Source organism: Battus philenor, unplaced genomic scaffold (assembly GCF_028537555.1).
Source record: "Battus philenor isolate CCGP_79_NKW_IND1 unplaced genomic scaffold, ilBatPhil1.0.hap1 SCAF_3, whole genome shotgun sequence".
In the NCBI taxonomy this organism is placed as follows: Eukaryota; Metazoa; Arthropoda; class Insecta; order Lepidoptera; family Papilionidae; genus Battus; species Battus philenor.
The window spans coordinates 661,166-733,254 of NW_027181693.1; the positions used below are offsets into that span (position 1 = coordinate 661,166).

Consider the following 72,089-nt stretch of genomic DNA (forward strand, 5'->3'; position numbering starts at 1 on the left):
ATACCTCATACGGTTGAGTGTAAACAGCCGCCGCACTAGAGAGAAAACACGAGTTTTACGCGCCGCACCAGTGCAAAGTCTACCATGAGGCTGAATCGACCTCAAGCCGCAGTGAACGTGTTAAGAAGGACGCAATAAGAGAAAATAAAAGAAATGAATGTGAATGAATGATTAAACAAAACTGTCAATGTGAGTCCGAGATGGGGGTTGCACGAAAGGACCCGAATAGCGGGACCCATATGATGAAGCCTAACAAGTGGAAGGCCTAGTCTAGTATTGAAGAAGTTAACACAATTGCAACCACGTGTTTTGCGTATCTACGGCGCACTTAACGGGTTTTCTAAAAAAAGCTCGCGTCCGCCGTACGTGGCCAGTCCGTAGCCTAGTTTAAATGGTATTTCTGTACATTCACAATCGATCGGAATCGACCCGGAGATTATAGGAATACACTGCATGCCTCGAAAGCTTAAAATCGAACTCAATGTTTCGTGTATAAGTTCACTTATATTGTTAAGGAGATGGGATTTTTAATTGTCATTCTTTCTCCAATGATCATCATCACAATGTCTTTTGATGTGGCACAAGACCGGTGACCGTGTCGAACTTTGCTGAAGACCTATGCCTTGCAGTGATAGATGCAAACGCTTCTTCGATTTAACGGACAACTGTGTTAATATATTGATTTAGACCTTTCTAGCTGATGGCCAAATTGCATTTGCTGATTCAATAGGTTTAAAGGGCAGAATGCAGGTGGTGCATATCCTGATTCTTTCTTAAAGGTAGCACAGCACAAGAGCTTATTCGAGAGTCTTGACTTAAGTCGCTACGTGCTGCTGTACCGGATTAAGCTCCTAGGATGCTTCCACAGGTTTTCCCGAAATGGAATTTCTCCTAGAACTGTCATTTGTTACCCGCTATGGATACCAACACAGGGGCGTCTGAGAGTACCCAAGCTCGACTTGGTTGCTACTTCCTGGCTAAGGGTAGTAATCATGCTCGAAACGAAACTGGAAGAAGAGCTGGTGGAAGAAACTCCAGCAAAGATTCTTTCCCAAAATATGTGTTTACCCTACCTTTGAAAATGGTATGTACTGTGCACAGGAAGTTGGCACACTACTAAGGTAACACTGTGGAGTTTCGTTGAAAGCATAGCAAGCTTTTCTACTTAACAGTTCTGATCTGCATAGCACGAGTATGGAACCCAGGTCTCTTTAAGGTCGGAGCGAATAGGTACCTACTGAGTCTGCGTGTTACATCCTCGACCACGACATCACTTTTCAGCCGGGTTCATGGTGAAACACGGACAAGGAAGCGTAAAAAAATAACTTTGATGCCAAAGATTGGAACAGGTGGAGCAATATAATGAAAAACTCTAATCTCCAGAGGGTCATGACCCTCAGAAATGTCTACATCGTTGTGACGAGTTGCAGGGGTGCCAATATAACCATAATATTATATTATTACACATCAATAGGTTTCTTATAATTAATGAGTTATTTTTACCTCAAATGCACGAAATACATTGAACGTTAACATAAAAATAATTTGAAAATAAATATGTCAATGTCCGCAAGTGTCGACAAGTCGATCCCACGGCTGGAATCATGAAATTATTTTTCGTTGGGATATTTTTTAATAATTAAAAATTCTGGCACTAAGCGGAAGTGCATGAACATTGTAGACTAAAAAAGTATGCAGAGATAACCTTTTTATAATTAAATCTCTGATTACCATAGTTTGCATTTAATTCATTTTAATTCTTCAAGGTTCTCTTTCGCGATAAGGGAGTGAGGTTACAGTGATTTATATTCGGAGATGCGGGCGGCGACCGGCCTCGATTCGTTCAGATCTTCCCTTGAGCTGTCAAACATTTTCACAACTGCCTCCGTCTTAAATCTCTCATGAAGAGATCTCTCTCTTATCTCTGCACATCAAGTTGAAGATGAGGTGCCATTGAGTTTTTTTAAATTTATTACTAACTCTGCTCCGCGATTTTGTCCGCGTGGATTTAACAAAAAAAGATTTAGAACATGAATTTCAAAATAACAAATTCTTATGTCACACACAAAACGAAACATCATCATTCGTTCGCTTTTTTCGTTTCGATTCAAATCATCACAAACTGTCACGGCGATATATGAAATTCATTGGAATGACAGTGATGCCATCTGTCAAAAATTTTCATACCAACTTAGAAACTTCTTGACCTCATGCATAAAAACTTTGCCAAATATCAATACGTGATCAAATGCATAGTTTGTGATTGTATAAAGCAGTGTTTCGCAACCTTTTCTTGTATACGGCAAACTAAATAAGTGCGATCAAACCAGTACTGATCGAAGTTAGATGTTTTTATTTATTATTGTGTTATATTTATAATATGTATTAAACCTTATTTATTATAAGTATATATGTTATATACGTATGTATGTATATGTATGTTTAAGTTCATTTGTTTGTGAATATGTATTTTTTGCACACGTAAACTACCCTTTATTAGTACTTTTACCTTTTCCATACTATGGTTGTCTGTAAGAGATTGCCTTGCGTGATAAGACCGCCCATTGTACTTTTTTGTATATTATTGTAAAACTTATTAAATGTATCTTAACGTGTACAATAAAGAATATTAAATAAATAAATGAATATTTACTATAATTTCACAGCACACCGAAAGCTAAATTCGGGAAACGAGTAAACGCAAAGTGCCACCGCGTCTCCAATACAAAATATGTATAATGAAAAATTGTAAAATTTCAATTTATTTATTTTTACTCCTGCACACTTATATCCGATCTACGGCATATCAACATGCCATGGTACACTGGTTGCGGAACACTGCTATGAAGGACATACATACATTCATTTTATATATATATAATTAATTCAATTCGAGTCGAACTGTTTATCATCGTTGTTATAGCAAGGATGGTTATATAGATGCGTTTTTATTTTCTATTTCTTTATAAAAATATGTAGCATATAATGTAATTTTTTTTTGTTGTGACCCCCGCTATTGGGGCCCTCTCGTAGGGGTACGAGATTTATGGTGGGACAGGGACTTTATTTGCAATTTATTTTTTCACGTAGTTTTTTATTTTCTTTCTCTTCTTTCGTACTTTATTGTCTCTTTCGGTCTATTATCTATCTTTCATGCTACAGTTCTTCTATCTTTCTCTTTTGCTCTGTTCAATCTTTCATTCTTTCCTCTTTTGTTATTACATTTTTCATTTTACATTTTTTATTGTACATTTTTATTTTACATTATTATTACTTATCCTACAATTATTCTCTATCACAGTTTTATATATCACTTTGGTTCTGTTTTATCCGTTTTTTATCTATTTTCTATTTATATTGTAAATATTAATTAAATGCAACATAAATTTTGTAACTAATATTTATGTATATTTTTGTAGAGAGTTTACGGTTGCTGTTTAAATATGTCGCAATATCTGATTTGACGATCCAAGAGTTCGTTCTTTATTTAAATTTGAGAGGGAATTAGACTTTGTTATAAGTCAAGAAAACCAGCGTCGATTTTTTTTTAATTTTTACATAAAATATTTGAGTTACTTTGTTTTAAATCTTTTAAATCGAAAGCATTAAATGAAAATATTAAAAGATATGAAAATAAATAATCACTTACAATTATCATTCAGAAGACATTGTAAATGACGTTTTATTATACAGATTAATTAACTACTTTTGTTTCAAAAGAAAAAAAAACAGTTGATATGATTTTTATTGCGTAATTTAAAACCTGATTTTTTAAAATTAGTAATATTTAAAAAAAATTGTAATAAGTATGAAAAATATTTTTCGAATTATAATTAGTAAAATATAAATTTAATAAGTGTGGATGCAAGCATGATTGACTTTTGCCTAAATGTAAAAAAGTTAAAAATACCATACATAATAATGATTGCGTGATTTAAAACCTGTTTTTTTAAAATTAGTAATATTTAAACAAATTTTGAAATAAGTTTTAAAAATATTTTTGAATTGAAATTATAATTAGTAAAATATAAATTAAATGAGTGTGGATGCAAGCATGATTGACTTTTGCCTAAATGTATAAAAAAGTTAAAAATACCGGTACAGAACTTCGACTAGCTCCAATTTCTTCTGCGTATAAATATACACGGCAAGCTTAACGAGGCGGTGTTTATATCAAAACGCGTGTATTCTTGTGTTGTGTGCGCTCGTCCGAGTGTATGTCCCGGGGAGATGTTCGCCAGCCACCTGTGACGCGTTAGAAACAGGCAGTTGAATATTGTTAAAACATAACGTGACCTCAGTGAATGCCAGGTCAAAACAATATGTATATATACACTAGCTGATCCCGCAAACGTTGTTTTGCAAAAAAAATATTTTTAATTTTCAATTTAAAAATAAGGGTTGATCGTAGAGGGGTGAAAATTTAGGGTTGTATGTATTTTTGTATGTTGTATCATAAAAAAATAAAAACAAAAAATTTCGTCAAAAAAAAAAAATTAAGGGTGAACAACCCTTATCACTTAGGGGTATGAAAAATAGATAGTAGCCGATTCTCAGACCTACTAAATACGCATATAAAATTTGGTAAAAATCGGTCAAGCCGTTTCAGAGGAGTTCAAGTTCGAACACCGTGACACGAGAATTTTATATATTAGATATATATGTGGGAATGGGGCTCAATTTGAGGCACAACACAATCTTTAACAACGGAAAATTCTTTATTTTCTTTTTACAAATAACATGACATCTGTCTTTCATCACATCGCGTACACTTGTCAGGTGAGGTACATCGTTTTTTTTTGACAGTCGTGGGGATACCACTCTCATAAAAATAATTCCAACTAATCTATTACAAAATAATGAACTATAAACTTAAATATTGCCACACACTCACACGTATATATATGTGTGTGTGTATGTAAATGTTCTAATTTGTTTTTAAATGTTTTTGCTTATTATTACATTATTGTAACACACGCATTTGTGACCTTGAAATGGGACCTTCAATTCTTTTATCTGGCTCTCTTTTTGGAGCCTCCTGTTCAACCCCTATCATGGGTAGGCAGGGTCATTATTTCCATTCTCATCTTTCGTCTTTCACAATATCATTCATTCCTTTCCATACATCGTCTCACTCCCTTCGCCTTCACTCCAGAGTTCTACAATTTCACGTTTATTATTTTTATCATTTGTTTAACAGTTTATTTATTCTTGTTCCTTATTTATTTTTTTACTATCTATATTGCACTCAATTTACATTTATATCGTTACCTATTTTATTACTTTAGTTTATTATTTTCATTATTCTTGATCTTTTTATATTCAACAATGCTTTTTATTGTTTTACCTATTACCTTTTTATAAAACTTCACAAAGATCTGGCGACACTCCTCCATATATATTAGCCGACTCCATATATATTAGCCGATGTATAATTTGTTACTTCAGTACTATCAACCGTTCTATTGTATGTTCAAGTAGCAATTAGCGATAGGTACTTAGCACGTAAAATGGTGTACACTTCGGCACATTTTTCGTAAATCGACTTAAGAAATTTCCATTATTAGTGAAGTGCCTGCGGAATCGTGTCAACAGCTCGTGTCATCGATAACGGACAGATTAGTGATGTGAATTTCGTAATAAGAACACTCTAGTGTTGTGCATATCGATTTAACCCTTCGTGTGCTGAACATGGCGTCTGTCAGTGTCAGGAACTTATTTTTTTAAATGATAAATGTAATATTATTGTTTATGATCTTGTGATGGTATAGCCAGAGCAAGCGATTTTGAACTGTATTTTTAAAGTGATTCGATAAAATGTAGCTTACTTTATTTCGGGCAGATCTAACCCATACGCACTGGGGGTATTCGGACAAATATGTCCATAGGCAGTTGACAGGTTAAGTGTAGATATAGTGATATTAGAGTTAAATTGGATATTAGTAGTCTCTATTTCATTTTTTTCAATCTTATACTTTTGTAAAGACTTAACATGCCAGGAATTGACCCTGTGGGTGTCAGTCAGGTTCATAATTTTGTAGAGAGAGAACTATGGTACAGTAAAAAGAGTTTTTTTTTCAACATTAGTAATACTTTAAAGGTATTTAGTTAATATATAATTAAGTCAATGCATCATTCTTGCCTTAAAACTGACATTACATTTAAATGGAGAACCAAAAATATTAGGTTTTCTCACTTAAGTAGCGTCTACGTAAAAATTATAAAACGCTGTCGTGCCTCGCAGCTGGGAGAAGAAAGATCCGTATCAAATAGCGGCAACTCTCTCCCAACTGTCAACGCTTACTAAAAGCGAAAAAAAAAATATTGTAAAAAAAAAACACCAGCGATTCAAATTAGAATTAATAATAATAAAAAAGTAGCGTCTACGGTGCACAAAAAGCTAATAAAAAACAGAAAATAATTAATAAAATTATAAAAAATAGCAGACTTACTGAACCTACCAATCCTACCAATTCAGCCAAACCTGCCAAACATACCAAAATTATTTAATTGGCGGTAGAAATCTCAAAGAACAATTTATGTAAGTCGTTGATAAACATTTGATATAAAAAATGACGTCCGAACTACGTCTTATTTCAAGGATATATAAGATTAAAATGTATATTTGTTTTTGAATGTTAGTATAGGAGTTTAGTCTGATGTAGGAACTTCGATTCTCGGCAGACTGCTCACAACACATGAATGAAGACACGGTGAGGATATCGGCATGTTCTGACTGGATTGTCTTTTTCACTTCAGCATAAACTACTACCATTGTAAGGGGATGTATGAGGAGATATATCATAATTTCCATGCAAGACATGCGAGTTGGCGATCGTGGTGTGATAGTAAGTAGAGGGCGCTGCTGTCCATACTCAGGATTTATTTATAAGCTGTTGCAGTTTCTATTTAATTAATGTATAAACTGTGAATAGAAACTGCGACCTACGATCGCATATCTCAGTTCTCTACCACTGGACTGGATTGAATTCTTCACTAATCCTCTCGTAAAATAAACTTGAGTTTCACTTGGAATATTACATGGCTAATTTATTCATTTATTCATCTAACTTTCCACATTGGAATATTTTTTCTGATCGCTTTTGTACGCAGTGTATCAAAATAACTAATTTTTGATAGAAACTAAAATCAAATTGAACTTATTTTTCCCTTATGGCATTCTTCAAGCTTAAATAAATCTATAAAGGTTCACAATGTGACATCTAAAAAGAGCCTACAATAAAATCAGTCGTGTTCTTTTGTGATTCAATATATTGGTTATAACAATACGTAATTGCCACTTGAAAATCTTTCGGCTCCAAGATTTATAATCACTAAAAAAACATATCATGAAAATTAGTAATAATAAGAAGAAATGCAAAAGAGTTTATTATAAAATCAAAAATCATAGTTTACCAGAATTAACTTGTTTTAAGTTTATATTTATAAGTGTTAACCTTGTATAGATCGATATATTTACATAAACGCATGATTTACGTATGGATATTGAGTGCGTAGTAATATATTTGTATTTAACCAAACTATTATATTTAGATTTCGTGACGTCCCAAGAACAGGCAAGCCGGCGTAAACATCGCCTTCCCGATTACATCTATGCCGCTATCTTAAATAAATATGCGTACTCAAACACGCCGCCGTAAAATTACTACACATTTGCAACTCGTGTTTGTAGAGAGAATATTTGGTTTTAAATTTGAAATGTTGCGTTCATAATAAAAAAACAATTTTTAAATATCGAATCACCGATTATACCTTTTTTATTGTATCAACATTCAAATTCGAAATGGAATACATAAAAGTTTTTATAATAATTTAAAATTGGAATTCGAGTAATTTACAAATCAGCGCAAGGCACGTATTTAATAATATAAATTTACTAAGGCAACATCACAATATATTTATAAAAAAATCACAGTGACAATTATGAAAAAAATTAGCTACCGTATCATTATTTTAAGACAAGAAGGCAAAATGAATTTGTAACATGAAGTTTTTATTTATATAAAGTTGATTTAAAGTGGGCAGACTTCCCACTAGATGGACTGACGACTTAGTTAAGGTCATAGTGGCGATCTTAGAGGGAGGCCTAAGTCTTGAAATGGGCTTCAATCAGCTGAAAAGAAGATGAAAGTTGAATTATTCTTCTTTGGACAAGTAAACAAATTGTAAACTTACCTTCGCTTATGTTAAGGCAGTATTGATCAATAAACCACATTATTGTAATAAAGATTATATAGGAGATAAACATGCCTGGGATTAGGAGTGATATAATCATTTCATGTCACAAACAGACGATATTTATAACAGGTTGTACAATCGATGTTAAAGGGAGTAACTATACAATTTATTGTTAAGGTTCTTATTCATAGAATCAACATTTCGAACCTGCCAGTAGTCAATATATATACATATTTAAATGTATATGTCGTGGTTTCCTGTTTGCGAATTTAGCAGTCTATTTAAAATAATAAATATATGTTGTAACTTTAATGTAAGAAGGAACCGTCCATAGATATGGTATAAAAAAAATAATATTTTCTGTTTGGCGGGAAACATACTGTTTTGACGTAAACGTGGCGGGAATACGCTGGAATATTTATTTTACACGAGATGTATTCGCTGTTGCATTATTTACAAGCTCTCACCGGATGAGGATATCGGTATGTTGTTTTTACACATAACGAGCGTATAATGGGCCGTAAATCTCATTCCAAAGGACGCCATTTGTAATTTCGTTTTTTTTTTATTTCAACTAGCCATTTGAACTACGGCAATGTTTACATGCAGCCGAATAAAAATATACATTCGATGCGATATTTTATTCGCATTCGATGTCAAGGTTCAATGTTTCCTTGAGATATTTCTTGGCACTTATCTCAGTGACTAGATACGTTGAGATTTGATCGAAGGCCTTCCTCAAGGACCCGTATCCGTTGAAGGACTTTATTTTGGCAATCTGTTCGGAGCACTGAAGCATTAATTCCACGGAGCTATGGCGTCTGTAATAACACTTATTTTGTTGTATTTTACTTAATATTATATAGGTATAAAGGCTGTAATGGATTGAATCTGCTATATATTTAATAACAGTTTAAGACTTATTTGTTTTTATTTAGTGTATGTAAAAATATATATAAAATCCCAAAGCAAAAATCAATCATTTTAGAAATACTAGAAGACGTAATGGTAATATAGTAAGAAAAAGCGTCAAAATTCGGATAACAACATGTAATATTTTTTTTTAATTTACGGTGCTGCGAAGCATACAGGATGATTGGTTATAGGTGTAAAAGCTGTGAAGGAATATATTACTGATTTGCTGACTATTAGTGTATAGTATACCCTATTCAAAAGTCAATTCTTTTGGAAATTATAATATAGTAAAAAAACGCTTTCAAAAATCAGATCGCTAAATAATAGAATGAATTATTTTTTACAATCCGTGCGCACAGACTTTGTACTGCAGAATTTATTGGCCTTTCGCATTCCAATAAAAAAAAAATTATAGTGACATATGTCAGAGTGATCAGATTATACAGGGTGAAATAAGTGCAAAAGCTTTAAGGCTAAGAAGAGTGTGTATTGACGCTAATTTTAAGTATTAAATTGTAAAACATTATTTTTATAAAATGTGTATTGCGCCATGAACAATGTAATACAATGAAATAAATAAAATATTTAAAATAAGCACCAAAACCAAACAGTGGCAGAAAAATTTAAGTGCACACTGCCAAACTTGGTGGAGATTTACTTTTTTTTTTAAAAAAAAACAATACGCAGCGTGGAGCGTAAGCGCGGCCAAAAGTAAATATATCGATGTCCATCAAGAATTGGCGGGAAAAGAATGTTCTATTTTTGATACGTCATTGTGACGTAAGAGCGTTTGAATTATTTTTATTTTATTTTTTTATTTTATTAGGTTTTAGATCTGTAAGGATAAACTTTATATATAGATTATTCTTTTGATCTATTATCGGTCTATGTTCGTAATTAGTAATGCTGGAACTTACTTTAAAATTTAAAGTCTAAGTTAAAATACCTTATAGTTAAGTTTACTATAGTTCATAAAGTGCCATCTACTGAGTAAAATTTTTATGGCCCCCGCTATTGGGAGCCTCTCGTACCCCTATTTTGTTTGGGACAGGGACTTTATTTACAAATAATTTTTTCAGGGTTTTATCTTTATTCTACACTCACTTTAATTCTTCTCAATTTCTTTTATTCTTTCCTTTTATCCTTCACAATATCTTGCAATTGTTTTTGTTCTTTCATTCCTTCTTGCTTTCGTCGCCTTCCTTTCCTCATCTTTTTACTCTTAGGTGGCTAGGTACAATTTTATTTCTAATCTTTATTTTATTCTTACATTTTCTATCATTATCTTTTGATATTACAGGTTTGTTTAGAGTAGACTTTTTAATACATTAGAGTCTTACATTCTATTATTATTTAATAAGTTCTTTTACATGTGCATATTATTCATTTTGGTTCAAGTTTTCCTATTTGGTTTTGTTATTTTTTATTGCATTGCTTACCACCCTGCGAGCAACACTGAGCAAAATTAAAAACTAACTGAGTAGTGTAAAAAAATATTATTATAATATCTGTGGTAATCTTTCTTACTTCTTATAGATAATGTATTTAGGCCTATATTTTAAGCGTTACCAAAAAATATCATTACAGATTTCATTCATTTTATATAAGCTTTATAGGAAAATATAAAATAAAAACATGAAATTGAAATTTCATGTGTTTGACAGTTCGCGTTGCAAATTTGTATTGTTTAACAAGTTCGTGTCGCAGTATTTATTGATTACAAAACGATTTGCGTATTTCACGTTTACACACTAAATAAAGTGATCACTATGAAGTATGTTACATTAATTTTTGTTGGCCTCCGTTTTTAGGAACCATTCGTACTCCCCTGTCATGTGTAAGCTGGGGCATTATTTTCAATAACTTTTTCACAAAATTTCTTGTTGTTTTCACGCTCTTCTTTTGTCTCTCTTCAGATCTTTCTTTTATTCCTCTGTTGTCGTTCTCATTCTCTTCCATTTCTTTCCATGCCTTATTACCTATCATACATCGTCCCTTTTTCCCTTGCTTTCCCTCCAGAATATTGTCACAATTCAAAATTTTTATTTTTGATCTTTATTTTACATATTTATTTACTTTTATTTTGTGTCCATTACTTTATTATCTTTTACTATTATTCATTCCTATGTCACAAAATTTTTATTTAAGCTTTTCGCAGTTTATTCACAATATTTATGTCTCTTCTATTGACTCATGTCTTATTCCTTTTTATTACTGTTCCAATTATCATCCTATTACTCCAGAAAGATTTGGCGGACTCACTGTTAGGCATTGCTACTCTATCTTGGCAGAATTACTCATGGTTTTTCCATTGTTCAATGTGTTGACTCCTAGTGCCCTCTGATAATATCTTTAACTGCAACTGTCAAAAATGTACAAGCACACGACGTATAGATTTATCTATAGTATGATAGTTATAATAATAGTAATTTGCTGTTCAAACCTCGCGCGAGACCTCTTCTCCCTCCCGCGTATCCCTCCCGCGGCTCGTCCCAAGTTGTTTACCCTCTTATCGTGTCCAACATATCTCTGCGCTATCACTGCTTACACAAGACGTATGCTCCGATATCAGCCTCTCTATTTGTTGATTAAGACGCTTTCACATCAACAGACATCGCTTATGCTGTAGTAATCGATATAATAACGAATAAAACACGTATGAAAGGCGCTTTAGTAAAACTGTTGGAATGCTAGAAAAGTGTTTGAAATAACGAATAGAATCTGTAATGCTAAAACATTTACGGCCAGTCTCTGAAAGAGACCAAAGAGTCCAAATATTTGTTAAAGAATATTAAGTAATCATTGTTTTTACCTAATTATATATTTGTTAATGTTATTCTCCACTTACGATCATAGCCCAATGTGATAGAAATTAGAAAAAAAATTAAATTCCCGTATAAAGGCATCTTTCAACAAAGTTGCAAGGGCTCCAAGTCCGCACTGATATTTGAAAAGAAAAACTAATTATTTGTTTACATTATGAATAAAAGGTTTTCTAATGATAAGTTATTAATACTTTTATTTGTAAACTTTGAAATTATGTTTACTCTATGTTTGTATAATCTATAATTGTGTGGCGATAGTGTTTCTAAAAGTCAAATTGTAATAATAAAAAAAAAACTTTACCGTTTTTAAGTATATAACTGCTGAAACGTCAAAAATTTGTTTTTAATTACCGAGCATAATTTTTATGAATAATTAGCAATACAACCTTAAAAATTTCCCCAAATTATACAAATCTAAAGTTCATTAATTAAAACAAAATAATAATACTCAAAAATTATGACTTTCAATAAATTGAGATGTTTTGAAAAAAATATGAAGATAGTAATTTGCTATATATTGACTACGTGTAGATTTAAAATTTTAAATTAAAAATAGGACTTTATATAACGATGTCTGTGGATATTAGTGTGAAAAAAATAACATGGCGATTCCCGCCAAAAAGTGCACAGAAGCGATCAGCCGTGTTGGCGGCCATTACGATGAATAATGGCGGACGATAGCGGTGCGCGGGAAGCGATATCGTCTCGACACAAATAGCTAAATGATCGAGGGACCTGCGATTTATTGCTACACAATTATCTTTTTATTATGGACATTATTAACAAAGGATAATGTTAATTGTCGTTGTATTCGTTATTGCGTTGTAATTTCATTATTGTAGAATAAATATTTTATAATCTGTGTGTCTAAAATAAATTGTTAGGTGTGAAAGAATATTTATAAGTCATATTAGGCGTTCAAGTCCAAAGCGTTTAAATCTCTGAAGACTGTTACTGTGTTAGTGGAATATAAGAACCCATTACTGTTGTATGTTTTTAATACTCCCGTTTCTGCCCTCTCGTACTTCGATATGTGACCAGTGTTTTTTTTTACTATAATTATTTTTTTTACATAAGTTTTTGTCTTCTTCATTATTTTTCATTCCTTCTCATTTTTTTTTCATACATACATAGCTTCTCTTTCATCACCTTCTCTTCTTAATTCTACATATACGTTTATAACTTTATTTTTTTGGTTTTAACATATATATTATTTTTTTATTTGTTACTGGGTATACCACAGATTAAATTTGTAACGATTTAAAAATTTAATCACAGGTTGAAATTATTTATCACTTTTATTTGTACTTATTATTTATTACCTTTTATTATTGTTTCTATAACTTACAGAAATTCTAAAATATCTCGCGTTGATTCTCGTTGCTTACCAAAAAGCGATACTGTTTTATTGAAAGTGTGTCCTAATCACTAAAATTAAAAAAACTTTATTTATTTATTTCTCTATAATGTGTATATTAAATAAAACCTTTTTCATTTCCATTTAATATTTTTTTACATTTAAATCTATCTTTAATTATGGATCGCATTATACTCCTGAAATACTAAGTTAACAGAGTTTTATATGTTCAAAGTAATTTGTTATAGATTGAAAACCTTTAAAATGCTGAATTTATATCCATTTTTTCAGCAAAAAGCTTTAAATTTTCTACACATATTTCCAATCATTCTCTATAAAGTTATCACTCTCAAATATGTTATATTAATGACGTTACAAAGACTGCAAAGAGAGATTTGATTTTAATACGAAACAATTGGATTTAAAAAAAAAAAAACTTTTTACTGTCTTATCGTTACACTATTTATTATTCTAGAAACTTATGTTTAGGGTGTACTATGTGTTAATTGGTAGCAAATAAGTTCAGGAATATAGATGATGAAACTATATCTAATATATAAAATTCTCGTGTCACGGTGTTCGAACTTGAACTCCTCTGAAACGGCTTGACCGATTTTTACTAAATTTTACATGCGTATTTAGTATGTCTGAGAATCGGCTACTATCTATTTTCCATACCCCTAAATGATAAGGGTGGTCCACCCCTAAATTTAATTTTAATTTTTTAGACAATTTTTTTGGTTTTTATTTTATTATGATACAGCATACAAAAATACATACAAACCTAAATTTTCACCCCTCTACGATCAACCCTTATCTTACATTTGTTAATTAAAAATTTTATTTTTTTTTGCAAAACAACGTTTGCGGGATCAGCTAATTTAAGATATAACTATTTTTAAGTTTTTACACCTATAACCAATCATTCTATATAAATGTTTCTTATGTACTTTCTATATAGGGCTTTTAATTTTTTTACTTTGATATTTTCGGCGAGTGTTAAATGTTCACGGTCTAGCGGATCGGCTGGGACAGAACGCGTAATAGCATTATGTCCGCCCTCCAACCTTATTTTAAAGGTCAAAATAAATATTTGTAACTAAATGAATATTTTTAATGTCGCCATATTTTGTAAGATATGATAATTATATCCGATGTAGTTAATTCTATTGTGTTGTATATACACGTGTTTTATATCAGTAAGAATAAAAGTACATTCACACTGTTGGAGAAGAAGTTGTTTGGTTTTCCTTGGATAGTTTTTTTTTGGCCCCCTTATATTGGAGGCCTTTCGTGTTCCCCTAACATGGGTAAGGTTAGGGTTTTAAATATTTACAATAAGTTATTCACACTCTTAATTTATTTCTTCTGTCATACGTCACATTATCATTCATTCTCTCTACTGCCACACATCACAATGTCTTCCACTCATTATCATTTATTACGTTTCTTTCTTTCGTCTTCTCTCATTCTTCACCTCAGTTCTAAAAATTACATCTATGCTAATTTACATTTTGGTTATGTTTATGTCTTTTCTTTATTTTTACAATTATATTCTTATACTATTTTCTTAAATTAGTTCAATGCTGCTATATAATAATATTTTGCTAATACTACTCGCTTAAATTATCTTGTATTATTGTATGAGGTAGGTTGGGTCTTATTACTACTCACTGTTTTGTTTGTAATGTATTTGCAGAAATTTAAAAGAATTTTTCGTGATTGGTCGTGACTTAATAAAGAGATGTTTTCCCTCTTTATGCTCGCACACAGTTACATCTCGCACTCATACCTCTGCCTTCCATACACGGGACAGCTGGTGAGCAAGTGCACCACAGTCTGGTCCACCACAGGGTCACAGGTGCATGGAGGACTCTCCTTGCCTTGGATAGTTTATCTCAAGCACGTTCATCTCAAGTTCTCAAGCTATTATAGATCAGAAGAATAGCTTTCTACGAGGTCGAATCTAGAACTAGGAGATCCGTAGACGAGTAAAATTAACCGAAATAGCCAATGGATTGGCAAATTAAAGTGGCAATGCGCAGGTCACATAGCGAAGAAATAGCCGCTGTGTCTTCTTCTGAATTGGAGACCACAGATCAGTCAGCGTAGTGATAAACTTCTATCAATAAAATGGACAGATACATAACCCTGTTAATATTCTTTTCTTTTTCTTTATGGACGAGAGGATCCCAATAGAGGGTCTATTGGGATCCTCTCGTTCTCTTATCTTATTTTAGGGACAGGGTTAATATTATCTATATTTTATTCATTTTTATTTTTCTCTCTCTTTCTTCCTCCTTTCATCTGTCTCTTTTTTTCACAGCATTCCTTTACATTTAAGCATCGGTATCCTTCGCCACATTTCTTAGAGGTTTTATTATTTACATTATAATTATTATTTATTTTCTTTGTTTGGGAAGTTAGGAGGTGTTGGATGGACGCATTTTAATTACATAATTTGTAACATTTTGTTTAATACAAAATAATCGTTTTAATATTAATCTTTAAACGGTTTTATTTAGTTCGACCCGTACGGAATTTATTTAGATCAAAATTAGAAATTGAAATTTAAGCACCTTCCCGTTGTCAGATCGATCTGAAATTTGGTACACCATTTAATTTAGATGACAATATAATATAATAAAATCAATAACATTATAAATCTAAGATGGCCGCCGATACAAAATGGCGGATTACGTATTATTCCTTAACCCCCTCAATATGGGTATCAAATGAAAGTGCTACACTAGTAAAACATGATGATTATGTCAAAATTTAAAATTCAAGATGGACGCCGTTCCAATATGGCGGACTAGGTACATATTTTTCCACAACCACCACAATATGGGTATCAAAAAACCGTTTAACTTAAAAGTTTTTTAAATGTATTTATTTTAGCCTATGGATGCTTACTGCAGGACATAGGCCTCCTCCAAAGGTCGTCATGATGACAGGTCCTGCGCAGCCAGCATTCAGCTACTCCTCACAACCTTAACTACGTCTATACCCTCCCCGCGTCTACCAGCTAATGAGAGTCTTTCTTGTCTCAACTACCATTGTTTTAGTATTATTGAATATTAATAATTAGTTAATCTACGAAATAGATCGTAATAAAATGTATAGTTTGCAAATTGAAAAGTTATGAATCGTCGAGGGTAGATAAAGGGTCAGTGACCTGGGGTGGGTTCCCCAAAGTGATTGCCCCGAGATGGGGGTGTGGTGTCGACATTTCCACGACGTTGTTTTTCGTGACAGTGTACCTAAACCAAATTGCCACTATGTAAGATTGGACGGTAAGGTTGGCATTTTATTGTGACAAGTTTAAATTAGTTTTCTATAGTGTTATAGATAAACTTTTCCCCCATCGCTTCGCGTGGAACACACTCTTCTGTTGTTTCAAATAAACAGTTCAAGGTAAATTTTGGAAAAGTAATGTTTTGAATTTTGTGCACTGTTTACATATACGCTTTGGTTACATCTATCCATATAAATAAAATTAGTGTCAGTGTGTAATATTACAAAAAAATATCTGTCTATTTCGACTCATCTATTGGCTGAACCGATTTTGACGGGACTTTACTAGCAGGTAACTAAATAAGGAGTAACTTAGGATACTTAGTTTTATTTTTGAAAAACTCTTAAACGAAAAAAAATTAAATACTATTTTTTTTAATTTCACGCGGGTGAAGTCGCGGGCGCAACTAGTCATGTAATAAATTTAAATAATTTATATAACAAAAACGGATTATAATACAGGTTTTCAGGATTTTAAATGAAAATACTTTATATAATTATATACTTATACCGTATACTTTGTACTGAAAGTTTGAATAAATACATACTTCGGTTTACAACTTTGATGATTGGAAATACGTTTAAAAGATTTAATGTTTTTATCAAATGAAGCCGGATAGGCCTATACCTTTCAGTGGGCGACCACCGGCTGAAAGTAAGAAGGATTAATCTTATAACATTATGTATAACTGTAAACAATCCTTAACCTTTAACTGTGGACGCGCGGTCTCACAGACCGCATGCAGTTTGTAATTTTTTTGTTTACCCCTTTCCTCTTGCTCCCCGCGTTTAATGCTCTCAGTAGCTTTAGTTTTAGCGCCGAAACGTATGTTGAGATGAGAAGTTGTGTCGGCGGACACAAATTGGCTGAGTTATTTTACTTTATACTTTAACCGCGGTCTGTCGGACCGCACGTCCACGTTTCCTGCGTAAATAATATAAACGGTGACTTTTTTAATTTGATTGTTTTATGTTATTTTCATTTAAAATGTCAATGAATATTGAACGAGGAGATGGCCTATGCTCATTTTATATCGCATTCTTGACTTGTGTGGTATAAATGCTCATGTACTACACAATGAGCACCAGAGCAAAAAATAGAAAGTGGAGTATGCCTAAAAAAAATAGCACGATCTTTAGTCGTTCCGCATATGCAAAGACGAGCAATAAAACCAAATATTTCAAACGAATTGAAAATGATAATGAGGCGAGTTTTATTAGGGGCAGATATGCTCCTAGATGAACCCCCTAGCCAGGAGAGAGATTCATTAAAGCGAAAAACATGTCGTCTTTGTCCGCCAAAACTGTAGAGAAAGTCCAATTACACTTGTATAAGTTGTAGGCAGGTCATATGTTTACAGTGTTCCAAACCCTTGTTACAAGGACTGCCAATAATTTTAAGCAATTGGACCAATGTCAAAAATTTTGTATTTTAATTTGAGAAGACTTTTATTCGTTTTTATATTAGGTTGAACCTTAGATTTATAGTTTTGATTGTTATTTTTTTTTAAAAGTTTAGTTCATTCGAGTTTTTCGTCCTAAAATTGATCTCTAGTAAATGTACGCCAAAAAGTGCCTTTAATTGTTAGTATGCTTTATTTTATTTACAAATAAGGAAAGATCGATTAAAGGTCTCGAAGTTATTTAATTTCAATATATCTAAAAAACTATAAATACAAAAGAGTGCAAATAAAATTAATATTTACGTAATATTTAGACTTCAGAACAGAACAGAACTTCGGTCCGAGAGACCGCGCGTCCATGGTAGTGTTACAAAAAAATGACGTCCATAGTTAAAGGTTAATAGATATTTGTGTAAATGAATAAGATGCTTCTCTTTGACATCGGCATAAAACATAACGTACTGTGTCGAGTCCGCGGTGACAATAGAGGTTATCTGCTTTTAAATGTTAATTGTTTGTTGCTTCTACGCGCTAACTATCCTACTTTGTGATTATGCAATCAGTAAGACAATGCTTTACTAACTATATGTATTATTAGTATTTCTATGTTTCACTATTTCTACTTCTTTTTCTTATATATACTGAAAGTATTGGGGGATCTTTTTGGATCTTCTATCATAGATTTATAAGTGAATATATAACGACATATTTGATCATGTCAGCTGATAGAGTACTCCACGGCTAAACCTTCAAAGATCGCTACGATGACCAATCTCCGCCGTCTACATTCAGCAACTTTTCGCAAGCTTAACTACGTCGTTAGTCAAACTATTCGGGGCCTAACCACGCCCATCCATTAGGCCTTTGTTTCAGGCCATAGATGCCTACTGAAAGGTATAGTCTTCGAATATATTAGTACCAAAAATAGTGCAATAAATAGTATAATATAAGATGATAATTACAAAGAAAATACGTGTTAAATATTTGAACAATAAATGTAATGTTGCAAAATAAAATAGTAAGGAAACCTAGAATGTAGTGGTTGAGGATGGATGTATGGCTAATGATGAATGAAAGAGAAAGACTGGGAAAATTGTAGAATGAAAGAAACAGTACGGCAGATAAGATGATACATGAAAGAGAAGAATGATAATAATAAAAAATATGAATAAAATTACTAGAAATAAAAAGTCCCTGTCCCACACGAGATAGGGGAACGAAAGGTCCCCAACAGCGGGGACTATTTAAAAAAAAAAGAAAAAAAAAAGGGTATAGTCTTCATCAAAAGCTATTCATGATAGATATACCGGAATCGCTTGGTAGGCGAGTTGGCGTTCAATGTAGTATCAATTTACGCAGAGGACGCTACTGTCCATCCTCTGATTTAAGTTCACGGACCCTTCCGCTTCGTTAACTCAGTTCTGATGAAGCTGTAAAAGCCCCCGGACTAACAGCATCACCTTCAACCGAAACCAAGCTAAGCTATCCTATGAGAACCTGTTTGTGAGCACTGGCAATCGTATGAATGCGCAAAGTGTGAATTATGTAAGATTGCAATTTTAGGTCTTCTACTGCTGGGCTACCATTGCTACCTTCAAGCATCGATTAGGTCATTGACCTCAAATACTTTTTCCATCAATTTGCTAACAAAAATCAGTTTACCTTGTGGTACCACCAACCATATGTCTACTTCAAATGTGAAAGTATATATACAAGATTAGAACAGTCTTGTATTCTCTTGTAGTTTAGTTATTGTTGATGATAAATACTAAATTATTCATAGAAATTTTTCGCAAACTTAATTCGAATCAGACTTCTTGAATAATGATTGGCTTCATTTTATAATTTGAAAGTTGTGAGTTAAAAAATCGAACGGTTTCAACCTTCCGTTACATTTTTTTTGAGGCCTCCGCTATTGGGACCTCTCCTTCCACCCCTATTTTGTTGGGTACAGGGTTTTTTAATTCCTAACTGCTTTTTCACATGAATTTTTTATTTTCGTCCTCGTCTTCCATAGTTCACAATATCTTTTTTTCTTCCTTCTATCATTCCATAATTCCATCTTCATTTCTCAATCATTCCATTCCTTTCATCCATCCTCAAACGCTTCAGTTGTATTTTCTTTTTCAGTATCACAGCAACATCAGTTTTACATTTTTTATTTTAATTTAAATAAATCTATTTTAATAACTTTCCGTTACGTTAACTGCGTAATAAGCTTTCATTGCTATGGTGAAAAGCCAAAGAGCACGTTGAAATTTAATGACCTTTCATGACGTCACGGCTTGCTGACGTCACAGTTTAATAATTCACCGTCAAGCTGCCATTTACGTAACGCTATTTACGTGTCGTAGTTAAAAATTTACGGTCACTTCATGGGGAGGACCTTTGAATGTTAATAGTAACATTTTGAAGTAAATCTATAGATCTATATACATCTAATGGATTCAGGCGTTATTTTGCGGAAGTCCATCCTAAGTAAGAAAAGGACCAATATATAGCTACTCCCAAAACTACTTCCTAAATGCCATTTATCAGCGGGCTGGCGGGCGGTGCACTTTATTGCACGACTATTACTGCATCGGCGGAAGTAGCTATATATTGGTCCTTTTCTTACATAGATCTTTATACGTTCATAACTAACAAGTCAGTTAGAGTATTAAATTTTGAGTGTTAATATTTATTTTAAAACATTTACAGTGAATATTTCTGTATATTTGTTTATCTTTGAGGTTTAAATGAAGATAGGACGTTCCAGACGCATCCTTAAAGATCTACGAAGGTCTACGAAAGGTTTAATATTTGAACAGTTGCTACATGTCTACACTATGCCTACGATGTTTTGATGTTTCTATGTACATATTGTATCTCCATCTGAGATTTCGGCGCTTATTAAATTCTATCACCAAAAATCTAAATCACTCAATCTGAAACGATAACTGCGGCACTGTTTGCACGCGAGTTTCAGCTAGTGCGTTGTAAGGTCATATGGACCCTAAGAGAACTTTTTGTCATTGCGACTTGAGGTCATATTTGTTCACAGACGCTGTCAGTTTAAATAAACTAGCATTGAAATATCATTGCTTTTAATGCATAAACATAAATGAATGGAATAGTCAACTGTTTCTTGTTATGAAACGGTTTTATATTTAGTTCGACCCGTACGAAATTTATTTGGATCAAAATTAGAAATTGAAATTTAAGCACCCTCCCGTTTTCAGATTGATCTGAAATTTGGTACACATATTTAATTTAGATGACAATACAATATAATAAAATCAATAACATTATAAATCTAAGATGGCCGCCGATACAAAATGGCGGATTACATATTTTTCCTTAACCCCCTCAATATGGGTATCAAATGAAAGGGCTACACTAGTAAAACACGATGATTATGTCAAAATATAAAATTCAACATGGACGCCGTTCCAATATGGCGGACTAGGTACATATTTTTCCACAACCACCACAATATGAGTATCAAAATACCGTTTAACTTAAAAGTTTTTTAAATGTATTTATTTAAAGTAATCACTGAGATATTGCTGCCGCAGTGAGGGAGACAACGCAGATTTTCTCTACTCACACGATGCAAGGCATCGCAGCAGCAATAAACGTGCCAAGCCAATGTTCTTTCTCGGGAACGTAAATATGGAGGCTTCATAATCAATAAATTAAAAATGTAATATCATCCCGATGTTTCATAGGGAATAACTAAGTTAGTATGTAGATCAGAGATAGTACCTACAGAAGAGAGGGCCTACTGTCGTATCCGAGGATGTCTGATAAGGAAGCCATTTCGACTGTAAAATAATGTAAAAAAATATTCGTGGAGCGCTAAAATGTTCTAATAGGCCGTGGCCCAATATGCTGCAACATTTTAGACACCTATTACGAATATATTGGCTCTAATCAATGACTCAGGGTCATCGAACGCGGCGTTATCAATGTATATACATATATGTATTCAACTCATTTTAAATACTATTATTTATATCTGGAATCGTAAATGGACAACGAGGAAAGTCGCGGGATCTTTCTAGATTGTTGCAGAAGAGTCATAGGAGAGGCTATATGATACTATAAAGGAACAAGTAGACAAAAAAAGTTTATCAGAATAGTTAAAATAAATACTTAAATCTATGATAAATGTGATGTGAAAATTGAAAATAAATAAAATTCAAGCAAAACAGAATAAAATGTAAGCCTTTAGTATTTTGGCGGGAAGGTGACGAAAGTGAGGTTAGGTTAGGTTAGGAAAAAATGTATAGCAAAGAGGATTACGTAAATGATATGATGAAAAAAAGTGTTTGTGAAAATAGTACCCCTATACCAACGACAGGGGAAGTAGGAGAGGTCCCCAAAAAATTAGGACCTATTTAAATATAACACAACACCTTTGTTTAGGTTTTCTTGTAGTTTGTTAGGACTATGAAGAGTGGCAAAAATGTAAAGTACTAAATATTGCTAAGTTAAAATATTGAAGCACAGTAAGACGATGTGTTTTAGTTTTGCTGAGACACAACAGTCTCAGAGACGATGGGCTTGCACATGTGAAAAGCTCTAAGGAAACATTGAAAAGCTTTAGTAGGTCAAAATAAGACTTTCTCTAGAGTATCGTACAATTCTACTTGTCTGCCTTAATGTGTTTGTGTCGCGTTGAGGGATGTACCATAATCGCCACGCATTGCAGGCGGGTTGGCGATCTCAGTATGTGGTTAATACCACGGTACAAAAGACGCTGATGTCCTTATAATATATAAAACTGTGTCCTGAGAATCAAATTTTGATTTTATCTAGGCTATATCTGATGAAGTATATATATATACTAGCTGATCCCGCAAACGTTGTTTTGCAAAAAAAATGATATTTTAATTTACAAATAAAAAATAAGGGTTGATCGTAGAGAGGTGAAAATTTATGGTTGTATGTATCCTTGTATACTGTATCATAAAAAAATAAAAACAAAAAATTTCGTTAAAAAAATAAAAAAAAATTTTTAAGTGTGAACAACCTTTATCATTTAGGGGTATAGAAAATAGATAGTAGCCGATTCTCGCATATTAAATTTGGTAAAAATCAGTCAAGCCGTTTCAGAGGAGTTCAAGTTCGAACACCGTGACACGAGAATTTTATATATTAGATATATACTATAACTATAACACATTGCGAAGCAGAGTAGAGTCAAAAATAAATAAATAATAAGTTGACAATCAATAAGAGTTCTGTTAAAAGTTCCAATGTTGAATAAACGTATGTTATCTTATCTTTTTATCGAACCCGCGACCTAAGGTTGCAAGTTACAATTACCGAATGGCTAACACTATTCAGTAAACGTAAAAATGAACACATTGTTAGCAAGACACCTCACTTAAATATTTAGTGACTTGACTATTACGTTAACCCTTAACCTGACGACGACGGGACTAGATTTAACGCTATCAGTCACTCGATAACGACGCGGTCGCACCAGCATTGTTTCTTACTGGGTCAGTAAGCCATAGACCGTATTAATTTCATATATTTACATGTATATATGCAATGATATTATTAAATATATTACTGTGCAACAAAGTGGTACATGATGGTTCATTATTTCAGCTATAAGGCGTAACCATCTGCTTATAGGCTACCCACCTAGATTTCCAATGGTACCCGATCACATCGGCCTGTATTCTTCGTTTTTCCACTACCATACCAAGATCGTCTGTCCTGCTTCAGACAGAATCACAGTTTTTGTGATACATAATTATTTATTTTCTGGAAGACCTTTTCCACGAATACAGATTGGTTATTAAAGAGAATAAAACGTCGGTAAATCAGTACTAAATATATGAGATTTAATGGCTAGCGCCATCTAGTAGATTTATAGAGTTAATATGATAAAACAGTTCTATGTATTTACCAGAAGTGTCAATTTTTTTTAAAATAGGAATATAAAAATTGTTATCGCTTCTCCCGCAGGCCTTCAAATTGTTCAAGAGAAACAAGAGCCGCAAGCCGGGACGTAACCGCGTGTCGCCGGCGCTTGTGCGCTCGCCATCCTACAGCGGCACAGTGGACGCGCGACCAGAGATTGATCTCCAGGGCTTCTGTCCTTGCCGCACCTCGTTACCCCCTATCCACATCGCCAACGAGTCCTACGAGAACGCTTCCTGCTACAGCGGCTACAACAGCTACAGCTCTCATAACGCCAGCTTACAGAGCTACGCGGGGTCTGAGGATGGAGGGCGGGCGGACTCCGCTTACGAGTCGACTCGTAGCAGTCCCGCCCACGCTCGCCCAGTCTGCTACGCTACCGTCACGTACTTCAACGTTAACGACAGTGACGACAGTTGCAGCGTGCGCACAGAATGCACAACGCTGGACCTCGACCCTGACGCCGAGGATGAGCGCGCCCAGAACTTCATCAACGAGGGCATAGAGCTCGTGAGCACTTTATGAGCCTGTCGAACAATCATCTTCTATTAGTAACGACAATTTCTCTACGATGGTCACTCGTGGAGATGTAATGTCACTGTTGCATTTATATACTCGTATATTTAAGTTGAGTAGGAGTGAATTTAGAATGAAAGAAGAGTCAAAGTATTCAATTTTTCTTTTCTATTTTCTTCCAATGGTCTCGAATATATGTTGTGCATTTTTGAATCTTCCTTCTTCCATAATTGCGATTATGTAAATACTTTTTCATGAAGCTGCCACTAATGCTTATTTTATATAAAAATAGTGCGTTCAGTTCAAATTTTATTTAATTACCACCGCCAAGCCCACACATAAAGTCTTTAAATCTTATTGAACAATCATATTTTGAACATGGCATAGTTAGTACATGTTTGTTAGATAGACTTGACGGTATATTAGGTCAACCGCTTCATTGTCTCCTATATTGGCAAAAAACATTATGTATATCGATGAGTTTGGTGATGAAATTCAATCATCGTTATAAGCCTCAACATAAATATAGTGCGTGTATTGAGTGTATCAAATGTCATACTTATACTGTACAGTTTTTTTTTTATATCAATAATAAAATTAATCAATAGAATGTCCGTACCAATATTTCAGATGTATCTATGCATTCCAAGAATACACACGTGTTTATTGTACATTTAAATTCACTAAAGTATATTGTGATGTATATTATTTTTAACAATATAATAAAGGAATTATTTAGTTAGTCCGTCCTTGCAAATATTATGTATTAAATGTATAATTTTAAATAACTTTTATTCTGTGACATTGAAAATCTTTTGTCATTTGAATTCAATAATTGAATTGATATTTACATAAAAATATTATTTATAATGATTATAGATGTTATATAATCTATTTAAGTTTTTAAATGTGTTAACAGGAAGTTTTATCCGAAGATTTATCTAATTTTAACACCTTCCGGTTGTATTTCGCGAGTAACGGGCAAGGTGAATTTACAATTTACGTGATATGTACAAATTTGATTGATGATCACTTCCTGTTTAACACGCTTCATGGACGACATTAAATATCTGAGGTCGTTTGCAAGAATTTTTTTCGTAGTTAAAAATGTTCTAGAACATATATTTATATGTAAAGTATTCTATAAAATGCTATGTTGGTGCAAGGACAGAAGCTAGAGGTTAAAGTCCTCACAATCAACCGCGCTTAGCGGTCGAGGATGTGGTCTTTTATGCAACAGTAGCATCATATTACGGGCAAACAAAAGAAGCAATGTATTCACTTACAACCTCGCTATATTTATCCGTTAAACACGCGTAATGTATAGTGTACAAGACGAAATTTATAGCATTTACCAAAGTTATTGTGATGTATTAGCGATACGTTGATATTAGCTAGTGTGTTGATCTCAAACATATTCTATACGAGTTAAGTTAGTTAAGTGTATTATAAGTTTATAAATTAAATGTAAATAAAATAAACGCGAGATTAAGAGTAATTTTTGTGTTTTATTTATTAAAATCGACGTAACATGACCTGGGGATCATATATGGCGCAAGAGTCAGGGCCTTGAAGAAGGTGTACGAGGTCATATATGTCCAAAACAGAAAAACACTCTATACCTTTCACTCAGGGCCTAAAGAGCGCGGGCTGTATAACAGTGTCCATCACGCGGCGGTAGCAATGTCACGTCACACACGTGCGTGTATTGCACGGACGAGACTCAAGACGCGATCGCAAGGTTCATCGATGTGGCGAATACGGCAACCGCCGCACAGACACTGGCGCACAACCTGAGGATGCCAATATGGAGTAGCGATAAGGAAGTGGTTGTTAAATGACATTACTAGAGAGTTTATAAAAAAAATAAGACACCACTAAAAAAATTTAAAAAAATTTGGTTCAAAATAGTTTGATTAAATCTAGGAAATAGTTTAAGGAGTAACTAGAGTAATTTACTTTAGTAAACACTAGACATGATAAAATAAGAGCATAAAGAGGGGGAAAATTGGGATTGTAAAAACAAAGGCATTGACGCTAATGTCTGTGACATACAGATTCAAAAAAGAAAAAAAAAACTCGGTATACACAGTTCAGTAATTTCAAATGATTCGACTAATATTTGAGAATTTGTTCTTTTTTTAAAATATCCCGATACTTTCACAATCTTTTTTTTTTTCTTTCAAATTAACTGAATAATAGATCTCCTGTATCATGAAATCACTCTGTAAGTAAATCATTGCTATGTAAAATTTCGTGTACCATTAACATTAACAGTTTTATTAACAAAATTAAACATTAACATTCAAGAATAAAAAAACACATAAACTATCTTAAAAACTACTAAGATTCGTGTATGTGTGTGAATGATTTTGTTTAGCAATATTAAATATCTATATAAGGATGATCAGGAACCATTGCGCATTCAAAGCGAAGGTTCGACAGCTGTCTCTTGACAAGCTGACGGAATAATCACGATAATTGGATTTTATTATTGTTACAAAGCACAAGTTATAGAACCTTTTACACAATAAACCTTGACCTTGAAGTTATTTATAATTTTTTGTGTACGGTTCTCGGAAATTCTAACCGAGTACTATCTCGAACTTGCTAGAACCTTCTCCATAGTATAAATAGGTGTACTCCCCATGTCGACAGTTCAGTGTTGTTTTTCGAGTTAAGATTAAAGACACAAAGTGACTATTTGGCAAGTTATTTAGACAGTGCTTTCTTGGAAGTATAGTTTGGACTAAGCGAAAGTATACCTTGTGTTAAAGTAGGGTGACCATTTGATTTGTGAATGAAGGAGTCCTTGTAAATCAGTGGTGTTTTATTTCAAATCAGAAACCACAATAAGTAACATTATTTATTAAATTTATAAGAATAGTACATGTAGATATTAAAATATATGTATTATATTATATTTATATATCATTGTAGTTAATAATAGCCATTTGTATACTAGGTATAAAGTAAACAATTTTTTTTTGTTTTTGTCAGTATTTTCGTTCTCATTTTGATTTTGATTTTCTTTTTCTTTTATAATACATACTTTACTTACCTTCATTAATATATCTCTGCACCGCCGAAATGGTTCACTGGTAAAAAATGCCTTCGTCATTAAATTCACTGTTATAATGTATAAATGCATAAATAAATAAATTATAATAGAGTGTAATCGAATTTAATTTTTATTACGCATGTTGCCAACTTCAAAAATGATTTATTTTATAATTAAAAAGGGTTAATAGATATGCAGGACCCTCTCAGATATGTCAGTGACATCTACCGGACATGTATCTACTAAATACACAACTACACATAACTAAAACAGTTTAAAAAGTATCTCGTTTTTAATGATCATGTGTCGAGTGACAATGTTTTTTAAACGGTTTTATTTAATTCGACCCGTACGGAATTTATTTGGGTCAAAATTAGTAATTGAAATTTAAGCATTTTCCCGTTGTCAGATTGATCTGAAATTTGGTACACACATTTAATTTAGATGACAATACAATACAATAAAATCAATGACATTATAAATCTAAGATGGCCGCCGATACAAAATGGAGGATTACATATTTTTTCTTAACCCCCTCAATATGGGTATCAAATGAAAGGGCTACACTAGTAAAACACGATGACTAATATCAAAATTTAAAATTCAAGATGGACCCCGTTCCAATATGGCGGACTGGGTACATATTTTTCCACAACCACCACAATATGGGTATCAAAAAACCGTTCAACTTAAAAGTTTTTTAAATGTATTTATTTCGATTGTATCGCAGCAACTACAGCGAAACGTGACTAGAAACGAGATGTTATACAACGAGCAATATTATAAATAATCCGTGAAAACCTGTAGTAGTGGTTATTTATATGGAGTCGCAAAATAACCAAAGACAATATATGTTATTCTATATATTATTTGATTTATTTCACGATTAAATTTATTCATTTATACTGAACAGTGATGAAGCGACATTAAAACGTGGTATATCATTTCGCTTATTTGTAAGCTCGAAGTGGCCCGACGAATCACAGAAAAGGTTACGGTTGGAATTTCAAGTTATTTCAATAGGCGAAATAATGTAGTAGTAGGTAGTTAATATACCTCCGTTCAGCTTACCGGACCTTCTCAAGAAAAAATCTACAGCAGAATCTTTTGATGAGTTGGCCCGGCACATTGTCCTTAATCTCAAGGCATTTAACGGTCTGTAGCGCTTGGGCAGCGACTTAAAATAAAATAATGTAGCAACTAATATGTAATTGAGTATTCCAAATTGTATTGTTAATATATATACCCATAAGAGAAAATTGTGTAAGAAGAATTGTAAAAAATTATAAAACGCTATCGTGCCTTGCAGCTGGGAGAAGAAAGATCCGTATCAAATGGCGGCAACCTTCTCCCAACTGTCTGCGTTTAGTTTAAGCGAAAAATAAATATTGTAAAAAAAAACACTAGCAATACAAATTAGAATTAAAAAAAAAATTAAAAAAATAGTAGCAGGCAGCTCATATTGCGCGCAGAACAATCGTCCGCTATGGTCTTTAGTTGTGCCAATATAATATAAAGATAAATTAAAAAAGAACTACATACAGACATACTAAATAGCACCTGTAATATGTCGCAAGAAGTTGGGCAAACAATTGTTTGAGTAAATCGACATTTCTGTATTGTCAAAAATAATCTTAAAGTTTAACATTTATATAATTTCGTTAATTTATAATAATAATGTTAATACTATGTAAAAATAAAATTAGAAATATCTTTCTGTATCGATGCATTGTTTGGCTAGCTAATGATCATTTTACTTTAGTCCATAAGTGTTAGTTATTGCTTCGCTAAATCTCCGAAACCTGTTGAACTTGTTTAGAGATTTATCTGTTTCAGAACACAAAACCAATTGTTTTGCAGCAACACGCCGGTGTTGCCAGCTTGTATTTTCTATTTACCTTAATTTTATGGTGTTAAAATATACAGTAAATTTAATATGATTGGATTAAAAAATCATAGAAAAATTCTCTGATTTTGCAACTTTTACTCTATTGTTTATGACTACAATTCAATCTATAATACTATCGGTTTATCATGACAAAATCTAAATACTTCTTCTGCTCAGTCATACGCTCTTTGTCAGAGTGGTATGTCTACAACCCTGTCGATTTTGGAGTCTTCGCTGCTCCTAATATGCGTCGCCATGTAGATTTATGTGTGGCGGAATGAGGTCATCCACTTTCTCTTGCACCACCAGACGTTCCAACGTCTTCTCATCACGTGTGATATGTCCAAATAACTCAAGGGTTGCTATTTGCACAGTCGACGATTACCTCTTTTTTATGTTGAGTTCTTTAAGGATCGAAACGTTTACGCGCAGATCACGGGAGTCTGAGCTTCCATCTCCAGCACCACATTTTCAGGCTGTCAAATCTCCAGAATCTCAGAAACATAAAAATCTGTGGTTATAAACAGACGTAAACATAAAATATATAAGAGGTTAAGATTACATATATTATAGTTTCAAGTGTTTTTAATAAAACTATGTCTGTTTATTTCAAAAATTGTGTTTAGATGTAAAAAGGTTTAATAATTTTATAAAAGCAATTTTTTACACTACTTAAAATGACCAAAAAAATTTAGTGGTAATTAAAATAGCAGATAACTGGCAACACATTCCTGTAAACAGGTCTGCACTGGATTTGAATGGAAACTTGTTTATATGCTATTGTCGCATGCTCATTATGAAATCGGTAAATATAATAATTGCGAACGGAAAGTACCGGTTTTGCGGATTCTGCGCTCGGCCATATTGTTATGTCACAATGATATTTTTGGCGGGAAACAAATTGTTCATAAGCCACCATAATCCCTATTTTACAAAGAAAACTCTTTTTGTTAAAAATATCGTAATATTTAAAAGGCATTAATGTTAACAAATATGTGTTAAAGATGATGTTCACATATTAGCGGAAGTGGCTGTCTGAGTTTTGTATTATCTGTATTTTATCATCAAGTGACAGATGACTTGTAGTCAGTGGAGAAGACCTATGTCCAGCTGTGGGCTGAAATGATGACAATGATGAAGAGTTTAGTAATAATATGATTATATTTTTATTACAATTACTTACAGTGCATTGATTGATGTATTTGTTACAATTATATCCTAGTATTTTATTTTCGTTTCGAGTGATGGCAACTATTTGACAGTTAATGTCAGATATTTTAAATTACTAAAAAAATATCCCAATTATCGCTTAGTAACTTAGAATTCTACTTGAGAGAGATATACCTGAAAATATTAGATTAATCAATTTCAAATATGCAACAAAAACTACTTTAAAAATCACGTCTTCAAATCCTGCCCCGTGTGTTTTAACTATTTAAAATAAAAAGAAATTTATAGAATAAATCTGATTTGGAAAATCCTTATATTGTCTTTTATTATTAGGATCTATATTTCACAAACATTAGCGTCCATGTCTTTCTTCACGTTGTTGCATGATAGCTGCCTCTTAATCTATTTTAACGTCGCCCTAACAATGTCAAGTTTATAAAATTACGTTTTGTGAGAGCACTTCCTCAACCCTACTCCATATTGGCATCCTCAGGTTGTTCGCCAGTGTCTGTGCGGCGGTTGCCGTATTCGCCACATCGATAAACCTTGCGATCGCATCTTGAGTCTCGTCCGTGTAACACACGCACGTGTGTGACGTGATATTGCTACCATCGCGTGATGAACACTGTTATACAGCCCATGGGTGTCTGTTGTTCAACGGACAACAAGACCGCCTCGCTTTTTAAGTAAACCATAAGTCATGATATATTATTACTAAATATCTACACAAATATAAGTTGTGACAGTATTTATCTAATAATAAGAAACACTCACTTCTTACACTTATACACGTGCCTGAATATTAAAGTGGATATTTTTTTGAATCGATAAAAGGGGACGAAGAGTACACAAAGTCGCGTGTGGTCGTACTAACATATTTGTTCGAGAAATTTCCAAGAATTTTTTTTGGAATATCACTTTTATATGTTATAGATATCTCTATAGAAGTTTATTTTGTTTAGTTATAGTACTATAGATAGAGTAGTGCTTAAAGCTAGTTTAGTTTTTTTGTTAGTTATTCGATTTACAAATCACTCATGCTAAAATTTGACAGACATATATTGGCTGTCTTCCAACACGCCTTTGTCTTTTCTCTTCTTCGTGGTTTCAGTCCATAGACTCTGCAATGCATAGCCCCCACCACAAAGATATCTATGAGGGGATACATTAGTTATCACCACGCTTGACAAGCAGATTGGCGATCGCAGTGTGGTATTATGGAACCCAGAGGATTCTGCTACCCATCCTCTGAAAATTTGTTTGTGAGCAGTGGCGATCCTGTATAATAAATATACAAAGTCTCAGTTCTCTACCGCTGAACTACCACTGCTCTATGTCATTTTGATTATTCTTAATTTAAACTGCAACGAGATATACAGAATGATTAGTAATAGGTGTAAAAATTTTAAAGCAGTATACATAGTTCATTTGCTGCCTATTAATATATGGTACACCCTATTCTTATTTTCAAAATTTTTATTAATACGTATTAAAATTAATTATTGTTTATTATCTGTCCCTGCTGACTTTGTATTGTCATTTAGAAATTATTGACTTGTCACAGTACAATTGAAAAAATAAATTCAGAGTGATCAGTTTATACAGGATGATTGGCAATAGGTGTAGAAGCTTTAAAAGTTTTTGCTGACAAATGAACTACACATTCACGTCTTTATCTAAACATTTCGCACCTTTAACCCTTAAATCCGTGACTTTTATTTATACTTTTAAAAAAATATTTATCTTGCAGTAGGTACACTAAAATGCAGAGAAAAATAGAAAAATGTATATAGTAATTTTTATACTAACTTTTAAAAAAAAACTTATGTTGCAGATATACAACACTATGCATTCAAGGGTTAACTAATTACCCTATTTATGTATTATTTTAATAAAAAAATTCCGTGTATTATTTCTTGTACACCAAATATAGCTGTGAAAAATAATAATTAATTATTTATTACATAAGCAATATAACCTTATGCCAAAAAAAGCCTACAGTAAATGGCGTGTTTGGTAAACTTTCAATAAAAGCTTTTACGAGGTATTTATACAAATAAGGCGGGAAACGCGCTGTCATGGCGCGGGGTCATGGCTTCCTTTTGCGCGGGAGTTTTAGTGACGTTTCACAAATTATTTACCGGTTACTTTTTTTTTAATAACAAATTTTATACATTTTTATTCATTGTTTTTTTATAAGTCGCCATGAATATTTAGAAGAAATTTTTTTTGATTTATTCGTACGAATATTTCGCATATATACCTTTCTTTCTTTGTCGAAATAAATTAGCGGAAATAGAATGGTTCTCGAACTATAGAATTAAAAAAAAACAGTTTGCTATACCAGTGTAGGTGTATAGTGTAATGTATTTGCGTGTGGTGTAGTATGCGAAGCGTGTACTACTCGGCGGTTGGGGTGGGTGCGGTTCCCCACACATAGACTGTTAATGTCACTAATGGAGAGAGCTTTCGGTTGACATAATAATGATGTCGACGATACTTTCGCATTCACGTTATAAAACATCCGCAATTAAATTACTTTTAATTAGAAAACCGAGTTAATACTTATTAAAAAAATATGTTTAAAAAGCACTTTGTTAAATACAAAAACAAATACATATTGTACAAGAGGTGTTGCGAAGTCGAATGACAACGCTTGATCACTAATATACTATACGACTACACATGAGGCCTTCATATTTGTATTGTATTGTTTTTATTTTCTATATTTTTAGTATTGTCACGTTTTTACATGTTACAGTGTTTATTCTCTTAATTTATTTTAACGCCCTAATAATGACCAGTTTTTAAAATCACGTTTCGTATGAGCACTTTCTCATTCCTACTGCTTATTGGCATCTTCAGGTTGTGCGCCAATGTCTGTGCGGTTGTCGTATTCGCCACATCGATGAACCTTGCGATCGCATCTTGAGTCTCGTCCGTGCAATACACGCACGTGTGTGACGTGATATTGCCAACACCGCATGATGGACACTGATATACAGCCTGAAGGTGTCTGTTGTTCGACAGACAACAATGACCGCCTCGGTCTTTAGCCCCTGAGCCTCGTGGATGGTGAGCGTCCTTGAACCTATCTCTGTACCATAGTTTTGGTTGATAAGATTTTGTTTAGTTGTCAGGTACGTGTTGTATCTCTATTTCCTAGTCAAAAAGTGTACCACCGTTTTGTACGAATATATGACTACATGTAACAAATAGTCTATTCTACTATTTTTTTTTTCAACGTATATAAGCGGGTATATGCGATCCAAAGAGAGAAGTAATAAATGACTCTGTGTTTGGCACTAATCGGTGTAACATAACTCCTGAAGATGCCCCGTGGAGGGGTGAAACACGTGTTGAGTAATTTGGTGGTGGCGGTTGTGTGATTCGCATTATTTGCCGCATACGCATTTATCAGCGGGCTGGCAAGCGGTGCACTTTATTGCACGACTACCACTGCATGTGCGGAAGTGGCTAAATATTGGTCCTTTTCTTACTTAGGATGGACTTCCGCGAGGTAACGCCTGATTCCATTTAAAGAAGTAATGAATGAATTAATTTGAAAAGGAAACTTGTTAGTAGATATTACCTCACGCCGGCTCCGTATAGAGCAATGGCATATAATTAAAGAAAGATAATCACTAATGTGTATTTACGTGCACCGGTTATCGACTGAGGCGTGTGGTGTGTCACGTAAGTGCGACGAGCGAGAGAGACGCAGATATTTACTATCGCAGCGCACCCAGAGAATTGCGTGTCGAAATTTTTTAATTTTTTTTTTGGAACACTAAAAACGAGACACGAATTCTCTCATAGAAAAATATAGATGTATTCGGTCTGGCTATATATACCGATATAAATAAAAATAAACAAAATGTTATTTTAATTTCGAATCTGTCATAACCCCAAAACGTTATTATTGGGATATGTTATTCCATGTGGGAGGACTATGTCCAACAGTGGACATCTTATGGCAGAAATTTGGGTATTGATGATGATGTAATACGTTTTTGTTAAGTTTCCTCGGCATATTTAAGGTGACATATGACAATTTTATAAAAATTATAAGATGATAAGATTAATATAAGTGCATGAAATATATCGATTAACAAGCAAACACGGTGTTTGCACTAGGGGCTCCACTCTGACCTATTCCCGGTACCTGTCACACCCGGAACAAGAGTGTCCACAAAAAACAGCGCACTCCCCGGATAGTTCCCGAATGCCGGCACACGGCGCGCACACGAGTGCGGAAAAAACATAGTTTCGCACCCCGCGTTTCCTACGGAAGTGCAGAGCGGGACGGCAGTAGCGCGATACAACGCGTACGAGCGAGACACCTGTGAGAACCGCAGGGGTTGCGATATCCCATAGGATCGCCGAAGTGAGACCGCGTAGTTATATTTATTCACCCAGGCCTTTGTAGACATGTCGGACATCTGGCTGCGAGGGTGGCCACGCTTAAAGAAGCGTTACGGAATTTCTCGCAAATTTGGCACAAGTGTATTTACAATTTTTATTGCAGAACATAGAAGTATTCATGGCTAATGCGAATTACAACCATTCTTTATAAACGTATATAAAAATATTGTAAGCTTTGAGAAAAACATACAAAAATAATTAATTAATAAAAAATTGACCACAAGTAGAATGAAATATTAATCTATTTTTTTAAATAAAAAGGTAGTAACTTTTAATTTTTTTATCCAAAGATTAATGTAAAGTAATATTAACTGTATTTATAAACACATATAGTTCTGAAGATCACGTGTTATCATAGATATTATGTATAGAACGTATTATATTCTTTATTTAATTTTTTTGAAGTGTTATTATATATATATAATATATACACACATATATGTTAACATTAAGATACAAAACTCAACAGGTTTTATATTACTTTGTCAAGTCCCGGGAATGTCAAACACGTGGCTACACCAGTTGCGGCTAGCGTAAAAGTTGATTCAGTTTTTTGTAAACAACACCTGTGCTGTGCTGTATTAATCGCAATTAGAGCCGGTTAATTAAAAACGATCGTTCACTTAATGCATCCAGTAACACTTGACCTTCCTAGTTATTTTAACCAGTTTTATAACCGACAAATATATACATAGAATTAACATGATATCACTTAATTAAATCAACTGGTTTTACTTTTTAATTATCGTTATTCTAATTTAAAATCGTCATATGGGCCGGTAGACGCGGGAGAGTGTGCCCCCCACAAGGCGGACTAGCGACATGGAGACAGGAAGTCGCTGGTTGCAGCGGTCGGTAGGTTTAATATTAGCATTGATTTTTGCATTAACACTTATGAAATTATAGCCAAACAGTCTACACGGTTAGCAATTAAACATTTTGGATAAATTTAAATAGAAAAGAATATAAAAAGAACAATTCAAATGTTCCAAAATATGGAGAAATAAAAAGCAATCAGCTATATATACTTTCAGTGAAATCATGTACGATTCGCTGAAGAACTATATGCGAAAAAAATAATACTATTACATACATATAGCAGAGCTAAATAGCAGATAATATAATATAAATAAATTAAAATTAAATTTATCAGTCAAACATGAAAAATGTTAAGAACTCCAGAAAAGTTTCTATCTAGGATGATCGGTTTTGTCTTCCCTACGTCCATCACCATCTTCGACAGCGGGAACAGCTTGTATCTGATCGTATATGATTACTTTTGTAAGCTATCTGTTTCATAGTGGCCGCGTTGCCCGTGTTTGAATTTTCACACAGGTATTATTTTGTAGATGTCGGCACTGAAAATAATTTCAAGCAATTGTACATACAGAGTGTTACAGGCAATATTCAGCTAATTTTTCGACTCGGATTTCACGCCATTGGCGACGACTGCTCAGTTCAAAAAACAACATTCTGTCTGCACTTACACTCGCAATATGCCAACGAGTTCTAACGCATTTGTGGTTCACAATCGAGGAGTATGTTTAGATGAAACACATCTGTGATGTTATTTGAAAAAAGAAACATGCGTTTACTTTCTTTTATCTGTTTAAGTAAATAAACATCGAATGAGGAATCTGCTAGAAAAAGACACTTTGTATATAAAAATAATTTAATTTCTTTCGATCAGTCAACTCTTTCGTCAAAATTTGTATTTACAAATATTTACAAAGTCGCGAACGACGACAAAATACATTTACAGGTCACACAAAATATACTTTTTTTTTTAAATCTCACAACCATGGTAAAGGCCGAGACAACATACAACCGTATTATAATTATTATTTTTTTTTAAGCTAATATTATCATTAGTTATCAATTCATGTGTATATTGTCGGAATGTACACATTATTTTTTTGTATAATTTTACATACATGTATGCTATAGGAATGTTTTTTTAGTTAAATATAAATGGCCCTCGACAATTTTACGCCATGACAGAAGTATTAATTAAAAAAAAACTGTCAGAAATTACTAAACGATTTCAAATGTCAAAATATATTTTTTTTATAAATGAGAACAGTCTTATTTTCGTATTAGTAAAATGTCGGATATAATTAGATCAAAGCCGTATTTAAATTCTATTATAATCTACAAGTTAAAGCTCGTGTTTTGGTCCCATTCTTGATGACGTTTGTCATATAAACTTATTCCATATACTATATAGTTATCACACAACTTATATGATAATTTATTATCTATATTCATACACGATCAACAGTCTTTAAATAATTATAATTTGGACATTTGGTTCATTAAAATCTGAGATCGAAAACAACAACGATGAATGGTTCTTTTATACGGAATTGTAACTAATTCAAGTGACTTCAAATCGAAGAGCAAAATACTAAAGACTCACGATAATCCAATGCAAAAGACAAAAGGTTTTGGGACATTGAAATTTTGTGTGTTTAAAAGAACCATTCTGTTTTAATGTTTACTCTATAAATTTAATATGCCAGTTCAGCTCCCCAGGGCCTGTAAGGTTTGGAGGTGTTTTGAGAGTACTGGTGATGAGGTGGGTGATGAGGGTATGGGGTAGGGTAATGAGGCGCTGGTGGCGCAGGATGTGGACCCGGTGGAGCTGGTGGACCAGGCGGAGCTGGGGGATAATGAGGATAACTTGGCGGTGCGGACAATGGTGCTGTGATAGTGGAAGGTGCTGCGAGGGTTGTCGCGCCTGCTGACGTGGTGGGGTCCTGTCTGTGTCCCACTTCAGGGTAGCTATGTTGAGTTTGCGCTGGGACTGAAGCAGCGGGGTATTGCGGGTAGCCCCAATTCGCGGATTTCGCAGCTAGTTCCCTCTGTGCCGCGAAGCACTGGAGATGGCTCATGAGTCGCAGTCGCAGAGGGTCTTGAATGTCGAGGCCTTCGCAACTGACCAGGTAGCGCGCCACTTCTGCCGCGCATTCTCTGAAGCCGATGCTGTGATAGTCCATGGCATACCTTTGTGGGTCATATGCGAATGTATCCAGACCTGGAAGAAACGACACTGTGTTTACTTTGACAATATTTTAATTTAGGAAAATACATCGAAATAGTTAGTAAGTTGTGTGTGTGTATGTTTTCATGTAAAAACAACCTCGGCTCCTAAGTCCTCGGTCTTAGATTTTTACTTTGTTTAGTTTCTTTCATTGGACCTCCCGCTGCAGAGTTCTCTTCGCAGAATTATAATGACACGATTGAATATAAAATTTTGAATTGTAATTCAAGGCACTATCTACGTAACTTTTCCAAAACGAACTGATAAATTAGATAAATCCATAGCCAAAGTATCTTTACACTTTCCATATTTTATTCTTATTTTGATTATAAATACGTAGCAAGTCAAAACGTGTTCAAAGACTTATACCATGAACACGTCTTTCACGTACAAATTCTGGTTTAAAGTTCAGATTGGTTTTTTTTTTAATGCTAGTAACTCTAATACTAAACCGGTACACATACATAACTATTAATCTTAAAAGTTTGAAATAATAACATGTGTTAATTAACAGTGTTCGATTTTCAAAACTGGTAGCCTGCCAAAATTATTTTTTATCTATATTCAATTTGAGAATTCAATTGATGTCAATTATTATTTTAAACAAAATATATTTTGTATCGATTACTTAATAAAACAAATTAAGTTATCTGTGATTATTAAATCAAATAATATTATTGAAATAAATCGTCTTGAAAGTTTTCTTTGTTGAATTCGAACAGCGAATTTATAAAATTATTTGTAATAATAAAAATTTGTTTTTTGAGCAGGCCACATGGCGCAGAGAACAGGTAACCCCTGAAACTTTTAGGTTCTGGAATGGAAACCCCAAAATGATAACCCATGAGGTAGACAAACAACCGTGGCTTTCATTTGCAAATCTATTGGACAGATCCACGTTCAGAACAGGATGTCCTGCGTCTGATCTGTACAACTAAAAATAATCTTATTTCGTGCATTTATAATTTGTTACTTATTCAATAAAATAAGAATTTGTATAACCCGTTTCGTATCCCTTCGACTTATTTACAGATGTAATTCAATATGAATAAAATTAAAAAAAATCTTTTCACTGTCACCCCTGAGAACAACCCTTGCTCAACAAGTTTTGGAAAAGGATGGATTATGCTAGTTGCTATTTGCGTGAAAGAGAAGGTAGCATAACGGGGACCATACGGATGTAATGAAAAAGAAGTTCCGCTATTCTTAGAGGTACTGCAGACGGGTTGAGGAGATTGCGGAGGGGCGGAACCCTGGGTAGTAGGCCAGGAGGGTGAATGTGCGGCTTTTTTTGATGACCCATTATTGAAAACATTCTGCTTGAGTTCGACTCATTTTTAATTTCGTCAACATATAAAAATACGCGTTCATACTAACTCGTATATACACTCTTTGGAAAATACATGATTATTTTAAATATAAATAAATAGATTATACACAAACGTAATTGTATTTAGTTGATCTCTGCGATATATGCATGATCGAGTAACAATACATGTTTTTTCTATATATTTGGCATTAAGAAACACAACGATATTTAATGTTACGATATACTCGTATACATTATTTTGAAAGAAATAGACAAACGAAATGAATATTTAAGAAAATATTCGTTGATTCTTAAAATTTAGAATACTTTTAAGTTTTTAAGTGTACAACATGAAAACCTAAAAGAAAGATAATTGAAGACCTTTAATGGTTTGTAATTAAAGTGCGTCATGTTTATTAAATTCATGTAAATTAGTTTACACTTTTTTTTTATACATTCCACAGACGGTAATATCCGTGTCTTTGTTTTTACAATTGTATAATTGTTAAAACAAAACAATACAAATAAATCGTAAATAGAAATATATTTTTTAATTTTCGAATTTTTTTGCTCGACTTTCTGTATGCCAGTGTTTACTAAGTCTCTTAAAGCATTTCTTAACTTAAACCTTAGGTTCTGAAATCATTTAGTCGCTCCTGACCTGACCCTGGGCCTGGTTTTTGTGTTTTGTGATGCCCTGGTTCTCATATACCACCATTTCGTATTTTGTAACTGCCTCTACGCATCCCGAATGATCCATCTACTCCATCCTATCGTACCCCACCACCATGGTGCCTTGCTAATCACTTAGAGTTTAACTTCTCTTTATTTCTTGCTAGCTGTTTCAGCAAACTGTTTATTATTATTGGAGAGTCGATAACGTAAGTAAACGGTATACATTTACATATGCGCAACAACCTCATGCAAGCTAGGTTCATATCCATAGATATACTAATATCAGCACAACGCATATATAACATAAATTATAATTTAAATGGAAAAATACGTGATTTATAAAGAAGAAATAATATTGTGTTTAATGTGGTGTACGATGGTGAATGCCATGCGAAAAATATTACTAGTTCAAATATCTCTATAATAGCAATCTATCATCTTAAAGATACGATAGCTTCATTGAACATAATTGGACCCAAATGCACCTAGATCCGAAACACACAATTCAGACTAACACTATGAAATGTTCACCGAAGGCATCTAAGAGCATGGCAGTCTTCCGATACGGTGAATTAGTAAAATGCGACCGAAGCCGAGGCTTTCCCGGGAGCCGTTGAACTTCGCTACTTTAAAAAAGGTCTTAAGCAAGGCACACTCTGCCCCCTGCCATTTCATACCCGCGGAATCTGAAATGCCATGTACATTAAAAAAAAAAACTCAGACCAATTTTTAGGAGGTCACGTTTCAAAAAAAATCGATGTTAATATGTCAAACAATCGTCTGGTTCATACTACATCGTAATTCCCTTCCTTCCGGAGCAGTTGGAGCGTGTTTTTTGTATCACAGGTGGGCAACCCTTCCTCATTAGATCTCAGTCTCACAATCGCTTCCGCTTGTCACTCGGAGCACAATACACACGTGAGCGGTTGAATCGTAAGAAGATTATCAATTTTTTTATCTTTCTCGATGTCTTTCTTCATTTTTTATCTGTCAAAGGGTTAAATCTAAACATGTCTTACGGTTTTTTAATTATCCCATGTCATTTTGCCGCAACAAATTGTCACGGCATTTGTTTAGTTCGCTGTAAAAAATGTCATTTATATTTTTTAAAGGTACTTTATAATGTCAAATGTTCAAAATATAAGTTAAAGTTTGTACTAATAAAACGTTTTATTTAACCATAATAACAATATAGTAATTATGAAATTTATATTAAAAATTACATTTAGTTATATATACTTTCTGATTAAAATTAAAAGTGAGAGTTTAGAAAATGAAAAAGAAATATTTTATGAAGATATAATAATTAAAAAAAACCTTGGACGTTAATAAGAACGTTAATTAGTACATGAAGCAAAACAATTAATTTTTATTTTATTTTCTTTCATTGACTTTTTAATTATTTTATATAAAGGTGCCCTGATTCGATGTTAAATATACTAACTTAACAATAATTTGCACCGAGACTTAGTGTTACCATATATACGATATATTAAAAATGTTTATCGTTCATTCTATTTTTAATTTTTTTGCGTTATGTTGGTACTCATATCCCTCCACTAATGACAAGTTCGGCCATTTTGAATAATCTGTTATTTATGACAGCTGTTTCGGTTCGTCTACCATTTCTGTATATTCCAAACATTTAATCAAAAAATATACATTAAATTATGTGGAAAAATATAATTAAATGCGTGTACGTTTTTATTACGTATTTTTTTATATATTTTTTCATTACGTTTTCAGTACGTTTAAATAATGACTGTGGTACATGGTCAAATTACTTTAGACCAAGGCAACGTTTATGGGGGGTCCAAAAAGATATTAGAGGGTCAAAAATCCTTTATACAATAGTAGAGCGATTTATTTCCGACTTATGTAACCACTTAGAATCTTTCAAACTGTAACAGGACATTTTTAAAAGCATTTGTTAAATAAACCTTTTAAATTTCTTACATAATAATACACAGACAATACATGGGAGTGGAAAGAACATGGCCCGGAGGTTGAAGAAGTTGAAGTGGCAGTATGGGGCGTTTAGGTACCAGAGTAAAGACCACGGACTGGCAGCTTGTTGGATGACCTTGTGAAGGTAGTCCTAATGGACATCTATGGGAAAGGCTTATGTCCAACAAATCAAAATCTTAAAATCCTAAAATGGTGACATGGGAATGTCATCATCATAACCTTGTCTTATTTTAGCGTTAGTGTGAAAGTCTTACTTTACCTTTTATATGAAAAAAAGTTTAAAAAAAAAAACGAAAATTTGAATTTATTTATAATTCCACACACATATCGTGTTTGCATAAAGTGGGTCGCTGATCCGGCAGGGGTGACCAGTGCGAGTTGGCCGCGGCCCTCGCGTGGGAACCTTGTGTTCCCACGCGCAACCCCTGGCCTCTGCGTGATAATGTGATTATACCGATCATGTGACTTGTGATAATGCCCTACGATGGGGCGTTTTCATGCAAATTTTTAAATGTACATTCGAAATGTACGAATATTTTTTTAATTGTTTGCGTGAGTAGTTTTAATATGTACAGGTATATTTACTATATATGTAAAGGCTTTGGGGTGAATATATAATACATATAAATATGTAATAACATAGTGATAATTCGAATTTCTACGTATTAAAGTTAATTATTGTTTACTATCTTTCCTTACTAACTTTGTACTTAGAAAAGTAATTGGCCTGTCACATTCATATAGAAAAAAATAAATTATTGTTACATATTTCGCAGTGATTACTTTATAAAGGATGATTAGAAATAGGTGTCATAGCTTAAAAGCATAAATCATCCTGTATAATCTCTATGTTTTCTAAATTAATTTGACATTTTAAAAGAAAAAAGTGTACCAAACTGTGTTTGATAAAAATAAAGTTTAGGTATTTAATATGTATGTGTCAACAAAAATTGAAAATCCTTTTCTTTATTTACTGTTTTTGACTGATTTAAGCGTGCACAGATTATATCTAGATAAACATAGATAAAAAACATAATAGAACTGAACCTACTGACATGAAAAAGTAAAATCAAAATATCATAGCGTATAAATAAACGTAATTCGATAAGCTGTAACACTATCCCTTTCGCACTGATAAGAGTGAGAGAGATGGTGGGGAAGGATCAGATAGCGAAAGTTATGATCATTTCCGGGGGCGCCAGATGTGCGGCTTTACCTGCTTTGTCCCGACCGACGTGAGCAGCGCCGGACAGTAGGCGGTGAATGTGGGAGCTATGTCAGGCAAAATTAGCTTTAAAACTCTTTTTAGTCAACAATAAACAGAGAGATAGACTCTAGATGGATCTCGAAATCGAAAAAAAGATGTAGGTTACAGTGATCTAATCAAGGAAGTATAGCCTCCTATAAATAAGGAAAACTAAATATCTAGTAAGAACATAAATGATTATTATACACAATTTAACAAAGTAGACCAAATAATTGGAACAAGGAAGAATTGTAACTGCGATAATGTGCAAAATTTTGAGAAGAGATTGAGGTGATGTCTGGATGGAGTAAAAGAATGAAATAGTGATGGAAGACATACGAAAAGAGCGAAAGAAATTTGATTCATGGAAGAGGAGAATTAAAAGAAATAAATGAAGAATTTATTAAATTAAAAAATAAAATCCCTGTCGCTCTGAAGATGGGAGCGAAAGAGAGGATAATATATATATAAAAAAAACATAGAACGAAAACGAAGCCTGTCTTTCCTCTGGAGTTGGAGAAGTTGAATAAAATACAGTCTTAATATCCCAAGTGTATTATGGAAGAGAGATGGTTTGACAATTCATATTGACACATTAACAACAATGTTGCCATTAATAAATTGTACGTTTCCAACACTTATTACCTTAGAGAGATAAACTAAATAAAATATACCGTCGCATCGAGAAAAAATATTAAAGAGAGCTTGCTCAATAAATGCGTATAATTCTAGTCATCTGTTTACTAAACTTTTTTATAAAACAGCGTGTGAGTTTCGTGCAACTGCCGGGTCAACCGCGTTGTACGGGAGACGCTTTTAAATGTTCCCAACGATGATGCTTTTGAAGCTCGTTCTAGAAATTAGGTTACGGGGATCACTCAATAAACCAATATTACGTGAAACATTAATCTCTAGTGCTGTGCTTGTTCACTCACCCACAAGTTGTAGAACTCAAAATGTATAGATATAGCGATAAAAGAAAGCAAGAGAAGCAAATACCAAAGAAGCGTATCAACAAACCAGAAGAGAATCAAGTACCAAATCAACTAGCAATAGTGAATACATTGTTTGTTATACGTTCGACGAAATTTTACTTAACAACAAATCTCATACAAGGTAATGTATAGTACCCGGCGATAAATAATGCACAGCGACATTTGGAAAGAGACAATCGGCTATTTTCGGCTTCGTAGAGCGTTATCTCTGTCCCACACTACCTATGTGATATTTTGTCGTGCGACAGAGATAACGCTCTACGAAGCTGTAATTAGCCGATTGTCTTTTTCCAAAGGTCGATGTGCAATATACTGTAAGCTGTTGATAGCCCTAAACTCTCCTCCTGTAACTCTAACACAAACAAAATTACTATGAATATATTTCTAGATGATAATACTTTAAATATTGTATTTTAATGATTTCGTCGAATAAATAATATAGTCCTATGTAATTCAATTACTATACAATTAATTCAAATAAATTATTTGTTAAAAACTTTACACTAAGGGTAAGACTATTCACCATGTGCTATGATTGGAATCTGGGCTACTTCGGCTACATTAAAGGCAACTACAGAACCTCGATAAGCCGCTTAAAAGTAGAGGGAAAGAGACCAAGATGAAGGGTGCATTCATCAACTGGATGGGTGGACTATAAGCGACTGGTAACAGATCTCACAATAACGGAAGCACTCAGAAAAGCGGTCGCAGCTATGAAGGCAGCTCGTTGAATCCTCAATCAAGGCTTACCAGGAAAGTCACGACCTTCAGCAATGAAAATAAATGCCTAAGAAGATGAAGGCTTTGGGATGAATTACTTTACTTAAGCAAGTACATTGTGAAAGTGTCCACATAAAACCTGTCTATCCGTCTGTTTTTGTCATGGGAACTTCGCAGATTAGAGTGCGTTAGAAACACTTGTAAATGAAGAATACCATCATAGTAAAACAAATTTTGATTCAAATTTCTATTAAAATTTGTTAAATGTTTGAAAGCTGATGTGAATTAATGTATATAAAATAACATACTAGTAATATCTTCTGTATTAGCTACAATAGCTGTAAGTTCAGTGTTTCAACAGATTGAAATCTAATATATAAAATTCTCGTGTCACGGTGTTCGAACTTGAACTCCTCCGAAACGGCTTGACCGATTTTTACCAAATTTTACATGCGTATTCAGTATGTCTGAGAATCGGCTACTATCTATTTTCCATACCCCTAAGTGATAAGGGTGGTCCACCCCTAAATTTTATTTTTAATTTTTTAGACAATTTTTTTGGTTTTTATTTTATTATGATACAGCATACAAAAATACATACAAACCTAAATTTTCACCCCTCTACGATTAACCCTTATCTTACATTTGTTAATTAAAAACTTTATTTTTTTTTGCAAAACAACGTTTGCGGGATCAGCTAGTCTATATATATAAGTGTAATGATAGAGATATTACAAAACGAAAGCTCAGGTACAGGTCGAGTTCACCGCAACGAAAACCACAAATATCCTTTCACATTTAAATGTCAAACGCAAACGGAAGGAAGAGTGATTTCGTCATGAATCAGATAATTACATCCGGTTGATTGTACGCTCTGAATACTGCGCCGCGGTAGAGGAATGAGATTTGCGATTGTAAGTCGGAGTTCAATTCTCACGAAACCTCTTTTACTTTTCAGCCGATGGATGCACTGGAAGGCATAGTTCTTCCCCAAAGATCGCTACGATGACCTGTCTTGCACTGCCCGTATCCAGTAACTTTTCGCGACCTTAAGTATGTCCACCTAGTGGGGTGTCCGCCCACGCCACGTCTACTCGAGATCCTTTCGGCTCCAACTACCATCAGTTGCACGATATACCTTACCCACTGCCACTTCTAATGAGCAATTCTTCGAGCTATATCATTTTGCAGAATTTCTCACTCCTAATTCGAAATCACAGCGAAATTCCGAATATAGCCTTTTCCATTGCTATCTGTGACCTTGTACCCTCTTATCAGGCCTGTCGTAAGTTACCAGGTCTTGGATCCATAGTCATCATCAGCAGGACATTGGCCAAAGACTTTCGTCTTCAAATATTGCGGTATTTTAGACGAGAAGAGTTTTCGGAGCTTTCTGAACGCTGCTCATCCGAGTTGAATTCGAAATTCGATTCCCGAGATACAGCCTTTGTGAATTATATAATACTTTACTTGAATTATTAAAGATCTGAAACTTAAACCTGCAAATCCGCTAGATTATGTCGGCTAATTTCGTCGATCTACGGATCTATTAATTCCAAAAATATGTTGTATGTTTGTTGTAAACATCGAAATTATGTTAGGCAAATATGTAATGTAATTATGTACTTCCTTTAAATCATTTTGAATTCTAAAGAACCGGAAGGCAGTCTCTTCCACTTATTGTCGCAACGCTGTTCGGCGATACGTCGCCGTTAGGGCGTTAGTTAATTTGAAGGAAGCGGAAGTTGTTTGCAGCGGGATAGATGTCCCTATAAACGGTAATTTTACCGTTACGGTAAAGTCGGTGCGAATTGCGCAAAAAAAATCTTTCTAAATCTCGAATGTACTTAAAAAAAACTGCAAATAATATTACGTTATTACTGTCTTTATGTTAAAGTACTTTTAATATTACAATTATGTTATATTAAAAACTAACTAACAATGCTCTTATATATAGTTAAGTTTTATTTTGTTTTTGACTCTACTGTACTTCGCATATTTGTAGAGAAGAAGCAGGAAGAAACTATACAACAACACATCGTTTACAAAAGAGATTTATACATATACACTTTGATACAGCCTGAATTAAATCAGAATAATTTTGCGACGTAACTGTCAAGGATTCTTGTCGTTTAAATATTTGTTTATTGAATAATAAACCTTTTCTGTCAATTTACTTTTAACATGCGCTTTGAATTTTGCAAATTGTAGTCCAATAATGTTTTGCGAAATTTTATTGAAGAAATCTGTTTCTGTTTATATAGGACGGCCACTATCGGAGTTGGGTGTCGTTTTAGAACTTCGTTAAAGCTGGTGGAAAGCGTATTAAATGCTATGTCTCCCGATGACCTTTACAAGGCCATCTATCTACCTTTTAAGTGGAATTTTCATGAAAGGCTTACCAGTCCGTGGTCTCCATAACCTTAAGGCTTCAGCGACCAACTGTTCTATGCGATATGCAGCCTGCTAACTACTACTTCAACTAGTCAATCTGCTGGACTATATCCACTATTTTTGTTAGTCTACGAATCTACGTATTTCTGATTCCTCTCCGTGGCTCTTTGAGCAACTGTGAGGTAATCAATGAGACTCAGATAGACCACGTTTTTGTACCTTAATCATCACGGGTAACACAACTTTGGCGGCGAAACTGGATATTGTTAGGGCGGGGCGTACTACACGCAAAAATGTGACCAAAAATGTTTCAGAAGTATTAAACATAAATGTAAAAATAAAGACGCGGACACTAATGTCTGTGGAATATACTCATAGATCCTAAAAAAACATACACACACACTTAGGCACCGTGGCATGTTATTTGAGAAGTTTCGTGATCGTATACACACATACATATAAAATCCTGTTTTTATTCCTCTCTCAATATATATATATATGTATATAAATTTTTCATGGTCACGTAATAACTCGAAAAGGTCTTTACAGATTTGAAATAGTCCCGTGGAGGGGTGAAACACGTGTTGAGTAAATTAACAGTGGTAGTTGTGTTTCGTATTATTTGCCGCATGTGCATTTATCAGCGAGCGGTGCACTTTATTGCACGACTACTGCTACATAGCGGAAGTAGCTATATATTAGTCTCTTTCTTAATGAGATATTACACTTGTTGATGTGTAGCTTACCTTTAGCATGGAGCATCTTCAGATGGTCGACGGTGAGCTGGAGTATCTCCGCCTTCTCCAGCTTGGCGGAGCCCTGCTTCTCGCACGCAGCCGGTACGAGCCGCTTCAACTCCGTCAATGACGTGTTGATGCGGTCGCGGCGCTTCTTCTCTATCACACCTCGACGACGTTTTCGCGTCATCAGCTGACAAGAGTCTCCGCCTGGTGACCTGGAAGTATTCGTTTGTTTTGAATAAAATATTGAGGAGACACGAGTATTTGTAAATCAGCCTTCCTCAAAGATCGCCACAATGATCGAATTTCCTGCAACCTTATCTATGCCGACTATGTCTACCGACTGGTAATCAACACTTGAAAACTCCTGATTATATTTATGGGAGATATATCATAAACGCCACGTTTATATCACACTGCTATCGCCAACCCACCTAGGGTTGGCGATAGCAGTGTGATACAATACGCAGAGGATACTGCTGCCCATCCTCTGGAGACTTATTTATGAGGAGTGACAATCCTATGTCTTCCTATCCTAATCCTGACAATGCACAGTGTGAATTATATATGATTGTATCCCGGGAAACGAACTCGAAGGCTCAACAACGGTATTAAGTATTACCATTATATAGGCATTCCGTAGTAGTAGACTGAAGGCAGTTCATGGATTATGAATAGGCAGGTGTATAAATGTTGTAGCCATAAAATATATATATATAGACACAGTACTATATGCTATAAACAGTATAAATACTATATATGTTATCTTATTAGTAATAAATATATTCTTCAATTTTGTAGTAATATATATGATAAAATAATTTACATAAATATACTATATGATGTAATACAACCTTATACTGTCGGGAATTGAATCTACGATCTATGATCTCAAGTTTGTAGTCTACCGCTGTGCTACCACTATGACTTTTTAATGTACATATAATATATATGAAAATAATATATCTACTTGTTATCATTAGAAAAAAATTCTAGTAAACAGTTAACAATTTTGAAGATGGTAAGTCCATTTAATAATAAATGTTACGTGGTTAAAAATATAGCAGGATTGATAACTCCTTATCGTAAAACCTTTGCAGTTTAAAGAATTGACATATTCTTAGAATATAAAACTTACTCGGTGTCTCATACGTTCAACCTTTGTCAAAAGCATTGAATCGAAGACGAGTATGAAATTCGTAAAATTACCAAGAAAAAGGGTTTCGGAGTAATCGACAATGGATTTAATTTCAAACCAAATGTAAATAAATTTTTCTTCTACTGAAAGGCTTCATAGCCTAAAAGATATGTATAAGATATATTTCTCTGTGTTTGGCACTAATCGGTGTAACATAACTCCTGAAGATGCCCCGTGGAGGGGTGAAACACGTGTTGAGTAATTTGGTGGTGGCGGTTGTGTGATTCGCATTGTTTGCCGCATACGCATTTATCAGCGGGCTGGCGGGCGGTGCATTTCATTGCACGACTACCACTGCATGTGCGGAAGTGGCTAAATATTGGTCCTTTTCTTACTTAGGATGGACTTCCGCGAGGTAACGCCTGATTCCATTAAATGCCTAAAAGATATACAATATATACAATATATACAAAGATATACAATCACACAATACAATGCGAGGTTTAATTTAGATGCTTTCTTTCGACCAATAAATTTTACAATATGATATCACGATAAAATATTTCCTAAAGAAGAAGTATATATATACATATATACTTCTATTTATATATACATATATTTATATATATACCACGAGCAGGTAGATGTGGCGAGGGGGCCTTCATTAGGTAGACGGACTACATAACCATGGTTGCGAGAATTCGCTAGATGCTAGCAGCGCAATACGGGTCATCGAGGCGACCTTCAGGGGAGATGAAAGAATAAATAAGTTGGTATAACTATCTTGTAAAAACGCTTGATTGTTTTAATAATAAATTATGTACGATAATTTCAAAATGTTGCGTCAAAGCCTACATCGTTTTGGTACAAACTTATACTCATGAAGTGCAAATGGAAATAAGTATATACATATCTATGCTATGTCAAAGAACTTAACATATTTTTGTTTATAAAATTAATTGTTATGACATCACTCTTTGACTTTTGGAAATAACTTATTTAATACATATATTATTGTAACATCAAGAAGTTCATTTAGTGTTTTGTTTTTTTAATTGTATGTGTATCGTTATTAATTGCATGATTATTTACTAGCTGTGTCCAGCCACTTCGACCGCGTGAAATTTACGCAAAAATATTTAGTGTATATGGTTTATTTTGTCGTTTATATTTTAATTATGAGAACCGGACATTAATTTCACAATTTACATGAATTCTTATGTCGCTTACAACTTAAAATATCATCATTCGTTCGCTGTTTTCATTTCAATTCATATCAGGATGAACCGTTAAGGCTATATATGAAATTCATTGGAATGATAGTGGCATCATCTGTTGAAAATTGGTCATACGATCTAAGAAACCTTTGTGAACTTATTCACAACGATCTTGCTAAAGACTTACTTATTCTCCTTACTGCCCGAAGGCTTTTACACCTTTATCGGAATTGAGTTCACGGGGCGGAAGGGTCAGTGAACATAAAGCTAAAAATCATCATACGATGAAATGCATTGTTTACGTTCCTTTAAAGGACATACCCACAAACATTCATTTATATATATAGACCAAACATTTCTGAATCTGTATGTCATTAAATTGCGTCGTATATTTAATATTATAATATATATATTCGTAGCCCGTAGCAACTGCTACGCACGTAGCACTCTCGTAGCTGATTCAACTATAATTTTCTTAAAGGATTCTAATTCGAATTTATAATATTAAACAAGTTTTCTTGTTAGCTTTGTAAGGTTGCTAACATTAAAATGTACCTCAAATACTGTTAGGATTTTTGAAAGTTTACTTTTGTTAGAAACCAAATGAATGATAGTCTTTTCATATATATCATTTAATAAACATGGAATTACATATATACAACTTTTGCGAATGCGAATAAAGAACCTGCAAATATTTAACACCCATAATAACTATTTTTTTTCTAAAAACACCTAAATATCAAAACCACAATTTTTAGTTTAAAACTTTTATTTAAATCTTGTTGAAGTATTAATACTTATATATATTATATATAGCTCATTTCCTGTAAATATAGTATACCCTATCCAAAAATCAATGTAACAAAAGGATCAATATTATTAATATTATATTGGACCTTTTCTTACTTAGTATGGACTTCCGCAAGGTAACGTCTGATTCCAACAAATACAAAAATCGATGGTTTCAGAAGTAATAAATAACATAATGATAATATAGGAAAAAAATCGTTTTCGAAATTTGAATTACTGCCTTTTTAAATTAATAATAGTTTATCTGTTCATACAGACTTTATACTACTAGAGTTATTGGCCTATCGGATTCTTATAAATAAATTATTGCTATATATTTCAGAGCGATCATTTCATACGTGTCGGTAGGAAATAGTTATATAATTTGTAAAGATTTTTGCTACATATGTACTTTGTTATGGCTTTTACACCTTTAATCAATTATACGTGATGGTATAAGAAACGCTTAAATAAGTTAATGTCATAAAGTTATCTGAAGGTTATTTGTGGTACTCACTGGGCATCTTTGCTGCTCTCCTCGGAGAAGGCATCATCCTCGCTGTCAGAGTGTGGGCGCTTGGCTCGGGGCGGCGGCGCCGGCGCCGGGGCGGGCGGCGCCCAACCGTAGCCCCACTGCTGTTGCCCACTATTGGGCTCCATCGGCCGGTGGTGGTACTCCATCGTAGTCACCAATAACACCTTTCACTAATTTCACTTCACGACACAGTTGAGTGTTAATTAGTAGTTCGACAACAGCGTGCGAGGCGCGTGGATGCGCGTGCGTCCCGTGCGCCGACACGTGCGCGCGCGTCGATCGCCGCCGGTGGAGTGAGCGCGCGCACGCCGCGTGGGCCCTGCGCCTCGACGCTTCATTCACGAACCACCTTCATACGCTTATCGTGTACGCTAAATTCAACCTTATCACCGATGAACAAAACTTATTGAACACGCATTCATAATTCTGCGAAAAAATCATCACCAATTTTAACGAATTAGAACACTCATAGTAATTGCAACTCTATGTACTTATAATTACGGGTCTCTTAACTGTACATGATCGATGCACGACGCACTTTTCTTTCACATGAATTAATTTCTAACACATTAGCGGCAATATCAACTGTGGTACAACGTGATAGAGTTGGTTTTAGACTGGAGTGGGGTTTATTAGTGAATCAGGGAGCCGCGTGGCGGGCGCACGGTGGGAAACGGGCCGGCAATTAGGAAATGCAATTTCGTTCAGCCAACAATCGGTGTGAAAGCTCCGCGGACGCGGGGAGGGCGGTCGAAGCTCGCCGGGCACGTGCCGAGCTTTCCCTAAGCTGCATGTACTACACAATGGACTGTGTGGTACAAATATTGAAGTACATAACCATCTATGAATTGAGTATTTAATATTACTAATAACTTCTATATGCAAAACTTTGAAATACTGAGTAAAATGACTTCTTTGTAAATTTACAACAATTTCTATTGCACAAAGTATATTTATAACGACCACTGTTATCAGTATAGTGTTAAATTCTTCTCTATTGAACATCAAGACAGTATCAACTTATTCGTGAGATGTCCACTGTACGACAGATGGACAAGTCTCTTCTTATCATCTAGAATTTTCTGAAGGCTTTAGAATGACTTCGTAAGGTTTTTATCTTACACCTGTTATATTCTTCTCTATATGTGTTTCTTTTTGGAAGAAAAAAGGAAGTAAAACATTACAGTGACTATTGCTTAGTGGCGAAAGTTTTATTATCCCTTTTGATATATACAGAAGTGCTTTATCAAATAAATTATTACATTTATTGAACGGCGTCATAGAAATGACGGGGGGTAGGTTTTAATTGCATTCCACGAACCACTCAATTAAGGTGCGTATCCTCGGGACTTTATTAAAATAAAATTCACTTATAAATTAGTTTTTACATTTAATTGCAAATTTTTAACATCAAACGACCTAATGTTTTATTTTTTTATTATTAGAATCTATATTTCACAGACAAAAGCGTCCGTTTTCTTTGTTTTTCAAACGGTTTTATTTTGATGGACCCGTAAGGAATTTATTTGGATCAAAATTAGAAATTGAAATTTAAGCACCTTCCTGTTGTCAGATTGATCTGAAATTTGGTATACACATTTAATTTAGATGACAATACAATATAATAAAATCAATAACATTATAAATCTAAGATGGCCGCCGATACAAAATGGCGGATTACGTATTTTTCCTTATTAATTATCTTAAAAGTTTTTTAAATGTATTTATTACATTTACTTTTAAAACTTCCGAAATTTTTTTTGCTCGCCTTTTTGCATGTTTCAGTGTTCACTAAGTCTCTTAATCTATTTTAACGACGTCTTGACAATGTTCAGTTATTAAAATTTCGGTTCGTGCGAGCACTTTCTCATCTCTACTGCTTATTGGCATCTTCAGGTTGTGCGCCAGTGTCTGTGCGGCTGCCGTATTCGCCACATCGATGAACCTTGCGATCGCGTCTTGAGTCTCATCCGTGCAATACACGCACGTGTGTGACGTGATATTGCAGCCACCGCGTGATGGACACTTATACAGTCTGGTGGTGTCACCCTTTAGCCCCTGAGACTCGTGTATGGTTAGAATCTTTGAACGTGTCTCTGTACCGTAGCCTTGGATAACGACTTATATGTTGTTAAGAGTGTAATTTGAACATTAAATTTAGTATCTTGAAAATAGAGTAAAACATTTAAACATTTTAAAATTAATGAATGGTTCTTTAGTTTGTTTTTTATTTTATATCAGTGCTCACATTCAATAGTTTGATATTTGGTTAATATTTTTTTAATTTACAATCGCAAGACTATGTCCTCTACCGCCGAACTACCATAGCTCTACTTCTGATAGGTATCTATATTGTAATGTATTCGGGTTCAATGAATTCATTTCTGGAATGGAATTCTAAGCTGTATTAGTACTGTTATTTCAAATTTGGTAAGGTGAAGAAGGAGTCTGGTGAAGGTGGACGCCTATACATTGCAAGGAGGCCTTCCTAAACACGGGTCGTTAGCCCCGAGAACCGCAATCGACCACTATACCTAAAACCTGCTGGATTAGCATGGAATCATAAGAATATACGTCGCAACTTTTTTATTGCAGAATATACATGGATGTTATTTGCGAATGCTTTGAACTCTATTAATTAGTACATACACTAGAATACGACTTTAAGACAGTTATTGTATTATAAATATGTATTAACTATTGGAGAACCCTGTCTTCATTATTTCAGTTGCAGGACGTCTTATGGCGATAGGTCTAGTTTTCAAAATCGCCAGTTGGACGCAGTCTGCACCGAACTTTTCCGATGACCTTTATAAAGTTGTTCTTGTAAGTGAACGTCACAGGTTTCTATTTGAGAAGTTGACAATCCGCCCACCGATTCTTACCTGATTCGACTTTGGAGAAAATTCTATCTTCTTTTTAGACGATGGATGCCCACAGTAAGGCTTTTCCAAAGTTCCAGCAACTTCCTCTGATATTAAGCATGTCGTCGGTCCATTTATTGGGAGGCTTACCCGCGCCGCGTCTACTGGCTTGTGTTCTCCACACAAGAACCTTACATAAATAAAAAAATAAATGTTTTATATGTAAACCCTGTCTCGGGTACAGAGCTAAAGTCTTTAATACTCGGTAAGATTAAATTAAATCTGTCTGAATTTTCGACGCATATTCAGAGAACGTAAGTAGATTAAGGAAGACGGCACTTCAAAGATATTTAATCCAATCAGATTTAGTATCAAAAAAGCTAATCCGTGCTCTCTCAAGTGTAGCCCTTCTCGCGCAGTGGGAGCGCAAGTATCAATTTTTTTTACGAATTGCAATATTTTTTGCAACATTACACGCTGCACCTCCGTTGATGTTTAGTTCTTTTGATGCGAGTATTATATGCAATACATAATCAGTGCAGGCTTTTAAATATTATTTTTAAACACGCTTTATTTGGACCTTTACTTACCATATGGTTAAATACTTAAATGATAACAAAATATAAACGTCAAATTTAATATATTATCATTGTTACGGCTGACTAGCGTTGTGAAACTCCAGTCTCGCGGCTTGCATTTAAAGGGTCCGGCTGAGCGGGCATTCTCGAGAGATTCACCTCAGTATTTAATGTCCATCCTAAGTAAGAAAAGGACCAATATTTAGCCACTGCCGCACATGCAGTGGTAGTCGTGCAACAAAGTGCACCGCCCGCCAGTCCGTTAATAAATGCGCATGCGGCAAACAATGCGAATTAAACAACTACCACCGTTAAAACACTCAACACGCGTTTCACTCCTCCACGGGGCATCTTCAGAAGTTATGTTACAACAACTCTGTGTTATGCACTGATCGGTCATTTTCTTACTTATTCACCTCAGTATCAGATGGCGATCTCTCTCCTACAGACAAGTTTCCAGAGCATGGGAACCAGCATCCTCTGCGTACCATAATACCACATTGAGATCGCCAACCCGCCTACCAAGTGTGGCGATAGTGGTAAATCCCCAAAATAGGGCATCTATGAGCTGGAACGACGAAGCGAATCAGCGTTGACACGATTGTATATTCAGCATATTTTATGGGACAATTTCTACTCCCGATAAGGACACACCTTTCTCTTTTACTAAGAACTTGCACGTGCATTGTTAAAACTCGTTCGGTGAGTGTGTTCACATGATCTTCTATCGTAAATTCAGTCAATCTCTATTACCTCTGAAGAAGTTCCTTCAGAATATCGCCCTTCTCTCTTGTGGCCATAATATCTAAAATTAGAGAATGAACGATGGCCTCATCTCTGTCAATGTTAAAAGATCCTTTCGAATCATTTTCTACTTAATTCCTATTGTTTTTTTTTAATATTATACAAAGTGATTTGTTAAATATGTAAAAGTATTAAATAGTCGAATAGAAAGCTCATTTGTAAATAAAAACTTTTAAGTTATTATACCTATTTACAATGATCGTAAGGTGGTCAGTATAAAATATTTTTATAACTTTAATTTACTATTTCTAATCGAATACTACATGCAAATAACTTCTTTGTGTTTTCAGCCAATAGATGCCCACTGCAAGGCATAGAACTCCTCTAACATTGACACGATGAACTGTCCTGCGCTGCCAGTATCCTGCGACGTCCTTTAACTATGTCCTTCGTCAACCTATGTGCCAACCAACACCACCTACCAGTAACTATTGGCAATAAAGTTCTGCAGGAACAGATAGTATACAATAATTAATTTTAATATGTAAGCAATCTCAATTTTTAAAAACACTTTTTATCACATTATTTATTACATTGTTTATTATTTCTAGATTTTTTTTGGATAAAGCGTAACCTATATAAATTACGGCTTCGAGTGCCGATCTGGCGTTGAAATCAGGGAGGAGACAATACCCTCCCTGATAGGCGGAAAAGAAACCATGAAAGAATTCCTCAGTTATTGCAAAAGAATTATACAATATGCAATAGAAAAAAATAAAAGTTAGGCATCAACGAACAAAAACAAAAAAGATATGTAAATATAAATAATATTAAACTATGATAAGATAAAGATAAAAATGTGATACAACAAAACTAGAAATAAAGAAAATGTAAAATGAAAAGAGGATGAAAGAATGGTAAAACAGAGCAAAAGGGAAAAAAAGCAGAATTGTGGTATAAAAGAACAGAATGAAAGATTACGTGAATAATGAAAGAGAAGAGAATGAAAATAAAATAATTAAGTGAATAAATTAAATGCTAATAAAGTCCCTATCTCACCATAAATAGGGGTACGAGAGGCCCCCAATAGCGGGGGTCATTAAAAAAAAACCTCTATAAATTTACACATGTATATCTCAACATTCATCTAAACAAATATCTATTTAAATAAAAGTCAAATTAATTTTTTTTACTTCGTTTTTATTGAATTTGCCAACCTCTTATCTAGATGGACTTCTACCACACTGCCTTCAAGATTATCTCCGCGAGTATACGACGCTGTAATGTGTATTGTATGCAACTGAAGCATGTAGCCTTCGCACAAAATAAAGATCAGGTATAAAGCCCAAAGAGTGGAATAATCCGAAGCGCGTTCAAGCCTTAATGTTTTTCTGCTCAACCCGTTTTTTTATAAGCGTGACAGGCTGTGAGACTTTTCGACAGGTGCCGAATGACGGCGGTGCCTTTTGTCCAACTCCAAAGGAGTCCTTTATGTTAACGAACGTCAAGAGATACGCCCGCAATCAATGCTTATAAGCTGACGAATAATAAATATCGGAGTATATATTTAATGGAATCAGGCGTTACCTCGCGGAAGTCCATCCTAAGTAAGAAAAGAACCAATATTTAGCCACTTCCGCACATGCAGTGGTAGTCGTGCAATAAAATAAGACTCTGTGTTTGGCACTAATCGGTGTAACATAACTCCTGAAGATGCCCCGTGGAGGGGTGAAACACGTGTTGAGTAATTTGGTGCTGGCGGTTGTGTGATTCGCATTGTTTGCCGCATACGCATTTATCAGCGGGCTGGCGGGCATTGCATTTTATTGCACGACTACCACTGCATGTGCGGAAGTGGCTAAATATTGGTCCTTTTCTTTCTTACGGAGTATATATTACTTTTCTAATGATAAAAGAAAGTAGTTTGACTGTCTATCGTCAGAACTTCTCGCAAAAAAAATTAACCTTGATAAGGCTTTGTTCATTTTGTTTAAAAATAGTTTAAGGTCTTGTTTGCAATTTTTTTCATACATACATAACTTTTTAATTATTTTTTTCAGGACCTCATATATTTTTATATGGCCCCTGCTATTGGGTACCTCTACTTCCACCCCCTATTTAATTTGGAACAGGGTTTTGTATTTATTAATAATTTTTTCACTTGAATTTTTATTTTCGTTCTCGTCTTCCATAGTTCACTATACCTTTTTTCCTCCTTCTATCATTCTACAATTCGATCTTCCTTTCTCAATCATTCCATTCTTTTCGTACATCCTCAAATACTTCAGTTATCCATTTCTAATACAGTATCACAGTTTTAATTGGTTTATTTATTTTCTAGTGTACATCATTTTTATAATGGATTTATTTTACATTCTTTTTACATCAATGAATCTATTTTAATAACATTACAATGTTTTATAAACCCATGTTTTGTTCCTGTCTATTGCGTATTGTGCAACTTTCCTAAAGAATTTGAGAACGCACTCTCATTCATCCTTTTCCATTATAATTGAGGCAGGCAAGTGTTGCCTAGCCGGCATTCGGTCCCATATCGGAGCCCTCCAGGACTTCACATTAAATGGTAACAAGTTTTTCAGATTGAAATTATCCTAGACTGACTGTTATGATGATATGTTCTGTTTGTTTAATTTTAATTGCTTATTATTAAGTATCTGAAGTGGCTGGGGGGGAGTACATCGCTCGTCCCACTGATGGCGACCACGAGCTGGTAGGCGTGGGGTGGTATCCCACTAGGTGGACCGAGGACAACTGTGAAGCTCGCGGGAAGTCATTGAATTGGGACAGCACAGGATATGTCGTCGTGGGGATCTTTTGGAGGAAGGATTTGCAGTGGGCGTCCATCAGCTGGAATAAAGAAAAATATAAACATAGATAGGCACAGAAATGTTTACTGCTATAGTGGGCACGCAGATGTTAGTTTCCGTTTGGTTGGTAGTAACGGACAAAAGTCAAGCCATCTGTTCTAAAACATCTCATTTGCGTCTATCTCGCCTCCTCAAATATCTCAGTAATAGTATATTCTTGAATTATAAAAACATGAATGTATTAATAAATCAGGACATATCCGAAATTAAATGTACAAAATCATGAACACCGTACAGTAGCTTTCGGCGATAAACAAACCGTAAGAACGTTTCATTGTACTAAATTGTTTACTTGTTTGTTCAACAGACCTCAATGGATTATCATCCTGAATAGCTTCGTAATATTCTATGTTATTTTTGGATCTAGATAAACACGAAGTGATTTTCGATGTAAGGCTTTGTTGAGTATGAGATTTTTGGGTATAACCTTTATTTACAAACTTGCCGTCTCGATAGGCTTTATAAAGTAATTGGCTCAGTAAAAAGATAATCAAAACGAAACCTTTCTCTAAGTTACCTCTTTATTTATCTATATGTTTTAACAATAAATATTAAAAATAGATTCTTTTTAATTCGTAATAAAAACTGTCATGACAATTTCAGCCGTAGAAAGTCCGCTGTTAGACAAAAGCCTTCCAAATAAATTAACAATAAGACTTGTTGAAGCTATCTGTAGGGCAAAACACCTCAGTAATTTAAGTAAAAATTTTCAAGTTAAAAAGTTGATGGTTATTTGTATCGAAATAGATTACTCTTTTGACAAGCTTAAATGGTCACAAACGTGTATATAATATTTATTTTTATTATTATTAGGATCTATCTTTCAGAGATATTAGTGTCCTTGCCTTTGATTCCACATTTACGTTTAATATTACCGAATTTTTTGCATATTAGCTGTCTCCTAATCTATTTTAACGACTTCCACGACCACTTCTTTATTCCTACTCCATATTGACATCCTCAGGTTGTGCGCCAGTGTGCGGCGGTTGCTATATTCGCTACATCGATGAATCTGTGTATAATTGAATAAGATTTCTTTATTTAACTAAACTAAGTTCAAATAACTTGTAAGTTAGTCTTGTATGTATACTGAGAAGCAAATTCTTTATATCAGCTATTTAACTACATTAATCTTTACATTTTAAACTGTGAACAATATAAGTTTCAATTGAAAACTTTAAATGAAAAGAAGTGTAAAGAAAAGAGACGTTTATAACTTCAACTTTCCACTGTACAACAAAAGTACAAATGCAAGTTGCAAGTGCAAGTCATAATCTCAAGTTATATAGTATGATTGCGTACAAATGTAAAAAATTTAAGGGCGTGCATGCATTGCTTATTTATCAGGAAAAGCTATAAACCTAATCACTCTGAAATATACTATCATCTAGAGGTAATGGAAATTGTCTTATAAAACTCCCGGGTATTAGGAAGGCAGGTAAATTTTCTTCCTAGGTCGATACAACTGTCTTTATAACATTAGCCAAACGTCTCTTTGTCAAAAGTTGGAATATCATTTGGTACAACCAAAATCACTTTAAATGATGTTTTGTGTTTCAAATACGTCATGTTTCGAACGGTGCAAAAATCGCGTAATTTTTTGGAAAAACAAAATATCAAATAAATACATTTAAAAAACTTTTAAGTTACACGGTTTTTTGGTACCCATAGTGTGGTGGTTGTGGAAAAATATGTACATATTCCGCCATATTAGAACGGCGTTCATCTTGAATTTTAAATTTTGACATAATCATCGTGTTTTACTAGTTTAGCCCTTTCATTTGATACTCATATTGAGGGGGTTAAGGAAAAATATGTAATCCGCAATTTTGTATCGGCGGCCATCTTAGATTTATAATGTTATTAATTTTGTTATATTGTATTGTCGTCTAAATTAAATGTGTGTACCAAATTTCAGATCAATCTGACAACGGGAAGGTGCTTAAATTTCTATTTCTAATTTTCACCCAAATAAATAAAAAATAAATTCCGTACGGGTCGAATTAAATAAAACCGTTTAAAAAAAATTTTACTGATTTCGTTCCGCAACCACGCTATTCGCCTGTTTTAGCTCCGTGCAACTTCTGGCTATTCATCGAACTCAAAAATCCAATGCGGAGAGGCTGTTTTTGACATAAGGAGATAAAAACCGAATCGAAGAAGGTTTTGAAGGCTTTATTGGAAAAAAGGCTTATCAGATTGTATCGAGGATTGGAGAAAGCGTTGGCAATAGTTCGATTTATCGGATGGATATTACTTTAAAGGGAATTAAATTGATTTGGAAGAGTAAATAAAGAATATATATTTTATAAACCAATTCACCTTACTTTTTAATCACAGTATAATTTTTTTTCTTTTGTAATGCGACTGGCCAGTAACTTTAAGCTGTATAATATCAGGGACAGGTAGTAAACAATAATTAAATATTAATGTAGGAATACAAAATTAGAAAACGCTTTTTCTTAATCCTTAGTGCTTTCCACGTGGAAACCCTATGATGCACTGTTATCCGAAATATATATGTATGTGTGTGTATATATATATATATATAATACATATTTATTCATTTAGTTGGTACTATCTTAAGCATAGTTTCTAACTGATATACAGCCTTTCTACTAACCTATAAGTGTCTTTAGTGTTTGTGTAAATTCACAAACAGGTTATAGGAGTTTGAACTCTATTAGCAGAGCTTTGAGTGTAACGATGTTGTACGTTTACATCGAAAATTGTATCTGTGCGATAACCATATTGTTTCCTGCTACTCGACTGCATTTAGGACGATAATTGCATCACAGATTTGCAGTTGTGTTGTAAATATTCAATAATATAACGTAACACATATATATATATATATATATTTTTTTTTTCGATTTAAAACTTCAACATTTACAGCTTTCCATAATCAATGCAATATATAGGATTATCACTTTTGCGTCGCAGCGGTGAAGCCACAACCCAGTGCGTCATCTTACAGACTAAACTGCAATTGGATTTGAGATAACTTAATTTTTTAACATTCTGACGTGTTTCGAAAAATAGCTGACGTGAATTGTAGATTGGATTTTCTTTTAAAGTTTTTTTTGTATTATTAATCATTTATGAAACTAAGGTAAATACTTGTGTAATGCACCACAATGAAAGAGTTGCATGGCAGCATAATTTAAACTTTATTGACTGAATGAACCTTATTAAACTGAATAAAAATCTTAAATAACAGAGGAATTTTTAGTGATGATAAAAATTTAAAATAAATTGCACCGAGTACTGTATTAAAAGTATTTGTGTGATTCCAAAAAAATACAACTGTGTTTGTTATGGGATTTTCTCTGACGACCCTCTGTAGATGGAATAAGAAATAAGAATTTAGACTAATGAAAAACCAGAGAAAAATAGAAAAGATATTTAATGTAAATGTAGAATCCGGGAGAGAAGACGATAAAAGTGACTAATTATTCTCGGTTGTTGTTGATGCTGTTAGCCCGAAGGCTTTTACAGTTTCATCGGAACTGAGCTCACGGAAGTGTCTGTGAACTTAAAAAAATAGAGTGTTAATGTTGTGTATGTGCGGCTTGACACGGCAGCGTGGACCACAGGCGAGCCAAGGAAGGATCCGACTTGCCCACGCTGTTTGCGATTAGGGAGCGGGCGGCGGCCCCCTGAAAACGAGTGTTAGAGTGTGGTGAGTTACGTTTGGTTCTGTTGTGAATTGTCGAGTGAAACTGTGAATGTCGCAGGTACAGTGATTACTAGTGCTGTGTGGTTAGCGCTTGCAGTATTGTGAGTAACTGCAGCGGGTGTGGTGTGGTGCATGTTCTGTGGGAACCCTGTGATGGGAGTGAAGAATATGTCTCTGGGTCTTTGCTGATGTACGGGGGGAGTAACGAGAAGCACTCGACATGAGAGGGTTTGGATGAGAAGAGACCAACACAAAGTAAGTCTCTGAGCGGGCCTTGAAGAATTTCTAGACCGTTGGGAGTTTGAGGTTGCTATGGAGGTCTACATTGCGCTGATACCACTCCACCTCGTTGGCTATACGGTTTTGGAGCGTTTGTTGAGAATTGAGAGCGTTGGAAGCGAAGTGCGCTTACGTAAGAGAAGACTGGTCTTACGCAAGTTTTATACAAGTGCAGTTTGTACCTGAGGAGGAATTTGCTTGAAGAACAGATTAGGGGATAAAGGCTGCTGAGGATGTGACAGGTTTTAGTCCTGGCCTGGAAAATATGTTAGTGCAATAGTAGTTTAGAGTCGAAGGTGACTCCGAGATACTTAACCGAGTTCTTCCATGGGATGGGACGGTCGAAAAGAGAGAGAGAGTGAGCCCCGTCATTTCGTCTTCTATAACTCTCGGTGTTGAAGTTTTGTTTCTTTCTTAGGTTTCTTCTTTCTGTCTGCATCTTGCTTGGGCGTGTCTAGTCCGTGTGGTGAATCATGTTGGCGGCCCCTCTCCTTTTTGAAGGCGGCATTCGAGCCGTCGTTACTTATAAATAAAAATACAAATAATACTTAACATTGAAGCAACACCAATCTTTAATATTAATTTATTAACCAAACTGTTTAATACCTCATTTACCGCTATATTTGTGTAACGGTAAAAACTTCTATTCGTTCAAGTACAAAGTAAACCTCTGGCGTCAATTTACAGAGAGCCATCAGTCAATACAATTTAATACGATACAATTAAAAAAAAAAACTACGTATTCTATTGTTGATATATTGATACAAAATTATATTGCGGCTATAAAAGCCTTATTGCTTATTACTTAAGAGTGTTTATTGCAGTATATAGCTATGTTTGTAACTTGGTAGATGCCCGTGTTCCCGTGTGACTTGGGGGTGGTTTATAAAGGCGGGTGCCGTTTGAACCCTGTTATATTCGCCTCTGATCCTCTCTTTGTTTGGACCTCTGTGAGAATTTATTCGAATCGAGGGTAACTGTGGACGATGGTTTACTGTGATCATAGATTAAAAATGTTGTTATGCAGATTATAAATATAATCGCTAATTGCATAGATACATTATAAAGATACCTAAAGCCTATAATAAAAGAGTTTTGGTATATAGTGAAAATTAAAGAAATACGTAATAAGTGTACAAGTCTATGTAATTGTTACATATACGGGATGATTGTTTATAGATATAAAAGCTTGAAAGGGGTGAATGTATAGATCATCGCGACGATATTAAGATGGGCTTCATACAAAACATCTCACAGATATTCGAAAACAAACCGATCTGGTCGGGATTGGGCGCCAACCACCGATCATACTAGATAGCAGCTTTGCCGGAGTTTCTTCCTCTACTTCTTCGAGCCCTAACGCTTTCCGAATTTTGGTAGTTATCTAAGCCAGATAATAGACAGAACCCGCCGAGGTTTGGCCCTTATGCGACGGAATGCTAAGCGGGTATTATCAATGAGTGACCTAAGTAGAGATTCCCTCTTGATTCCTCTCTTGAGGGTAATCCCCGAAGCGATCTCGGCGACTTCCCAATTAGGTAACGTAGTATGAAGCCGCCCTAGCCTGCTTGGGATCTCTAGAGCTTTTCTACCTTAAAAGAGATGTTAAGCTAAGCGCTCAAAATATCCTCCTCTTCATACCGGTGACATTTGCAAATGACGTTTGGGCAGAAGTTCAATTCAGACCAAAAAAAAGTCATTTGCTGTTAAATAATGTTTTATACACCCTATCCAAAAATCAATGAATTTAAAAATAATACGTGATGGTAACATAATAAGAAAAATTGTCAAAATATCAGATTATTACATATTAAAATTATTAAAATTGAAGTTAATATACCGACGTATTCCAATAGAGTTTCAGAGTGATCACTTTGCACAGGGTGATTAGAAATAGATGTAAAAACTTTTATCTTTTTTCTGACAAATAATACACTTATTCTTTTAAAACTATTACACCGATAACCAATTATCTTGTATATATGAGCACCTTATATGTAAGAATAGTGATAATAATAAAAAGTTGTGATATATTAGCAATAGAAATAAATAAAACATTGTTCCTTATTTCCCAAGCAATTATTTTTATAATAAACTCTCTTTTGATGTCTCAAATATATCATGGAATAAATTTAAATGTTAACTTTAAATATGTTTTGTGATCACGTCCGCAAACATCTTTATTAAGAAATTTATAAACAAGTTTCATTTACAATTAAGAATTAAAGTTAGATAAGTCAATTTCTTTATATAAATGCATCGTTATTATCGTAGCTGAAACATACCGTTAAATAAAACAAATATTGGGTTTGGCCATAAATACTGTTACAAAAAGATATTTAATATTTTATTGAGGAATATAATAAAAATGAATAAGGGATTAAAAATAAAACAACTTCCTGAACAAAACACAAAGGGAAGTGGCAAAAATAAAATTTTCTACCGAGGCGTTGGCCTTATGGTGGTATAGTACAATAGGGTGAAGGATGACTATTTGGGATGTGTAGAGGTGGCTACCAAGTACGAAATGGCCGCGTATGAGAACCAGAGCCAAGACCTTTGGCATCTTAAAACGTAAAAACCAGGCTTTTATTCATCCGCACTAAGGGTCTCTCAAGGGTAGGGTCCAGTGTTAGTAACTCAGATTTAAGAACCTAAGATTTAAATTGAGATATACTAGAGACTTAGAAAACACTGACATGCAGAGCATTCTGTTGAATATAGAACCAATATAAATACATAAAAAAAAACTTTTAAGTTAAACGGTTTTTTATTGTATTGTCATCTAAATTAAATGTGTGTACCAAATTTCAGATCAACCTGACAACGGTAAGGTGCTTAAATTTCAATTTCTAATTTTGATCCAAATAAATTCCGTACGGGTCGAACTAAATAAAACCGTTTAATAAACCTTAATCAAAATAAATTAATAAATTTATTTAATTATAATTTATGGCACAAATTTTTGTTCGATATAGCTTGTGTATAGTTCAAAACGGAGCTATCTGGTTAGCGAAAAGCTATTAATAGCGACGCGTGCGCAGCGCGTGTGATTGTGCGCCCCGGTCGCCTCACACGCGCCGCGGGCTCCACCCTCCGAGCACCCGACGTCACTTGACTCTCGCGTGGGACCCTACAATGAAAACATACCTATATTTTTTATTCACCTGAACAGTGCGTATTTTTTAATTTAATTATAAGATAGTAGTGCACATACATTATGGAAACAGGCTGTATCGCCAATCGTTCCCGTACTTCCGTAGCGTTTACTTGTGTAAGTTATATTCGTATGTTAATTAAAGGTTGTTTAAACTATTTCCAAAAACTTTCGTTCCATCTCCCACAGCCGTATACACCCAGTGAATGTCCCATATTAATGAGATTTATAATTTTAAAGAGTTGAATTGAATAAAAAGCATACTTCTGGAAAGTTCATTTCATTAATCCATACGTAATATACAATTAAATTCGTTAAATAAAAGTCGTTCGGGATGGCGACGTACTGTGAACGCCATTTGCCCCATCTTGGGGACATGGGACATTAATTAATATACAATTGAATATTATATTTCAACTTTTACATCAGACAAATTTTATTGTATTTCTATAGATAAGTTTTTTAGTTAATTAATTGTAACAGCAAGGGCGGCTTAACTGGCGTATGTACAAAGCACACGGAGCGCCGCGGCGCTCTCTGAGACAGCTTAGAGCATCGTCTTGGACCATCATGGTACAACAATCATACGACAGAAGCGGCCAGCAAGTGCGGTGGAGGTAGTTATTAAACGTGAGCGTCCTATGGGCGGTATTTTCTTCGAACATTTTGTTTCAACTATAAATAAATCATATTTCACGTATTTAAAGTTTAGAAGCGGCGGTGTAAAACGCGAGCGGCTCCTTTTTCGACCATTTTATTAAAGACAGATCATCTGTCAGGCTTAGGGGGCGCTAGGGTTTCATTGCACACGGGCGGTACACGAGCTAGAGCCGCCCATGTGTGATTGTAACCATCTTATCGGAGTCCACATAAACATAGAGATGAGAATATTTAATTTTATACGATTGTGAAATATTATCATTAAGTTTCCTGGCTCACATCGATACCATAATAAAAGAGACTCTTGAAATGTTAAGCTTTATTGAATGAAACACAAAAAATTTTCAGCTGAACACCAAAATAAAATAGAGAAGATAGAATTGCTAGTTCACAGTCATATAGAATATGCTTCGACTGTATGAAACCTAATTTATGCGTTACATTCACAGCGTATCGAGGCAATACAGAGAACCAGGAACCTTTTTATTCATGAGTATTTCTCACAGAAATCCGTACATTCAATGTCTAAATCACTTTCGTATGTCCTCCCTCAAAGACCGTAGTACATGATCTATTTTCGCGTAAATTTTTGAATGGCCAAATATCTTGTGGAAACCTTTTACAATTTATAAGGCTGCATGTACCGCGCCATGAAAACCACCCTGCGTGGGTCCCACTATCGGACAAACCATGGGGTCTCTATTACAAATGTGTAGTTCTTAAAACAGAATATTTGAACAATTGGCTGCCATCGATACTTACAAAGCCTTTAGAAAGTACATTAATAATTTTCTTTATCCATAACAGAAATTAAAATTTAATCATGGATTTTTAAGCACACAGCCTTGGGAGATTGCGCGCCAGAGGACGTTTTCAAATTAAGGCTCCATTTGGTGTCTAAAGTCGCAAACTAGACGTTTTGTTTTACGTGCGATCGCTTTTTTCTTCAATCTTTATTCACGCAATTTATTTTGATTTGATGTTGTCTGATCTTTCTGCAATGTTGTACATCAGTGATTCCCAAAGTGGTCTATGTCGACCCCTAGGAGTCTATGACAATCTGCAAGGGGTCCACGATAGTGGATCTCAACACATACACTGATAGTACCTATTTACTTACATCATACTATCTTATAATATCAAAACATTTACATTATTTATAAAAGTACCTATGAAGTAAATAATTATTAATATGTTACGTATATTTTACATAACAGATACAAAATTTGATTTTATGTAGTTTTAATTTAAATTCAATTAATAAATGTATAAATTAACATGTGTTTATACTTTAAGTTTTTAACACTAAACTTCACTACAGTTAGAAATTTACAGGAAATCGATATCAGGTAAGTAGGGGGTCTACCCAACACGGAAAAACACGGCAGGGGGTCTACGACACAAAACAGTTTGGGGAACTCTGTTGTATATAGTAAATTTTTAGTGTTATTTCACCTATAAAGGAACATTATTGATACGGCAACTTTTAATGTACTTTTATTTACTGATGCTGTATCTAAATAAATAAATAACATAAATAAGAGACCATGCTACGGCATTTAACTGTCCGCCACGACCTAGGAGTAAGTTCAAGTGAAAATTATGTAAATATCTAAGTGTAGAGGTGTAGAAAAATATGTGTAGTCTTATCCTAGCTACGTGAGTTGAATTAAACGATTATTACACTTATTTATCCTCACCTGCGCCTGTTTCCGAGAAGACATACACAGACAGACGTACACTTCCACTATAGACATCCAATAGTACCCATAACTCTTCGTTTGCCACAGCATGGCGCCTATCAGTGTTGGGAACGAATTTTTTTTTTTAAATGCTTAATGAAATAGTATTGTTTATAATCCTGTGGTCTGTAGTACATAGTTAAATATGAAACGAGGCACACAAATAAAGCAAATAATTATGTATATTAATAATTTCAAAACAATCATTTCATTTTATTTAATATATTATATGAATAATGCGAGACGGCGTGCGGTCAGTGGCTGGAGCGCGAGTCGGGGTCGGAGGTCGCGTCCCTGGGCTCGTGCATCTCCAGCTCGAAGTCGTCCACCGCCATCGGCGTGTCTGCAATGCAATCGCAAAATTCAAATTCAAAAAATATTTATTCAATTCACATTACAAGCACAAAATTAACATTTCAAACACAGACTCGAAACACTGATTTGCTGATAATAGCTCGCCTGAAACTCAACATTTGCTCTTGCTCTTCTTATATCAATACAATTGCAATAGATTAGAAGTTTATTTTAAAATAACAACAGATGGCGCTAATACAAAACTTTTATTTAATTTAGCGCCATCTATTAGCAACTTTTTACATTTATAAACTAGTGTTGCTAAGATATTAGCTATATGTACATGCACATATATCGCAATAGATTTGTTGTAAATATATGTATATTCAATACGATATCTCTTGAACCATACGGCTTGTTGACTTCAGATTTGGTAGGAACATTACTTTTGACAAGTAGAGATCATCGAAGTACGGATTTAATTAATTTCTATCCGCAAATGAGTTAAGCAGCTGTTCATTAAAAAGGCATTTTAAATGTAATGCAATGCATGCATGTTAAGTGTGAGGGAGATAGCTAATATTATAATTATTTTTGGACACCGTTTTTTGGAGATCTCTCGTTCAAATTTATCGTGGAAGAGACAGTGTATTTTTACTCTAATGATTTATTCTCTCTAATTCTCTCCTTTTTTTCATCATAATTTCAATCATTCATTCTTCAATACATCACCTGAAAAGAAGAAAGTATTCTTCTACCTCCTAAAATATCATCATATTATAAGGCTTTGTTTACCACCTTTTCATCTATCTAGTCTATTTAAATTTTTCATATATTTTTTTAAATTTCGCTGCCCCCACTGAATAAAATGACAAGTTCGAAAACGAAACTTTTCAGAAAAGTCGTAAAACTACATATTGGATATATCTTAAAAATGGACACATTTAAAATTATAATCTTCCTATAATTTGAAAGATAATTTTATAGCAAACAATCACAGAATATTTATATTTTAAAGAACGCTTTGTATATAATCTATTTATTCATGTTTGTACTTTACCTTGTTTATTTAGAGAAAAATTAAAAATAACTATACCTATCTTCGTCATTTTTAGCCAGAAAATTATGTAAAAAATTGACAAGATGCATTGTAACTCGTAGATTGCAAATATAATATAAAAGGGGGCGATAGATGCTTACCAAGATGTGCGAGCGTAACTCCGAGGGCGCGGCGTATTGCAGCGCGGGGGGCGACGTGTCGGGGGGGCACCCGCGCCAGCATGCCGCGAAGCCACCCGGCCAGCGCACGCGCAGCCGCTCGCTCTGCACCGCTGGCTCGCGCACACAGCGACAGGTGCCACGGCGGCGGCTGCGAAAGCCTACACACACAGACGTTATATTACTCTTCATCATATATCCGACCCGGACAGTTCTAACTTTGAACATTAAAATAATATACATAAAATTTTTATTCACAGAAAAGCTTATTACAAAAATATTCTGTTGTATTCACATCGATCAGATGACGATTGTTATAATAATTTAAGACGTCATCTAAGTTAGTACTATATTATACATATGTATTATAAAGATAAACTTAATTTATTCAACATTGGAATTTTTAGCAGTACTTTTTTTTAATCTATTTCAGTTTAGACTACTGTGCTTCCCAAGATCTTACAGTTCTAGAGAAGAAGCGGGAAGTAACTCCACGAAATGTAAATCAAATAAATAAAAAGACATATGTCATAGAAAGTAAAATATAACCAAAATATACATGATTGTCTGTAATATGTAAATAAATAATAAGCTGCCGATCAATAAGAGTTCTATTTAAAGTTACAATGTATGTATGTGCATATATATATATATATATATATATATATATATGTGGGAACGGAACGTAAGAGAAAAGGAAGTGAGCGATTGATTGATGAATGAATGAAGAGTAGGAATGGATTATGGCGATTCTCGGGTAAGATGGTGGTCGGGCGGTTGATGTCAACTATGTAAGACGTGAAAAAATTAAAGTGTTTGAAAAAAGATTTACATCTATTATTCGCCTGCGTGATTCACTCCCACATATATGTATGTATATATATATATATATATATATATATATATATATATATATATATATATATATATATCAAGCATAATCCCTATACTAGGTGGATTAAAGATATAATTAAGGAAGCGCAAGATCATCGCTATGATCATCGGGGGAAGGCTAGCTGCATGTGCATCATCAGATGACACGAAGATGATGTAAAAAAAAGAAGACATATTTACCTTTCCCTTTGTTCTTTCTCCAGCTTGACGATCAGGTCGTAGGTGTGCTTCAGCGCGACGCTGATGCCGTAGTCGTGCTGCGACGCTGCTATGTCATCCTCTATGTCGTTCAGGAAGTCCATGTCGATGCCCAGCTCCGACAGCGTGCGAAGCTGATCTATGTCCACCTTGACCTTCGAAAAGTCCTGAAATACATATTTTTTTTAATATTAACAATAAATGTAATTAAGAAAAGGACAAATATTTAGCCACTTCCGCACATGCAGTGGTAGTCGTGCAACAAAGTGCACCGCCCGCCAGCTGATAAATACGCATGCGGCAAACAATGGGAATTACACAACTGCCACTGTTAAATCACTCGACATGTGTCCTTCTCGAGTTATTATTTGACCATGAAAAATTAATATTTACATATATATATATACATATCCACGAGGCATCTTCAGGAGTTATGTTACACCGATTAATGTAATTTTATACAGGGAGTACGATCATTGCTATCCCAACTGTTCAGACACAGAGACTTGCGATCATAGGTCCCAGGTTCGACTCCTGGGATATTGTTATATATAAATAACACTTTGTGCATTATTTTTTAGGATTTCCACTGCTAACAAAGAAATTTCCTGAGTAGAGGCAGCAGTGCCTTCTCCGTACCATAATACCACACTGCAATCGCCAGCCTGCCAATCGTGGCGATTATGGTATATCATAGATATCTTTGGGGAAGGCGTCTATAGGTTGAAACGATAAAGGGAGAGATGGTCAAAGGTAACAGCACGAAGGTAAGGACCAAAGTTACATCGCATAACTTAACATTTGAAATGCGACAGTTCTCGGCATAAACTTATGAAAATTCATCGGGCGGTAGAACAGATATTAATAAAGACACGATAATGACACACACACATATATATATAGAGAGAGAGAGAGAGAGAAAGAGAGAGAAAGAGAAACTAAATGTTTGTTTAACCCTTAACTTGGCAGATTTTTTAGACTCAAGGATGCCAACAGAAAAAACTGAACAAGCGTTCGAAAATTAAGAAATTACCTAAACATTCACATACAAATGATTACTTTGCGTTCAAAATTGATGCCACTATTTTTTTTTTAATTCTGATGCATCTCTACAGATACAATATCAAGAAAAGGGTTTAGTTTTTAC

The 72,089-nt window shown here is 34.3% G+C and overlaps 3 protein-coding genes across 3 annotated transcripts in view; 1 reads left to right on the plus strand and 2 right to left on the minus strand.

The window, feature by feature from the left end:
- The first annotated feature begins 916 nt into the window (after positions 1-916).
- On the plus strand, positions 917-24,593 carry LOC137926622 (uncharacterized). The gene is made up of 2 exons (XM_068770288.1): positions 917-1,084; positions 23,964-24,593. The coding sequence occupies exons 1-2, from the start codon at positions 917-919 to the stop codon at positions 24,441-24,443; spliced, it is 648 nt and encodes a 215-aa protein (XP_068626389.1). The 3' UTR covers positions 24,444-24,593.
- A 12,866-nt stretch (positions 24,594-37,459) lies between these two features.
- On the minus strand, positions 37,460-51,903 carry LOC137927048 (hairy/enhancer-of-split related with YRPW motif protein-like). The gene is made up of 3 exons (XM_068770833.1): positions 51,730-51,903; positions 48,075-48,283; positions 37,460-38,015 (listed from the first exon to the last, which is right to left on the minus strand). The coding sequence occupies exons 1-3, from the start codon at positions 51,891-51,893 to the stop codon at positions 37,489-37,491; spliced, it is 900 nt and encodes a 299-aa protein (XP_068626934.1). The 5' UTR covers positions 51,894-51,903; the 3' UTR covers positions 37,460-37,488.
- Positions 51,904-68,560: 16,657 nt separating this feature from the next.
- LOC137926887 (bromodomain-containing protein 7-like) overlaps positions 68,561-72,089 on the minus strand; it is a 13,362-nt gene continuing 9,833 nt past the window's right edge. The window contains exons 10-12 of the mRNA XM_068770621.1: positions 70,925-71,109; positions 69,833-70,011; positions 68,561-68,681 (exon numbers count right to left, since the gene is read on the minus strand). Coding sequence (XP_068626722.1) covers positions 68,593-68,681; positions 69,833-70,011; positions 70,925-71,109 — 453 coding nt within the window. The 3' untranslated portion in view covers positions 68,561-68,592. The remainder of the gene's footprint in view (positions 68,682-69,832; positions 70,012-70,924; positions 71,110-72,089) is intronic.

Excerpts from the sequence above, each read along its gene's own strand:
- LOC137926622 (XM_068770288.1), top strand. The coding sequence starts at position 917 with ATGGATACCAACACAGGGGCGTCTGAGAGTACCCAAGCTCGACTTGGT. Across the intron at positions 1,085-23,963 it reads TTACCCTACCTTTGAAAATG|GCCTTCAAATTGTTCAAGAG; the intron begins GTATGTACTGTG and ends CTTCTCCCGCAG.
- LOC137927048 (XM_068770833.1), bottom strand. The coding sequence starts at position 51,893 with ATGGAGTACCACCACCGGCCGATGGAGCCCAATAGTGGGCAACAGCAG. Across the intron at positions 48,284-51,729 it reads GAGAGCAGCAAAGATGCCCA|GTCACCAGGCGGAGACTCTT; the intron begins GTGAGTACCACA and ends GAATACTTCCAG. Across the intron at positions 38,016-48,074 it reads GAAGATGCTCCATGCTAAAG|GTCTGGATACATTCGCATAT; the intron begins GTAAGCTACACA and ends CGTTTCTTCCAG.